The 72,089-nt window shown below is 42.5% G+C and overlaps 7 protein-coding genes and 1 pseudogene across 8 annotated transcripts; all 8 read left to right on the top strand.

Annotated features, from left to right (window-relative positions):
• Window positions 1-291: 291 nt before the first annotated feature.
• Window positions 292-867, top strand: LOC311520294 (interferon beta-like; the record flags this gene model as incomplete). The annotated part of the gene is made up of 1 exon (XM_084627655.1): window positions 292-867. The coding sequence occupies one exon, from the start codon at window positions 292-294 to the stop codon at window positions 865-867; it is 576 nt and encodes a 191-aa protein (XP_084483781.1).
• Window positions 868-8,740: 7,873 nt separating this feature from the next.
• Window positions 8,741-10,003, top strand: LOC311520597 (interferon beta-like; the record flags this gene model as incomplete). The annotated part of the gene is made up of 2 exons (XM_084628149.1): window positions 8,741-9,314; window positions 9,960-10,003. The coding sequence occupies 2 exons, from the start codon at window positions 8,741-8,743 to the stop codon at window positions 10,001-10,003; spliced, it is 618 nt and encodes a 205-aa protein (XP_084484275.1).
• Window positions 10,004-15,829: 5,826 nt separating this feature from the next.
• On the top strand, window positions 15,830-16,405 carry LOC311521231 (interferon beta-like; the record flags this gene model as incomplete). Its single annotated transcript, XM_084629450.1, has 1 exon — window positions 15,830-16,405. One exon carries the CDS (start codon window positions 15,830-15,832, stop codon window positions 16,403-16,405), a length of 576 nt encoding a protein of 191 aa, XP_084485576.1.
• A 7,873-nt stretch (window positions 16,406-24,278) lies between these two features.
• On the top strand, window positions 24,279-25,541 carry LOC311520596 (interferon beta-like; the record flags this gene model as incomplete). Its single annotated transcript, XM_084628148.1, has 2 exons — window positions 24,279-24,852; window positions 25,498-25,541. The coding sequence occupies 2 exons, from the start codon at window positions 24,279-24,281 to the stop codon at window positions 25,539-25,541; spliced, it is 618 nt and encodes a 205-aa protein (XP_084484274.1).
• Window positions 25,542-31,367: 5,826 nt separating this feature from the next.
• Window positions 31,368-31,943, top strand: LOC311520285 (interferon beta-like; the record flags this gene model as incomplete). The annotated part of the gene is made up of 1 exon (XM_084627648.1): window positions 31,368-31,943. The coding sequence occupies one exon, from the start codon at window positions 31,368-31,370 to the stop codon at window positions 31,941-31,943; it is 576 nt and encodes a 191-aa protein (XP_084483774.1).
• A 7,479-nt stretch (window positions 31,944-39,422) lies between these two features.
• On the top strand, window positions 39,423-40,034 carry LOC311520595 (interferon beta pseudogene; annotated as a pseudogene). The gene has a single exon. The product of its transcript is annotated as an interferon beta pseudogene (transcript).
• A 5,811-nt stretch (window positions 40,035-45,845) lies between these two features.
• Window positions 45,846-46,421, top strand: LOC311520321 (interferon beta-like; the record flags this gene model as incomplete). The annotated part of the gene is made up of 1 exon (XM_084627681.1): window positions 45,846-46,421. One exon carries the CDS (start codon window positions 45,846-45,848, stop codon window positions 46,419-46,421), a length of 576 nt encoding a protein of 191 aa, XP_084483807.1.
• Window positions 46,422-58,372: 11,951 nt separating this feature from the next.
• On the top strand, window positions 58,373-58,948 carry LOC311520594 (interferon beta-like; the record flags this gene model as incomplete). The annotated part of the gene is made up of 1 exon (XM_084628147.1): window positions 58,373-58,948. The coding sequence occupies one exon, from the start codon at window positions 58,373-58,375 to the stop codon at window positions 58,946-58,948; it is 576 nt and encodes a 191-aa protein (XP_084484273.1).
• Between the last annotated feature and the right edge of the window lie 13,141 nt (window positions 58,949-72,089).

Raw genomic sequence — 72,089 nt, 5'->3', positions numbered from 1 at the left:
GTATGTGGATCCAGCATAAGTGAAAGGGGTTTGGTCACTTTCACAACAATACAAAATGGAGGAAGCGTGGTAAAAGAATCTAGGAAGCAGTGAATTATACAGAAAGAAAAAGACTGAAGCCTCCAGGAGGGAAAAACCTTTTAAAAAAAACAGAAAATGATGAAACAAAAATTCTGCCGCCAATTATTTAAAGTCAGAGACATGAAGGAAAGACACAGCAGTCTACATAGGACCCTCAAGAAACTCCAGGCTCAAGGTTCCACACAAAGAAAAGAAGTGGAAGACATCGGCATGACCACCAGGTGTTTGCTGCACATTTGCCTCATACTGCTCTTCTCCACTGAAATCTCATCTCAGCTCTGTACCATGCTTCACTTCCAGCAGAACAAAGTGAACAAAGAGAGCTTGGAGCTTCTGGAGAAAGTGAGCGGAAATCTCCCCTCACAATGCATAAATGAAAGGGCAGCTTTCAAACCCACCCAGGATGTCCTCCAACTCCCAGTGTCCCAGAAGGAGAATGCCAAGGTGGCAATTCAAGAGATCCTCCAAGAGATCTTCAACATCTTTAGCAAAAACCTTACCCAAAGTGCTTGGGATGGGGCTTCCATAGTCAGGTTCCAAAATGGCCTTTACCAGCAAATTCAGCGGCTGGAGGCATGTTTGAGAGCACAGACAGAGAAAGGCTTAACCAACCCAGAAAGTCAGGACCTCCAGATCACCAGTCGGAGAGTGAAAAAATACTTTCAGGGGATAGATGCTTTCCTGAAAGAAAAGCAATACAGCCTGTGTGCCTGGGAGATCATTCGCGTGGAAATACCCAGATGTTTTGTACTGATTGACAAACTCACTCGAAGGCTGAGTAACTAAGGTACAGTACAAAACTTTTCCCTGGAGTAAATGAATTCACATTAAGGTAATTTATACAGCTGAACAGAGATAATGGATATTTTATAACTCTGCTTATATAGAGCCTGATCCTTCTTCTGTAGGATCAGTGGCCAAATCGCAACTGATTTCCATGGCAGCAGCTTTAGGCTCTTCCTGTCCTGTCCTGGAAACGGATTTTCAGTGACATGGATTTACTTTTTGGTGTTTCTACTATTGTTTATTTGTTTATTGTTTATTTTTGCACATCTTCATAATCTCTCACATATCAGTACTGTTGTGCAGTAGGGAATTGGCAGACCATGCAACAAAGTACACATATGTGGAATCCTTCGGCACCTCACCAGCACTTTGTGGTATGCGAGGGAAGAAAGTATCATTATCTGATGACGAAAGCACTCTGACTTCGACATACATAGTGTGTTTCTACAATTATCAGCATGGCTATTAATTAATTTGTCCTCATGAGAACTATTTCTAGTATTCCAAGGTTTGAGAAGCTTCCTAGAGACTTTCTAAAAAAATATGAACATACTAAAAGACTTGCGAGCTTATGTGTGGAAAAGATATTGTCATTTAATTTCTTGAGATCAATTCAGTGAAAATTATACTTTTTCCCTTTGTGTTTCAACTGTTTCCAATTTCATTTCAGCTCCGGATGCTGCAACTACTGAGGAGAAGACAGACGGATGCAGTGGAAATCCTCCTCTCTGCAGATTCTTCCCACAGTGACATCTAACACTCCATAATGCTTGATGTCTTATGCCGTACATTCACTCTCATGAAATTCCAACTGCACAAATTTCATTTCATGTGATAATATTCTGTTCATTTACTCAGGTTTAAAATGCAAAATGAAGGATATCGATGCAAAAAAGTTACAAGACAATTAAGAATTTTAAAAGAAAGGGTTGGACCTTAAACATTGTTGACATTGTGTGTTTGCACTATATTTCTATGATGTCTTCTCTGATCCAATCTCACCTCTGAACTGTAACATGCAGTATAACCACAGTATAACAGCATAACACATATGAACTGGAACAGCTTCCAAACAAGCTCCCTGAGGTGGGAGTTCCAGTCAGAGATTCCAACATAGACTCATCAGCCAGCTGGGCATCTGGAGACAGGTTTGGTTGCAATGATGGAAAGCGGGACTCTCTTACCAGGACGGAAGGACGGACCTTCAGCTCACCAGGATGAAGGTGAAGAGATACCAGTTCTTTCCTCTAGCAGACAAGCAGTTCAGCATCAGCGCTGGCAAGAGAATCCAAGTGGAATTATGCAGTTTTCAACTACAGGACAAAGTCACAAAGAAGTTTAGAAATTAAAAATACCAACCTGTTTAGAAGGACTAACTGAAATCAATGAACATTTTAGACATGATTTACAATGAGATGCAGTGGAATTCTAAAAGCTGTTGCTACTATTTATTCTATTTGTGCATTGTGGAAATAGTTTCAGATCATTTTATGATATTTGTAACAGGATATTTATATCAGTCTATTATTTATTGCGCTTAATGATATTTTATCGTAGAATAATTGAAATAAATTATTTTCTTATACAAAATGGCAACAGAGTGGTAATGATTTGGTTAAAAAAAAATCCAACCAAACACTCTATTATTGTTCAGCCTTAAAACCCCAAGTCCAGAAAGTATTTATGCACGTGACTTCTAGTATGTGACCCATCCTACTGGTGTTCATGCTTCCAGCTGGGAACATACTTAGATACACGGATGAATCAGTGTGCAAGTTCACTGTACTTCCATAGGAAAAAAGGAGCTATGGAGTGATAATTAATCTTTCCACGATAACAAACCATGCACCACACCTGATCTCTGCCTCTTTTTCCTCTGCTACTTTTTCCTTGGTTGTTTTCCCCGAGCAGATAACTTCTTGTTGTGGATGTTTGGTGGAGTAGATGTCCTGGAAGAGGCCAAACTATTGCTGGGGGGCGGGTCCCGGGGGGAGAAGAGGGCACCAATCAAGACAGTATACACCTTCAAACACACACCAGTTAAGCTACCATTTAATTAGCTTGCTCATAACTCCATCAATCACGTTTGTGTGCCTTCACATACCACCTACCCACAATACATTTACAAGCACCAGCCCGCCCATTAAGTGTGGGCTTCCATGAATGCTCATCATTTGTGTGTCCCCCACACACATTCGGTTCCATCATTTTTGTGTGAGCACAGCACAGACAAAATTCATTCTTGAGTGCACACCACAAACAAAATTACATGTGAGTAATGAGAGCGGGAATAGGGCAATCGAATGAGGATTATCAAAGCTTCTCTGTCACCTCTAAAATGCAGCCCTTCTCCACTCTGAACTCTAGGGTACAGATGTGGGGACCTGCATGAAAGACCCCCCTAAGCTTATTCTTACCAGCTTAGGTTAAAAACTTCCTCAAGGTACAAACAGGGAAAGAGCCCACTTGGAGAGGTCTTCCCCCCAAAATATCCCCCCAAGCCCTATACCTGCTTTCCTGGGGAAGGCTTGATAAAAATCCTCACCAATTTGCATAGGTGAACACAGACCCAAACCCTTGGATCTTAAGAACAATGAAAAAGCAATCAGGATCTTAAAAGAAGAATTTTAATGAAAGAAACAGTAAAAGAATCACCTCTGTAAAATCAGGATGGTAAATACCTTACGGGGTCATCAGATTCAAAACACAGAGAATCCCTCTAGGCAAAACCTTAAGTTACAAAAATATACATTCCATTCAGCACAGCTTATTTACCAGCCATTTAAACAAAAGGAAATCTAATGCATTTCTAGCTAGATTGCTTCCTAACTTTTTACAGGAGTTCTGAAGAGCATTCCTGATCTGTTCCCGGCAAAAGCATCACACAGACAGACAGACAGACCCTTTGTTCCCCCCCCCACTCCAGCTTTGAAAGTAACTTATCTCCTCCTTGGTCATTTTGGTCAGGTGCCAGCAAGGTTATCCTAGCTTCTTAACCCTTTACAGGTGAAAGGGTTTTGCCTCTGGCCAGGAGGGATTTTATAGTTCTGTATACAGAAAGGTGTTACCCTTTCCTTTATACTTATGACAGGGGGAATACATCAGTCAGTTACTATCCAGGAACAATACTGAATTCTTCTGAAAAAGTCTAACTGCCCCAAACCTATACTGTGCCAGAGAGAAACTATTCCCACTCATGCCAGCAGACCTTGAATTAAAAAAGGGGCCATGCTGAGTGGAGAATTCAGTTGAGCTCTTTGACAATATCACCTGTATCATAAGGAGCAGCCAATGCCTGTGGGGAATGCCAGCTCGCATTTCTTAAAAGAGAGGAAAACTGTGTAAATATCCTCCACTGAAGTTCTCCCACATCCTTCCAATGGTGGGCAGGGAGGAGGAGGAGCAGGTTGGACCCCAGCCTTCCTCATGGAAGTGGCTGTCATTCCATCTCCACACTCAGCAGAGTCTATGGTTTCTGCACTGATCAAAAAGGTCTCTCCAGACACAGATCTGCAGCATCTGTCTCAGCTCTGGTCCCATTAGATTCCCTGCCCCAGTCCTTTCAGTGCCAAAGAGTATTTTCAGAACCATGATCCACCTACACAAAACTTGCTGGAGAGGTGGAGCCTCACTAGATCTGATGCCACCAGCAGGTTTATCACTATAATTTCACTCCCACCTCCAGGGAAGAGCTGAGAAAGGAAAAGGAAAAAAAATAGAAATCAGCTGTTGCCACCAGCTAAGTAAAAACCATGTGCACAAACGTCGTAAGAAATCAAAATTACAACCCTGTTCTTAAAAAAGGTAAATATTAAAAAGAGAGAGAGAGAGAGAGAGAGAGAAAGCTAATTGCGTCATTCTAGACATTTCCTGATCTACGTAGATATCTGGGGTTTCAAATGAGTAGTTTCTAGGTATGATACTGATGATATTTCATACCTGGCCCCTTATTTTACACATTAAATTTTTATTTATCGGGACAGTCCCCATATTTGGAGCTTTGTCATTTCTAAGTGCCTATAACCCCTCAACCCCTGCCCCGATTTTTCACACTTGTTGTCTGGTCACCCTAGCTGGGATATCAGCTGGGAAGTCTCTGAAGCTTGGCTTGGGCTTCCTCAGCGAGAGGAAATATACAACCCGTGCCTGGATGGTGTGGTGCTCTGTCACTCTCTTCTGGCACCTGAACCATTTAGAGATTGAGGAGTCTGCTACAACCCTGGCTTAAGAGGCATTATCACATGTTCACACAGTCAAGGCTCATGCACCAAGGTTCAAATGTCCAAGGTTCAATCCTGCCTGCTGACAACTTCAGCCTGTCGGCGTTACAAGGGGGGGCTCATCCAACATGTCAACTGGGAAGTCTTTGAAGCTCAGAATGTGCTTTAACATGTCCTCTCCCAGAAATATACCCAGAGGTGTTTACCTCTTCCAGGGGCCGTGTAATACGTTTAGATTACAATACGGAGACACTTTGCACAGGATTCTAACACACTATTGCTCTTTAATTAATCACTCGGAAATACAGAAAATGGAACAAAAATTGTAAACCCTATCTGCAATTCCCTGCCTCAGTTTCCTCAACACACCAGGCCATTCAATGAGCCTGTATCAGAATCACTTGGGGTCATCCAACATCCTTCTGTTGCAATGCATCACTTATATGCACAAAAACAGAGCATTCTCCTCCAGCTCACATAACCTGGCCTTGGCCAGTTCATCCCCTTCATTCCTCTTGCCCAAATGTCCTGTGGGTCTTCCCCCTGGGATTTCTTTTAGAACCTTTTGGTTTTGTCATCTGGCTCTTTGTTGACCTTCAGTAACTTTCCACTCCTAACCCCCATTCTCCTTAACACCAACTTCGCCAAACTGGTTTCCCAACTCGGAAACACAGTCTTAAAGTTAAGTGTCCCCATTGTCCTCAGCCTAGTGAGTACCTTCTGGAGGTCCTGTCCAACCGGATGGATACACATAGAAAGAGGTTTCCTATGATGAGGAAATTTCATGACAACAACTTCATAATATCACTTTAAAAGTAATAAGTCTTACAGAGACTCCTCCCCTTTTCCCCGGCCTCCGCCTGACACACACACACACACACACACAAACAAACCAAGCCATATGAATCAGGCTTGTGTACACTCAAGTCAGCAATTCTATCCCCCAGTTTTCTGACCAGCTGGTGCCACCCCTCCACACCCTCCACATCAGGCGTGTGTGCTCCTTGCCACCAACAACCAGTTTGGTGCACAGAATGGATTAAACTTTCAGTTATAACATCAACAATGCCTAAAAATTACCTAAACCCAACATTTAAAATTATAGTAATCAACCTGCCGGTGGCATCAGATCTAGTGAGGATCCTCCTCTCTACCAAGTTTGGTGTAGGTGGATAGCAGTTCTGAAGAGCTATCAGTCAACAGCAGCACTGCCAACCACATACTTCAGCCACAGCCTGAATATTTGAGACTGATTCAACATTTATGAAAAATGTTTGGCCCTTTGTAAACATTTTCTGAAATATTTGTACGTGTGAGTTTTTGTTGGAAAAGAATATCTCTGGAGTCAGAAAGTATAAGAAACACTCATATAAATACATATTTTAAAGAGACTTTTTTCCACAGAAGTTCATGCAGCCACCTGGAAAGCAGTTTTGAATTAGAAGGCAACCATCCCAGGAACAGACACAATAGCATTGACTCAGGTGAACCATCACACAGAACAAGCAGCAAATTATGAACAGCAAAGGGAAAAGATGTGGTGACAAGGTCCTGAGCAATCAGAGTGGAATGTGTATAAATCATTTGTCAAATCTTTTAAAATAAATACATTGGCAAATTCTGAATTTCTTTGCAGATTATTTGCAAATAGGAAAAGGGGCTACACTAACCTCTTATTTCATATTCAAATTAAGCTGGCTGACACAGAAAAAAATAATTCCAATAAAATTTCCTGCTATTTTCACTGAAATTTAAATGGACAGGATTTCATCAAATTCTAGCAAATATTTCAACCAGCTCAGTCTCCATCTAACCTTTCCCAGAAAACAGGCTCATTACTGATGAAAATATGCTGAAAGACTATGTGTCTTTCCTCCCATAGCTTTCTTAATTTAACAGGAAAAGCTTAAATTCAGATTATTTAATTCCTCTCCTTCACATAACTATTATCTCCTGAAGCTTCAACTTGCCAGGAAATGCACACGCAGAACTCCCAGTGGAGTAAATGCAAGATTGGGGTGCAGCACCTCTGGTATGATTGGGTCCCTTATATGGTATACTTATGTACAATAAACTGCATTTTTGAAAGTGACATTTCCGAATCGTTTAGGCAAAACTCTAGATTATGATTTTAAAAAGTGCTCGAGGTGATGGGAGAGGGAGATGTAAAAGAAGTGACACGGACAGAAATATGGTCATGTTTTCTTCTTTTCCTTCTTTAAAATTAATATGAAAACATTCCTTTTCAATTTTTGGGTTGAAAACCATTCCCCTTCACTGATGGAAACTCCAACGTGACAGCCTAGTGCTATGGTATGAAAAACAGAAAGTGAAACTTGCTACAGAAAGAAGGCTGCAAACTTCACTCATCAGACCACTTGAATTTCAATGTCCAAGCTCAGTGAAATGCACATTGAAAAAAGAATAAAGCTTGAATGGTGAAAAGGCAAACACATTTGAAAGTGACATTCATTTATGTCAGTCGCTCTAGCATATTTTTTACCAGTGACACAATCTTTTTGACAGGTTTCAGAGTAACAGCCGTGTTAGTCTGTATTCGCAAAAGGAAAAGGAGTACTTGTGGCACCTTAGAGACTAAATTGGTTCGTCTCTGAGGTGCCACAAGTACTCCTTTTCTTTTTACAATCTTTTTGGACAACTCCCTTCCATGTCACTACACTACATCACTGGGAACTACTCAGAACTGCCTGAGAAGACAGCATGTTCACACCCTTCAACTGTACCTGTTCCTTGGGCTTTTCACAACTGGTATCAGGTTCTTAAGTAAACCTCACAGTTTCTCAGTGCTCTCTGTCCATCCTCTGGTATTGGCCTACACACATGGCTTTTCATCTCTCATATTTCAGATGGCCAGGAAATTGCGAGAGATTAATAGAGACTTCTCTGGCCCCAATCTCCCACAGGAATTCTTTTCAGGCTTATCAAATATTAAGAGGTCCCTATAGTATTACTCCCTCTCAAAGGCTGGAAGGAAGGAATGAGACAGCCAGAGCATAGCAGGCTTTTCTGATTTTGAGTGCCACACCAGAAAGGGAAAGTTTGCCACCTGCTGGCAAAGTGAAGGAACAGCAGCTTTACACATCACTTCACTGCTGTTATTTGCAGAGTCTAGCAAAAAGAAGCTCTGCAGTAGTTCCCCCCATCTGCCAAAATTCACTGTTATCACTTAAAAGCATGGATAGTCTTGCTGATGTGACAGACATTCAGACCTGCCGAGCAGTGCTAACTACAGGAACTTGGGAGCAAACAGACAGGTCCCTACTCTAACCTGTAACTGGACGACACTGTTCATCATCATATTCTTCTTACTCTTTACATTTTCGTTATCTAAGAGGGCAGGGAGGACCGAAGGAAAGAAATGTTGGGGTTCAGTAAGATTAAAGTAGTTACCAACTGGGATTTGGTTCTTCGAATGACTTGTTCACTTCCACTAACTAAAAAGAAGGAAACCAAAAGTAAAAACCTCAAGCAGAAAAAACCCTGAAAAGTAGAAAGTGATGAAAGAAAAATCTTTTCCGACAGAATGCTTAAATTCAGAGACAGGGGTCGAAAACACAAAAGTTTACAGAACACCTTGAACAGACACCAGTTGCTCAAGTTCTACACAAACACAGGAAATCTAAGACATCATCATGATCAGCAGGAGTTTGCTGCAATTTTGCCTCATGCTGCACTTCTCCAGTGAAATTTCATGTCTGGACTGTAACAGGCTGCATGTTCTACAAACCAGAATGAACAGCGAGAGTTTAGAGCATCTGGAGAAAATGGGTAGCAACTTTCCCTTCCAATGTCTAAATGAAGGGATAGCTTTCAAGCCCAGAGATATCCTCAAGCTCCAACTGTCCCACCAAGAGAATGCCAAGGTAGCCATCCAGCAGATCCTCCAAGAGCTCTTCCATATCTTTAACAACAATCTCACCCAAGCTGCCTGGAATGGGACTTCCATAAAGGAATTCCAAAATGGACTTCACCAGCAGATTGAGAAACTGGAGATGTGTTTGAGTGCTGAGATGGAAAAGGAGGTAACCTACCCAGGAAATGAGACCCTCCTGCTCACCAGCCTCAAACTGAAGAGATTCTTCCAGACAATAGAGGATTTCCTGAAAGAAAAGCAATACAGCCGGTGTGCCTGGGAGATCATCCGTGTGGAAATACCCAGATGTTTCCTCATGCTCAACAAACTCACCAAGAGACTTGAAAATGAAGGTACCATCTTTTCTTTTTTCCTAGAAAAACTCAAATAATATTATTTGAATAAAACAGCTGGTGAAAGATGGGTGATAGGGTTATAACTCCTAATACGTCGGGCCCAATCTTTCTCCCATAGTAATTTTATGCATACAGCTATTTCAAACGCATGCTCAAATCTTTTCAGAGTAGCATATAATTTAGTGCTTCTCTACCACACACAATATTCTATATGAAAAATATACAAATATATCATAACTGCTAACTAAAGACAAAATATTGTTAAGTGATAACTAACTATGCCAAATAGAACTTTGACCAGTAAGTGTCTAAGTTGGGGAAAAGAACAGTGAGAAGCCCCCTTTCAACAACTACCTCGTAAGACAACATTCCAGTTAGGACACCAGAAAACGGGGGGTCTGTGTTCACACACTTCTATCCCATCAACTCATTTTGGACATAGGGACGGCCGAGGGTTCTTATTCTGCTTTTCTTTCTTTTGTTTACCCCTAACTTCAACAGCTTTAGTAACAACAAATTGTGACAAGATGACAAGTGCACTAAGGCTCAGGATTTAGGATTTGACATCTGGTTAGAAAAAGATGGCCTCTATTTGGCATTTGAATCTCTCCATGTTTGAACCATTCCCCTTTTTCATTCCAGCACGTGATGCTTCCAGTAATGATGCTATGAAAACAGCTGAATGAAACTGCACCTCCACTGGAGTCCTTCGTCTCTAAACTGATTCTCGAATCAGCAGCTTTCGAGACTCCTATCAGTCCATCTTGAATTAAGCAAACTGCCAAACTTCAACTGCACTATTTATAGCCTTCTTGCCATTACCAAGACTGATTTATTCACATGAGAAAATGTAAAACAGAAGATTTTGCTGAAAATATTGCAGAAGACAGCGTAGTATTTGAACCGAAGGAGAAAAACCTTACTATTTCTTAATCATTGGTATTAAACGTTTGCTCCGAATTTGCCTTGGGCTGCTTTTAAAAATGAAATCTTACCTCTTTACTGTAACAGTCTTCGCTTTGGCATAAGAAATATGAACCAGGACAATTTCCAAAAAAAAAGAAGGATAATTTTCCTGCAAAGGCAGAATGAAGAAAGACACCTAACATGGCCCCAAAATTTTCTCACGCCCAGAGAAACCCAGAAAGAGACTGCCAAAGTGGACATCCAGGAGATCCTCCAACAGATTTCCTACATCCAGGGGTGAAAGTAACTTAAAGGACTTACCGGTATGACAGAGTCCTGAGCAGAGGGTAGGCCAAAACCAGAAGAGGTGTGGCCTCAACCGGAAGAGGCCCAGCCTTTAAGTCCCAGGTCTTTAAATCTCGGGCTACCAGCTGCAGAGGCGGCTGGGTGTCCCGGAGCTCGGGGGTGATTTGAAGGGCCTAGGACTCCGTCCACCGCTACCGCAGTGGAGCCCCGGCCCCTTTAAATCTCCGACAGAGCCCCAGGGGCTCTCTGCTGCCTCCGCTACCCCGGGGCTTAGGGCTTTGGTGGAGATTTAAAGGGCCTGGGTCTCCCTGCATCGGCTGGAGCCCCGGGCTCTTGAAATCGCTGTCTGAGCCCCCTGCCAGAGCCCCCGGTGTAGCGGCGGCGGCCAGGGGCTTCGGTGGGGATTTAAAGAGCCCTTTAAATCATGGCCTGAGCTGCCTCCGCTACCCAGGGGCTCTGGCTGCTGCCAGGAGCCCTAGACCCTTTAAATGGCCAGCCTCAGGAAGCCGGTCAGGTATGGCATGGTGTACAGGCTCTTGCCGTTATATTGGACCAGACCGGACCGCCTTACATTCACCTCTGCCTACATCTCATGCAAAATACCCTCACAAGCTGCCTGGAACGACAGTCGCATAGAAAGATCCTGACATGGACTCATAAGCAAGGGAAACTTCTGGAGGTGTATTTTGTGGCAAGGATAACAAAGAAAGAAGAATATCCCGGTTTCTAGGTTACTTATAATTAGGCACTCTGAAATTTTAAACGAGTGCAAATATATGTTCTTTTCCTGCACTGTGAAAAGATTTTCAGATCATTTTACTGGATTTGTAAAAGTGTCTTTATGTTGATCCATTTATATTTATTTACAATATTAATGTATTGCTTTTATTTATTTTTTCAGAGGTTTTATAATATTTATAAATAAATATTTATTTCTACAAAATAGCAACCGACAGCAGTAGTGATTTGTACTAATTAGATTTTTAAAAAAACAGAGACTCAATAAAAATCTTCTCTTGTTTTACCTTAAGACTCCAGTTCAGCAAAGGACTTGTAAACATTTGCCTAACTTTAAGTACACGAGCTTTCCTTTGACATAAGCAGTTAAACTTGACAACATGCTCAAGTACATTGTGAACATAAACCCTGATTCAGCAGTGACTCCATAAGAAAAATAGCTTGGGTAATTAGTTTGACCACTCCAACAGACCACACACCACAACCTCAACTCCGCAGCTTTTGTGTTTCTGCCCATTACCAGATTATTTTCACGCACAACATTTGTAGTTGCAGATATTTGGAGCAGTAGTTCATTGTGATGAAATGAAAGGGATGATGGAGACACAGGCATTCTAAGGGGAAGACTTCAGGCTGTCGTGGTACAAAGTTGCTTGTCCCCTTCCTCCCCAATGAGATGTGTGTGAACTGTCAGGTTTCCATGTGCGCAGACTCCGTATCTCCCCCACCACCACCATCAGGAAGGGTTATGTGGGTTTAATTTTCCCCCTCCACCAGTCAGGTTTGGGTACACTTGGCTCACAAACACCATCAAACTTGTACATACCCAACCCCTCCTGTGAATCAGGCTTGTAAGCATCTGCTGCTGCTTCCCTTTGCTCTCCCCCGGGTGCTCCCAAAACAAGCATATGTGCTTAGGGACTGCATGTTGCACCAACAACCACCAGCTGGAGAAGCACAGTCCATCAAAATTTCAGTTGAGCTGTGAATGACGAAAAATTACCTGAAAGCAAAAAAACAAAAACAAAAACAAAAACCATCCATTGGAACAAATCATGTAAGGATCTCTTTGTCAAGTTTAGGTATGTAGATAGTATTTTTGAAGAGCTATTAGTTAGTCCCATCATTGTCTAGCATTAATTTAAGCCATACTCTAAATCTGGAGATTTCTTATTTAAAAGTTTTTAAAGAAGTCAAACAACCACTACATTACATGTTCAAATAGTGAAAAAAAAAAGTGTGTGTGAATTTTTACACTGATTGGAAGCCTGCCTTTGGGAAAAAAACCAGGAAGGTATGTCCCATTTCAAATCCCTTTTGTAACACAGTCCAAACTATGCTGTCTCTAATACGAGACTAAATTCTTCACAGTCAACAGATGGCAGCATTGCAGAAGCTTTTGCCCTCTGTTCTCTTTAGCTGAGGGGTTCTCAAACATTTCATTATGTGGGCCTCATCTTACAAAAATCGATCCTTTCCCCTCCCATTCAGGATCAGCTAACATTTGTGTGGCAGGTACACCAAATGCTTACAAAGAAAGGTAGTACTAGAAACGCATTTATATAAGTTTAGCGGTCTTTAAAGGAACGTAGGATCTGCCAGTTCTCTGAAGACCATCACCCAGTACTCCACGTACTGCCACTGATTCAGGAAACTCAGTTTGGGACCTGTTGGTTTAGAGGCATGTACAAGGAGTTAACTCTTAAAACAAGTGCCTCTCCTTTCTTATGGTGCAGTTTTTTTCCAAGAGCTGTAGCCATCAGCTGTCCAAGTTCTTTCCTGCCCAAATCTTTCTCCCTTCATTCATTCCTTCACGTACTTGGAGCCAAAGGTTATATTGACACAACACAATCATCTGAGAATAATGAGAGCAAAATTAGACTGCATGAAAAAGTCACCACCCCCATAATGTATTCCCTGCCCCTCTGATGGAACATGGCCGTCATATAGCACCTGGGAGCCATACAAACTCTTCAGATTCTAACTGCTTTGTTGCTCATGGAGTGCAGTGGGGAACCTCCTGACATTCATCCCATCATATTGTTTATAAGCTGTGCTATGTGGAAAACAATCCATTCATCTACTGAAGAAGCCATTTGATGCCATGTATCATCTAAGATTTCAGGCCTTCCTGTGGGAAAGCCAACCACAGGGGGATAAAAAGGGAGGAACATGCTAATAATACATCCCCACTTCAGCTCACTTTTATCCTTCCGCTGGCAGGCAGGAGGGGATACTCGCAGGTTTCTCCCCAGCCTTCATCATAGAAGCAGATGAGCCTGTGGCTTCTACACAGAACACAAGGTCTTTTCACACAGAGCTACTGAGTTTCTGCATCAGTTGTTGGGACCACTCAGAGCCCCGTTCCGGTCCCTGTCAGCGAGGTTCCGTTACAGCCATGAAACCAGGGCTTCCTTCAGACTGCAGTTGCCTCAGACACTCTCTGTAGGTGACATGGAGAGATGCACCCACCAGACCTGTAGTAGCACTGCCCCAACTCAATGCGCGTCTGCTCGTTCCAGGCCCCACACGTGGATCATAACTGTATGGAGAACACCGCAAGAGGGAACTGGGAGCAAAAGCTTCTGATTCCACGGCACCTCATCTCACCCCACACACCCTTCCATGTGGCACAGGGAAGAGGCATAAGCAGAGGGCTCTACCCCTGCATAGATCCTCTGCAGCAGGCTCTGAGGCCGTTGTAACCAACTTTTCTCAAATAATAGACTGGTTCTTTGCCTACTTGCTGCAGGGAAGATGGAAGTAGAGGTGCTGGGGTTGAGCAGCATCAAGTAATATTAGCAAGTGAATGCATGGTCTCCATCATATACAGGGTTTTCAGTTTTCTTCAATGGCTTTCAGCAGCCATACAACAACAAGTATTCCAGTGCCCCTAAATTGCTGTCACCATACAGATTTACTGAAAAAGATGATTTGGCTCCCCCGCCCCGCATTACCCTGTGATTACTTTGTTACCTTCTCCTCCCCTAGTATTCATACTACGGTACTTATTTCCCTCTCTCCTCAAAATCTTCTCTGGACTTCACCCTCGTGTGGGATAAACATCCCCGGCACCCATGGAAAGTAATGCGAGAAAGGGGAGCGTAGTGCATGGCAATCTGAGGGCTCTGGTAAGTCTGCTTTCTCTGCACTATTCAGAAACTTTCATGTCGCTGATATAAGACTCTGATAGTTCTTATCAAAGTGCAGGAAGCCTTGGGAGACTCTAACCAAATTAATATGGACAGAAATGTTTTCATGGTTTATTCAGGTGATTCTTCCTTTCTAATTTCAGTGAAAATAGTTTTCTATTTGGATGAAAACACATTTTCCTGCCACGATGGCAAAATCCAGCACAACAGTCTGTGCTAGGGGAAGAGAACCATGAAAATGATATGTGACCACAGGAAACCAAGAGGCTAAAAGAAAGCTGAAGAATTTCCCTGCCCACGCCAAAGGGAAAACAAAAAAGTTAAGAGAAGGAACTAGCCAAAATGGTGAACACTGATTTTGATTTTTAAAAAATTCTTTGAATGACTACAACCCAGGGACATGCCTGTTAAAAATACAAATCAGGACTTCTCTTCATAACCTCCTCTGGCCGCACTGTAAATCACAATCATCCATGTGGGTATCTCTCCAGTATGTGTAACTAATTGCTCATCCTGTTTTACTAATTACCCTCCATTTTTCACCACTGTCAGCTACTCAGAGTGACCAATAGGACAACATATTCACACCGTCTAACTGCATCGATTCCTCAGCTACAGTATATACACTCAGATCTGGAAGTAAACAAAAACTGAAAAAAGGTTCCATTCTCTCAGAGCTCACTCTCTATCTCCTGTGTTTTCCTAGAAGGAAGATACCGATATTTGCTGGTGTCTACATATTAAGTGTGCTTTTCAAGTTGCATGACTGAAGTTGAAAGTTACCAATATTTTTGGGAGGCCTAACATAGGTGCTGCCATACCCCCTGGCTTGAAGTGGTTACCTTCATATTCACGGTTTACAGTTTGGTTCAATGGCTCTCAACAGCCCCACTACACAAACTGTTCCAGCTCCCCTGAGGCCAACCCTTTCCTCCCACTTCCTCCAGGCCTCAAAACTTTAAATATACCTAAACTAGTTTTGTTTGTCAAATGCAGGAAGTGATGAATGAGAAAAGTGTAGGGTTTGATGAATTGGCGGTCTTCTCATTACCACTTCTGAAGTGTGGATGATCGTATTATATTAGATCTTTAAATTAATGCATCATGAAAAGCCTGTATGTATGTGGATCCAGCATAAGTGAAAGGGGTTTGGTCACTTTCACAACAATACAAAATGGAGGAAGCGTGGTAAAAGAATCTAGGAAGCAGTGAATTATACAGAAAGAAAAAGACTGAAGCCTCCAGGAGGGAAAAACCTTTTAAAAAAAACAGAAAATGATGAAACAAAAATTCTGCCGCCAATTATTTAAAGTCAGAGACATGAAGGAAAGACACAGCAGTCTACATAGGACCCTCAAGAAACTCCAGGCTCAAGGTTCCACACAAAGAAAAGAAGTGGAAGACATCGGCATGACCACCAGGTGTTTGCTGCACATTTGCCTCATACTGCTCTTCTCCACTGAAATCTCATCTCAGCTCTGTACCATGCTTCACTTCCAGCAGAACAAAGTGAACAAAGAGAGCTTGGAGCTTCTGGAGAAAGTGAGCGGAAATCTCCCCTCACAATGCATAAATGAAAGGGCAGCTTTCAAACCCACCCAGGATGTCCTCCAACTCCCAGTGTCCCAGAAGGAGAATGCCAAGGTGGCAATTCAAGAGATCCTCCAAGAGATCTTCAACATCTTTAGCAAAAACCTTACCCAAAGTGCTTGGGATGGGGCTTCCATAGTCAGGTTCCAAAATGGCCTTTACCAGCAAATTCAGCGGCTGGAGGCATGTTTGAGAGCACAGACAGAGAAAGGCTTAACCAACCCAGAAAGTCAGGACCTCCAGATCACCAGTCGGAGAGTGAAAAAATACTTTCAGGGGATAGATGCTTTCCTGAAAGAAAAGCAATACAGCCTGTGTGCCTGGGAGATCATTCGCGTGGAAATACCCAGATGTTTTGTACTGATTGACAAACTCACTCGAAGGCTGAGTAACTAAGGTACAGTACAAAACTTTTCCCTGGAGTAAATGAATTCACATTAAGGTAATTTATACAGCTGAACAGAGATAATGGATATTTTATAACTCTGCTTATATAGAGCCTGATCCTTCTTCTGTAGGATCAGTGGCCAAATCGCAACTGATTTCCATGGCAGCAGCTTTAGGCTCTTCCTGTCCTGTCCTGGAAACGGATTTTCAGTGACATGGATTTACTTTTTGGTGTTTCTACTATTGTTTATTTGTTTATTGTTTATTTTTGCACATCTTCATAATCTCTCACATATCAGTACTGTTGTGCAGTAGGGAATTGGCAGACCATGCAACAAAGTACACATATGTGGAATCCTTCGGCACCTCACCAGCACTTTGTGGTATGCGAGGGAAGAAAGTATCATTATCTGATGACGAAAGCACTCTGACTTCGACATACATAGTGTGTTTCTACAATTATCAGCATGGCTATTAATTAATTTGTCCTCATGAGAACTATTTCTAGTATTCCAAGGTTTGAGAAGCTTCCTAGAGACTTTCTAAAAAAATATGAACATACTAAAAGACTTGCGAGCTTATGTGTGGAAAAGATATTGTCATTTAATTTCTTGAGATCAATTCAGTGAAAATTATACTTTTTCCCTTTGTGTTTCAACTGTTTCCAATTTCATTTCAGCTCCGGATGCTGCAACTACTGAGGAGAAGACAGACGGATGCAGTGGAAATCCTCCTCTCTGCAGATTCTTCCCACAGTGACATCTAACACTCCATAATGCTTGATGTCTTATGCCGTACATTCACTCTCATGAAATTCCAACTGCACAAATTTCATTTCATGTGATAATATTCTGTTCATTTACTCAGGTTTAAAATGCAAAATGAAGGATATCGATGCAAAAAAGTTACAAGACAATTAAGAATTTTAAAAGAAAGGGTTGGACCTTAAACATTGTTGACATTGTGTGTTTGCACTATATTTCTATGATGTCTTCTCTGATCCAATCTCACCTCTGAACTGTAACATGCAGTATAACCACAGTATAACAGCATAACACATATGAACTGGAACAGCTTCCAAACAAGCTCCCTGAGGTGGGAGTTCCAGTCAGAGATTCCAACATAGACTCATCAGCCAGCTGGGCATCTGGAGACAGGTTTGGTTGCAATGATGGAAAGCGGGACTCTCTTACCAGGACGGAAGGACGGACCTTCAGCTCACCAGGATGAAGGTGAAGAGATACCAGTTCTTTCCTCTAGCAGACAAGCAGTTCAGCATCAGCGCTGGCAAGAGAATCCAAGTGGAATTATGCAGTTTTCAACTACAGGACAAAGTCACAAAGAAGTTTAGAAATTAAAAATACCAACCTGTTTAGAAGGACTAACTGAAATCAATGAACATTTTAGACATGATTTACAATGAGATGCAGTGGAATTCTAAAAGCTGTTGCTACTATTTATTCTATTTGTGCATTGTGGAAATAGTTTCAGATCATTTTATGATATTTGTAACAGGATATTTATATCAGTCTATTATTTATTGCGCTTAATGATATTTTATCGTAGAATAATTGAAATAAATTATTTTCTTATACAAAATGGCAACAGAGTGGTAATGATTTGGTTAAAAAAAAATCCAACCAAACACTCTATTATTGTTCAGCCTTAAAACCCCAAGTCCAGAAAGTATTTATGCACGTGACTTCTAGTATGTGACCCATCCTACTGGTGTTCATGCTTCCAGCTGGGAACATACTTAGATACACGGATGAATCAGTGTGCAAGTTCACTGTACTTCCATAGGAAAAAAGGAGCTATGGAGTGATAATTAATCTTTCCACGATAACAAACCATGCACCACACCTGATCTCTGCCTCTTTTTCCTCTGCTACTTTTTCCTTGGTTGTTTTCCCCGAGCAGATAACTTCTTGTTGTGGATGTTTGGTGGAGTAGATGTCCTGGAAGAGGCCAAACTATTGCTGGGGGGCGGGTCCCGGGGGGAGAAGAGGGCACCAATCAAGACAGTATACACCTTCAAACACACACCAGTTAAGCTACCATTTAATTAGCTTGCTCATAACTCCATCAATCACGTTTGTGTGCCTTCACATACCACCTACCCACAATACATTTACAAGCACCAGCCCGCCCATTAAGTGTGGGCTTCCATGAATGCTCATCATTTGTGTGTCCCCCACACACATTCGGTTCCATCATTTTTGTGTGAGCACAGCACAGACAAAATTCATTCTTGAGTGCACACCACAAACAAAATTACATGTGAGTAATGAGAGCGGGAATAGGGCAATCGAATGAGGATTATCAAAGCTTCTCTGTCACCTCTAAAATGCAGCCCTTCTCCACTCTGAACTCTAGGGTACAGATGTGGGGACCTGCATGAAAGACCCCCCTAAGCTTATTCTTACCAGCTTAGGTTAAAAACTTCCTCAAGGTACAAACAGGGAAAGAGCCCACTTGGAGAGGTCTTCCCCCCAAAATATCCCCCCAAGCCCTATACCTGCTTTCCTGGGGAAGGCTTGATAAAAATCCTCACCAATTTGCATAGGTGAACACAGACCCAAACCCTTGGATCTTAAGAACAATGAAAAAGCAATCAGGATCTTAAAAGAAGAATTTTAATGAAAGAAACAGTAAAAGAATCACCTCTGTAAAATCAGGATGGTAAATACCTTACGGGGTCATCAGATTCAAAACACAGAGAATCCCTCTAGGCAAAACCTTAAGTTACAAAAATATACATTCCATTCAGCACAGCTTATTTACCAGCCATTTAAACAAAAGGAAATCTAATGCATTTCTAGCTAGATTGCTTCCTAACTTTTTACAGGAGTTCTGAAGAGCATTCCTGATCTGTTCCCGGCAAAAGCATCACACAGACAGACAGACAGACCCTTTGTTCCCCCCCCCACTCCAGCTTTGAAAGTAACTTATCTCCTCCTTGGTCATTTTGGTCAGGTGCCAGCAAGGTTATCCTAGCTTCTTAACCCTTTACAGGTGAAAGGGTTTTGCCTCTGGCCAGGAGGGATTTTATAGTTCTGTATACAGAAAGGTGTTACCCTTTCCTTTATACTTATGACAGGGGGAATACATCAGTCAGTTACTATCCAGGAACAATACTGAATTCTTCTGAAAAAGTCTAACTGCCCCAAACCTATACTGTGCCAGAGAGAAACTATTCCCACTCATGCCAGCAGACCTTGAATTAAAAAAGGGGCCATGCTGAGTGGAGAATTCAGTTGAGCTCTTTGACAATATCACCTGTATCATAAGGAGCAGCCAATGCCTGTGGGGAATGCCAGCTCGCATTTCTTAAAAGAGAGGAAAACTGTGTAAATATCCTCCACTGAAGTTCTCCCACATCCTTCCAATGGTGGGCAGGGAGGAGGAGGAGCAGGTTGGACCCCAGCCTTCCTCATGGAAGTGGCTGTCATTCCATCTCCACACTCAGCAGAGTCTATGGTTTCTGCACTGATCAAAAAGGTCTCTCCAGACACAGATCTGCAGCATCTGTCTCAGCTCTGGTCCCATTAGATTCCCTGCCCCAGTCCTTTCAGTGCCAAAGAGTATTTTCAGAACCATGATCCACCTACACAAAACTTGCTGGAGAGGTGGAGCCTCACTAGATCTGATGCCACCAGCAGGTTTATCACTATAATTTCACTCCCACCTCCAGGGAAGAGCTGAGAAAGGAAAAGGAAAAAAAATAGAAATCAGCTGTTGCCACCAGCTAAGTAAAAACCATGTGCACAAACGTCGTAAGAAATCAAAATTACAACCCTGTTCTTAAAAAAGGTAAATATTAAAAAGAGAGAGAGAGAGAGAGAGAGAGAAAGCTAATTGCGTCATTCTAGACATTTCCTGATCTACGTAGATATCTGGGGTTTCAAATGAGTAGTTTCTAGGTATGATACTGATGATATTTCATACCTGGCCCCTTATTTTACACATTAAATTTTTATTTATCGGGACAGTCCCCATATTTGGAGCTTTGTCATTTCTAAGTGCCTATAACCCCTCAACCCCTGCCCCGATTTTTCACACTTGTTGTCTGGTCACCCTAGCTGGGATATCAGCTGGGAAGTCTCTGAAGCTTGGCTTGGGCTTCCTCAGCGAGAGGAAATATACAACCCGTGCCTGGATGGTGTGGTGCTCTGTCACTCTCTTCTGGCACCTGAACCATTTAGAGATTGAGGAGTCTGCTACAACCCTGGCTTAAGAGGCATTATCACATGTTCACACAGTCAAGGCTCATGCACCAAGGTTCAAATGTCCAAGGTTCAATCCTGCCTGCTGACAACTTCAGCCTGTCGGCGTTACAAGGGGGGGCTCATCCAACATGTCAACTGGGAAGTCTTTGAAGCTCAGAATGTGCTTTAACATGTCCTCTCCCAGAAATATACCCAGAGGTGTTTACCTCTTCCAGGGGCCGTGTAATACGTTTAGATTACAATACGGAGACACTTTGCACAGGATTCTAACACACTATTGCTCTTTAATTAATCACTCGGAAATACAGAAAATGGAACAAAAATTGTAAACCCTATCTGCAATTCCCTGCCTCAGTTTCCTCAACACACCAGGCCATTCAATGAGCCTGTATCAGAATCACTTGGGGTCATCCAACATCCTTCTGTTGCAATGCATCACTTATATGCACAAAAACAGAGCATTCTCCTCCAGCTCACATAACCTGGCCTTGGCCAGTTCATCCCCTTCATTCCTCTTGCCCAAATGTCCTGTGGGTCTTCCCCCTGGGATTTCTTTTAGAACCTTTTGGTTTTGTCATCTGGCTCTTTGTTGACCTTCAGTAACTTTCCACTCCTAACCCCCATTCTCCTTAACACCAACTTCGCCAAACTGGTTTCCCAACTCGGAAACACAGTCTTAAAGTTAAGTGTCCCCATTGTCCTCAGCCTAGTGAGTACCTTCTGGAGGTCCTGTCCAACCGGATGGATACACATAGAAAGAGGTTTCCTATGATGAGGAAATTTCATGACAACAACTTCATAATATCACTTTAAAAGTAATAAGTCTTACAGAGACTCCTCCCCTTTTCCCCGGCCTCCGCCTGACACACACACACACACACACACAAACAAACCAAGCCATATGAATCAGGCTTGTGTACACTCAAGTCAGCAATTCTATCCCCCAGTTTTCTGACCAGCTGGTGCCACCCCTCCACACCCTCCACATCAGGCGTGTGTGCTCCTTGCCACCAACAACCAGTTTGGTGCACAGAATGGATTAAACTTTCAGTTATAACATCAACAATGCCTAAAAATTACCTAAACCCAACATTTAAAATTATAGTAATCAACCTGCCGGTGGCATCAGATCTAGTGAGGATCCTCCTCTCTACCAAGTTTGGTGTAGGTGGATAGCAGTTCTGAAGAGCTATCAGTCAACAGCAGCACTGCCAACCACATACTTCAGCCACAGCCTGAATATTTGAGACTGATTCAACATTTATGAAAAATGTTTGGCCCTTTGTAAACATTTTCTGAAATATTTGTACGTGTGAGTTTTTGTTGGAAAAGAATATCTCTGGAGTCAGAAAGTATAAGAAACACTCATATAAATACATATTTTAAAGAGACTTTTTTCCACAGAAGTTCATGCAGCCACCTGGAAAGCAGTTTTGAATTAGAAGGCAACCATCCCAGGAACAGACACAATAGCATTGACTCAGGTGAACCATCACACAGAACAAGCAGCAAATTATGAACAGCAAAGGGAAAAGATGTGGTGACAAGGTCCTGAGCAATCAGAGTGGAATGTGTATAAATCATTTGTCAAATCTTTTAAAATAAATACATTGGCAAATTCTGAATTTCTTTGCAGATTATTTGCAAATAGGAAAAGGGGCTACACTAACCTCTTATTTCATATTCAAATTAAGCTGGCTGACACAGAAAAAAATAATTCCAATAAAATTTCCTGCTATTTTCACTGAAATTTAAATGGACAGGATTTCATCAAATTCTAGCAAATATTTCAACCAGCTCAGTCTCCATCTAACCTTTCCCAGAAAACAGGCTCATTACTGATGAAAATATGCTGAAAGACTATGTGTCTTTCCTCCCATAGCTTTCTTAATTTAACAGGAAAAGCTTAAATTCAGATTATTTAATTCCTCTCCTTCACATAACTATTATCTCCTGAAGCTTCAACTTGCCAGGAAATGCACACGCAGAACTCCCAGTGGAGTAAATGCAAGATTGGGGTGCAGCACCTCTGGTATGATTGGGTCCCTTATATGGTATACTTATGTACAATAAACTGCATTTTTGAAAGTGACATTTCCGAATCGTTTAGGCAAAACTCTAGATTATGATTTTAAAAAGTGCTCGAGGTGATGGGAGAGGGAGATGTAAAAGAAGTGACACGGACAGAAATATGGTCATGTTTTCTTCTTTTCCTTCTTTAAAATTAATATGAAAACATTCCTTTTCAATTTTTGGGTTGAAAACCATTCCCCTTCACTGATGGAAACTCCAACGTGACAGCCTAGTGCTATGGTATGAAAAACAGAAAGTGAAACTTGCTACAGAAAGAAGGCTGCAAACTTCACTCATCAGACCACTTGAATTTCAATGTCCAAGCTCAGTGAAATGCACATTGAAAAAAGAATAAAGCTTGAATGGTGAAAAGGCAAACACATTTGAAAGTGACATTCATTTATGTCAGTCGCTCTAGCATATTTTTTACCAGTGACACAATCTTTTTGACAGGTTTCAGAGTAACAGCCGTGTTAGTCTGTATTCGCAAAAGGAAAAGGAGTACTTGTGGCACCTTAGAGACTAAATTGGTTCGTCTCTGAGGTGCCACAAGTACTCCTTTTCTTTTTACAATCTTTTTGGACAACTCCCTTCCATGTCACTACACTACATCACTGGGAACTACTCAGAACTGCCTGAGAAGACAGCATGTTCACACCCTTCAACTGTACCTGTTCCTTGGGCTTTTCACAACTGGTATCAGGTTCTTAAGTAAACCTCACAGTTTCTCAGTGCTCTCTGTCCATCCTCTGGTATTGGCCTACACACATGGCTTTTCATCTCTCATATTTCAGATGGCCAGGAAATTGCGAGAGATTAATAGAGACTTCTCTGGCCCCAATCTCCCACAGGAATTCTTTTCAGGCTTATCAAATATTAAGAGGTCCCTATAGTATTACTCCCTCTCAAAGGCTGGAAGGAAGGAATGAGACAGCCAGAGCATAGCAGGCTTTTCTGATTTTGAGTGCCACACCAGAAAGGGAAAGTTTGCCACCTGCTGGCAAAGTGAAGGAACAGCAGCTTTACACATCACTTCACTGCTGTTATTTGCAGAGTCTAGCAAAAAGAAGCTCTGCAGTAGTTCCCCCCATCTGCCAAAATTCACTGTTATCACTTAAAAGCATGGATAGTCTTGCTGATGTGACAGACATTCAGACCTGCCGAGCAGTGCTAACTACAGGAACTTGGGAGCAAACAGACAGGTCCCTACTCTAACCTGTAACTGGACGACACTGTTCATCATCATATTCTTCTTACTCTTTACATTTTCGTTATCTAAGAGGGCAGGGAGGACCGAAGGAAAGAAATGTTGGGGTTCAGTAAGATTAAAGTAGTTACCAACTGGGATTTGGTTCTTCGAATGACTTGTTCACTTCCACTAACTAAAAAGAAGGAAACCAAAAGTAAAAACCTCAAGCAGAAAAAACCCTGAAAAGTAGAAAGTGATGAAAGAAAAATCTTTTCCGACAGAATGCTTAAATTCAGAGACAGGGGTCGAAAACACAAAAGTTTACAGAACACCTTGAACAGACACCAGTTGCTCAAGTTCTACACAAACACAGGAAATCTAAGACATCATCATGATCAGCAGGAGTTTGCTGCAATTTTGCCTCATGCTGCACTTCTCCAGTGAAATTTCATGTCTGGACTGTAACAGGCTGCATGTTCTACAAACCAGAATGAACAGCGAGAGTTTAGAGCATCTGGAGAAAATGGGTAGCAACTTTCCCTTCCAATGTCTAAATGAAGGGATAGCTTTCAAGCCCAGAGATATCCTCAAGCTCCAACTGTCCCACCAAGAGAATGCCAAGGTAGCCATCCAGCAGATCCTCCAAGAGCTCTTCCATATCTTTAACAACAATCTCACCCAAGCTGCCTGGAATGGGACTTCCATAAAGGAATTCCAAAATGGACTTCACCAGCAGATTGAGAAACTGGAGATGTGTTTGAGTGCTGAGATGGAAAAGGAGGTAACCTACCCAGGAAATGAGACCCTCCTGCTCACCAGCCTCAAACTGAAGAGATTCTTCCAGACAATAGAGGATTTCCTGAAAGAAAAGCAATACAGCCGGTGTGCCTGGGAGATCATCCGTGTGGAAATACCCAGATGTTTCCTCATGCTCAACAAACTCACCAAGAGACTTGAAAATGAAGGTACCATCTTTTCTTTTTTCCTAGAAAAACTCAAATAATATTATTTGAATAAAACAGCTGGTGAAAGATGGGTGATAGGGTTATAACTCCTAATACGTCGGGCCCAATCTTTCTCCCATAGTAATTTTATGCATACAGCTATTTCAAACGCATGCTCAAATCTTTTCAGAGTAGCATATAATTTAGTGCTTCTCTACCACACACAATATTCTATATGAAAAATATACAAATATATCATAACTGCTAACTAAAGACAAAATATTGTTAAGTGATAACTAACTATGCCAAATAGAACTTTGACCAGTAAGTGTCTAAGTTGGGGAAAAGAACAGTGAGAAGCCCCCTTTCAACAACTACCTCGTAAGACAACATTCCAGTTAGGACACCAGAAAACGGGGGGTCTGTGTTCACACACTTCTATCCCATCAACTCATTTTGGACATAGGGACGGCCGAGGGTTCTTATTCTGCTTTTCTTTCTTTTGTTTACCCCTAACTTCAACAGCTTTAGTAACAACAAATTGTGACAAGATGACAAGTGCACTAAGGCTCAGGATTTAGGATTTGACATCTGGTTAGAAAAAGATGGCCTCTATTTGGCATTTGAATCTCTCCATGTTTGAACCATTCCCCTTTTTCATTCCAGCACGTGATGCTTCCAGTAATGATGCTATGAAAACAGCTGAATGAAACTGCACCTCCACTGGAGTCCTTCGTCTCTAAACTGATTCTCGAATCAGCAGCTTTCGAGACTCCTATCAGTCCATCTTGAATTAAGCAAACTGCCAAACTTCAACTGCACTATTTATAGCCTTCTTGCCATTACCAAGACTGATTTATTCACATGAGAAAATGTAAAACAGAAGATTTTGCTGAAAATATTGCAGAAGACAGCGTAGTATTTGAACCGAAGGAGAAAAACCTTACTATTTCTTAATCATTGGTATTAAACGTTTGCTCCGAATTTGCCTTGGGCTGCTTTTAAAAATGAAATCTTACCTCTTTACTGTAACAGTCTTCGCTTTGGCATAAGAAATATGAACCAGGACAATTTCCAAAAAAAAAGAAGGATAATTTTCCTGCAAAGGCAGAATGAAGAAAGACACCTAACATGGCCCCAAAATTTTCTCACGCCCAGAGAAACCCAGAAAGAGACTGCCAAAGTGGACATCCAGGAGATCCTCCAACAGATTTCCTACATCCAGGGGTGAAAGTAACTTAAAGGACTTACCGGTATGACAGAGTCCTGAGCAGAGGGTAGGCCAAAACCAGAAGAGGTGTGGCCTCAACCGGAAGAGGCCCAGCCTTTAAGTCCCAGGTCTTTAAATCTCGGGCTACCAGCTGCAGAGGCGGCTGGGTGTCCCGGAGCTCGGGGGTGATTTGAAGGGCCTAGGACTCCGTCCACCGCTACCGCAGTGGAGCCCCGGCCCCTTTAAATCTCCGACAGAGCCCCAGGGGCTCTCTGCTGCCTCCGCTACCCCGGGGCTTAGGGCTTTGGTGGAGATTTAAAGGGCCTGGGTCTCCCTGCATCGGCTGGAGCCCCGGGCTCTTGAAATCGCTGTCTGAGCCCCCTGCCAGAGCCCCCGGTGTAGCGGCGGCGGCCAGGGGCTTCGGTGGGGATTTAAAGAGCCCTTTAAATCATGGCCTGAGCTGCCTCCGCTACCCAGGGGCTCTGGCTGCTGCCAGGAGCCCTAGACCCTTTAAATGGCCAGCCTCAGGAAGCCGGTCAGGTATGGCATGGTGTACAGGCTCTTGCCGTTATATTGGACCAGACCGGACCGCCTTACATTCACCTCTGCCTACATCTCATGCAAAATACCCTCACAAGCTGCCTGGAACGACAGTCGCATAGAAAGATCCTGACATGGACTCATAAGCAAGGGAAACTTCTGGAGGTGTATTTTGTGGCAAGGATAACAAAGAAAGAAGAATATCCCGGTTTCTAGGTTACTTATAATTAGGCACTCTGAAATTTTAAACGAGTGCAAATATATGTTCTTTTCCTGCACTGTGAAAAGATTTTCAGATCATTTTACTGGATTTGTAAAAGTGTCTTTATGTTGATCCATTTATATTTATTTACAATATTAATGTATTGCTTTTATTTATTTTTTCAGAGGTTTTATAATATTTATAAATAAATATTTATTTCTACAAAATAGCAACCGACAGCAGTAGTGATTTGTACTAATTAGATTTTTAAAAAAACAGAGACTCAATAAAAATCTTCTCTTGTTTTACCTTAAGACTCCAGTTCAGCAAAGGACTTGTAAACATTTGCCTAACTTTAAGTACACGAGCTTTCCTTTGACATAAGCAGTTAAACTTGACAACATGCTCAAGTACATTGTGAACATAAACCCTGATTCAGCAGTGACTCCATAAGAAAAATAGCTTGGGTAATTAGTTTGACCACTCCAACAGACCACACACCACAACCTCAACTCCGCAGCTTTTGTGTTTCTGCCCATTACCAGATTATTTTCACGCACAACATTTGTAGTTGCAGATATTTGGAGCAGTAGTTCATTGTGATGAAATGAAAGGGATGATGGAGACACAGGCATTCTAAGGGGAAGACTTCAGGCTGTCGTGGTACAAAGTTGCTTGTCCCCTTCCTCCCCAATGAGATGTGTGTGAACTGTCAGGTTTCCATGTGCGCAGACTCCGTATCTCCCCCACCACCACCATCAGGAAGGGTTATGTGGGTTTAATTTTCCCCCTCCACCAGTCAGGTTTGGGTACACTTGGCTCACAAACACCATCAAACTTGTACATACCCAACCCCTCCTGTGAATCAGGCTTGTAAGCATCTGCTGCTGCTTCCCTTTGCTCTCCCCCGGGTGCTCCCAAAACAAGCATATGTGCTTAGGGACTGCATGTTGCACCAACAACCACCAGCTGGAGAAGCACAGTCCATCAAAATTTCAGTTGAGCTGTGAATGACGAAAAATTACCTGAAAGCAAAAAAACAAAAACAAAAACAAAAACCATCCATTGGAACAAATCATGTAAGGATCTCTTTGTCAAGTTTAGGTATGTAGATAGTATTTTTGAAGAGCTATTAGTTAGTCCCATCATTGTCTAGCATTAATTTAAGCCATACTCTAAATCTGGAGATTTCTTATTTAAAAGTTTTTAAAGAAGTCAAACAACCACTACATTACATGTTCAAATAGTGAAAAAAAAAAGTGTGTGTGAATTTTTACACTGATTGGAAGCCTGCCTTTGGGAAAAAAACCAGGAAGGTATGTCCCATTTCAAATCCCTTTTGTAACACAGTCCAAACTATGCTGTCTCTAATACGAGACTAAATTCTTCACAGTCAACAGATGGCAGCATTGCAGAAGCTTTTGCCCTCTGTTCTCTTTAGCTGAGGGGTTCTCAAACATTTCATTATGTGGGCCTCATCTTACAAAAATCGATCCTTTCCCCTCCCATTCAGGATCAGCTAACATTTGTGTGGCAGGTACACCAAATGCTTACAAAGAAAGGTAGTACTAGAAACGCATTTATATAAGTTTAGCGGTCTTTAAAGGAACGTAGGATCTGCCAGTTCTCTGAAGACCATCACCCAGTACTCCACGTACTGCCACTGATTCAGGAAACTCAGTTTGGGACCTGTTGGTTTAGAGGCATGTACAAGGAGTTAACTCTTAAAACAAGTGCCTCTCCTTTCTTATGGTGCAGTTTTTTTCCAAGAGCTGTAGCCATCAGCTGTCCAAGTTCTTTCCTGCCCAAATCTTTCTCCCTTCATTCATTCCTTCACGTACTTGGAGCCAAAGGTTATATTGACACAACACAATCATCTGAGAATAATGAGAGCAAAATTAGACTGCATGAAAAAGTCACCACCCCCATAATGTATTCCCTGCCCCTCTGATGGAACATGGCCGTCATATAGCACCTGGGAGCCATACAAACTCTTCAGATTCTAACTGCTTTGTTGCTCATGGAGTGCAGTGGGGAACCTCCTGACATTCATCCCATCATATTGTTTATAAGCTGTGCTATGTGGAAAACAATCCATTCATCTACTGAAGAAGCCATTTGATGCCATGTATCATCTAAGATTTCAGGCCTTCCTGTGGGAAAGCCAACCACAGGGGGATAAAAAGGGAGGAACATGCTAATAATACATCCCCACTTCAGCTCACTTTTATCCTTCCGCTGGCAGGCAGGAGGGGATACTCGCAGGTTTCTCCCCAGCCTTCATCATAGAAGCAGATGAGCCTGTGGCTTCTACACAGAACACAAGGTCTTTTCACACAGAGCTACTGAGTTTCTGCATCAGTTGTTGGGACCACTCAGAGCCCCGTTCCGGTCCCTGTCAGCGAGGTTCCGTTACAGCCATGAAACCAGGGCTTCCTTCAGACTGCAGTTGCCTCAGACACTCTCTGTAGGTGACATGGAGAGATGCACCCACCAGACCTGTAGTAGCACTGCCCCAACTCAATGCGCGTCTGCTCGTTCCAGGCCCCACACGTGGATCATAACTGTATGGAGAACACCGCAAGAGGGAACTGGGAGCAAAAGCTTCTGATTCCACGGCACCTCATCTCACCCCACACACCCTTCCATGTGGCACAGGGAAGAGGCATAAGCAGAGGGCTCTACCCCTGCATAGATCCTCTGCAGCAGGCTCTGAGGCCGTTGTAACCAACTTTTCTCAAATAATAGACTGGTTCTTTGCCTACTTGCTGCAGGGAAGATGGAAGTAGAGGTGCTGGGGTTGAGCAGCATCAAGTAATATTAGCAAGTGAATGCATGGTCTCCATCATATACAGGGTTTTCAGTTTTCTTCAATGGCTTTCAGCAGCCATACAACAACAAGTATTCCAGTGCCCCTAAATTGCTGTCACCATACAGATTTACTGAAAAAGATGATTTGGCTCCCCCGCCCCGCATTACCCTGTGATTACTTTGTTACCTTCTCCTCCCCTAGTATTCATACTACGGTACTTATTTCCCTCTCTCCTCAAAATCTTCTCTGGACTTCACCCTCGTGTGGGATAAACATCCCCGGCACCCATGGAAAGTAATGCGAGAAAGGGGAGCGTAGTGCATGGCAATCTGAGGGCTCTGGTAAGTCTGCTTTCTCTGCACTATTCAGAAACTTTCATGTCGCTGATATAAGACTCTGATAGTTCTTATCAAAGTGCAGGAAGCCTTGGGAGACTCTAACCAAATTAATATGGACAGAAATGTTTTCATGGTTTATTCAGGTGATTCTTCCTTTCTAATTTCAGTGAAAATAGTTTTCTATTTGGATGAAAACACATTTTCCTGCCACGATGGCAAAATCCAGCACAACAGTCTGTGCTAGGGGAAGAGAACCATGAAAATGATATGTGACCACAGGAAACCAAGAGGCTAAAAGAAAGCTGAAGAATTTCCCTGCCCACGCCAAAGGGAAAACAAAAAAGTTAAGAGAAGGAACTAGCCAAAATGGTGAACACTGATTTTGATTTTTAAAAAATTCTTTGAATGACTACAACCCAGGGACATGCCTGTTAAAAATACAAATCAGGACTTCTCTTCATAACCTCCTCTGGCCGCACTGTAAATCACAATCATCCATGTGGGTATCTCTCCAGTATGTGTAACTAATTGCTCATCCTGTTTTACTAATTACCCTCCATTTTTCACCACTGTCAGCTACTCAGAGTGACCAATAGGACAACATATTCACACCGTCTAACTGCATCGATTCCTCAGCTACAGTATATACACTCAGATCTGGAAGTAAACAAAAACTGAAAAAAGGTTCCATTCTCTCAGAGCTCACTCTCTATCTCCTGTGTTTTCCTAGAAGGAAGATACCGATATTTGCTGGTGTCTACATATTAAGTGTGCTTTTCAAGTTGCATGACTGAAGTTGAAAGTTACCAATATTTTTGGGAGGCCTAACATAGGTGCTGCCATACCCCCTGGCTTGAAGTGGTTACCTTCATATTCACGGTTTACAGTTTGGTTCAATGGCTCTCAACAGCCCCACTACACAAACTGTTCCAGCTCCCCTGAGGCCAACCCTTTCCTCCCACTTCCTCCAGGCCTCAAAACTTTAAATATACCTAAACTAGTTTTGTTTGTCAAATGCAGGAAGTGATGAATGAGAAAAGTGTAGGGTTTGATGAATTGGCGGTCTTCTCATTACCACTTCTGAAGTGTGGATGATCGTATTATATTAGATCTTTAAATTAATGCATCATGAAAAGCCTGTATGTATGTGGATCCAGCATAAGTGAAAGGGGTTTGGTCACTTTCACAACAATACAAAATGGAGGAAGCGTGGTAAAAGAATCTAGGAAGCAGTGAATTATACAGAAAGAAAAAGACTGAAGCCTCCAGGAGGGAAAAACCTTTTAAAAAAAACAGAAAATGATGAAACAAAAATTCTGCCGCCAATTATTTAAAGTCAGAGACATGAAGGAAAGACACAGCAGTCTACATAGGACCCTCAAGAAACTCCAGGCTCAAGGTTCCACACAAAGAAAAGAAGTGGAAGACATCGGCATGACCACCAGGTGTTTGCTGCACATTTGCCTCATACTGCTCTTCTCCACTGAAATCTCATCTCAGCTCTGTACCATGCTTCACTTCCAGCAGAACAAAGTGAACAAAGAGAGCTTGGAGCTTCTGGAGAAAGTGAGCGGAAATCTCCCCTCACAATGCATAAATGAAAGGGCAGCTTTCAAACCCACCCAGGATGTCCTCCAACTCCCAGTGTCCCAGAAGGAGAATGCCAAGGTGGCAATTCAAGAGATCCTCCAAGAGATCTTCAACATCTTTAGCAAAAACCTTACCCAAAGTGCTTGGGATGGGGCTTCCATAGTCAGGTTCCAAAATGGCCTTTACCAGCAAATTCAGCGGCTGGAGGCATGTTTGAGAGCACAGACAGAGAAAGGCTTAACCAACCCAGAAAGTCAGGACCTCCAGATCACCAGTCGGAGAGTGAAAAAATACTTTCAGGGGATAGATGCTTTCCTGAAAGAAAAGCAATACAGCCTGTGTGCCTGGGAGATCATTCGCGTGGAAATACCCAGATGTTTTGTACTGATTGACAAACTCACTCGAAGGCTGAGTAACTAAGGTACAGTACAAAACTTTTCCCTGGAGTAAATGAATTCACATTAAGGTAATTTATACAGCTGAACAGAGATAATGGATATTTTATAACTCTGCTTATATAGAGCCTGATCCTTCTTCTGTAGGATCAGTGGCCAAATCGCAACTGATTTCCATGGCAGCAGCTTTAGGCTCTTCCTGTCCTGTCCTGGAAACGGATTTTCAGTGACATGGATTTACTTTTTGGTGTTTCTACTATTGTTTATTTGTTTATTGTTTATTTTTGCACATCTTCATAATCTCTCACATATCAGTACTGTTGTGCAGTAGGGAATTGGCAGACCATGCAACAAAGTACACATATGTGGAATCCTTCGGCACCTCACCAGCACTTTGTGGTATGCGAGGGAAGAAAGTATCATTATCTGATGACGAAAGCACTCTGACTTCGACATACATAGTGTGTTTCTACAATTATCAGCATGGCTATTAATTAATTTGTCCTCATGAGAACTATTTCTAGTATTCCAAGGTTTGAGAAGCTTCCTAGAGACTTTCTAAAAAAATATGAACATACTAAAAGACTTGCGAGCTTATGTGTGGAAAAGATATTGTCATTTAATTTCTTGAGATCAATTCAGTGAAAATTATACTTTTTCCCTTTGTGTTTCAACTGTTTCCAATTTCATTTCAGCTCCGGATGCTGCAACTACTGAGGAGAAGACAGACGGATGCAGTGGAAATCCTCCTCTCTGCAGATTCTTCCCACAGTGACATCTAACACTCCATAATGCTTGATGTCTTATGCCGTACATTCACTCTCATGAAATTCCAACTGCACAAATTTCATTTCATGTGATAATATTCTGTTCATTTACTCAGGTTTAAAATGCAAAATGAAGGATATCGATGCAAAAAAGTTACAAGACAATTAAGAATTTTAAAAGAAAGGGTTGGACCTTAAACATTGTTGACATTGTGTGTTTGCACTATATTTCTATGATGTCTTCTCTGATCCAATCTCACCTCTGAACTGTAACATGCAGTATAACCACAGTATAACAGCATAACACATATGAACTGGAACAGCTTCCAAACAAGCTCCCTGAGGCGGGAGTTCCAGTCAGAGATTCCAACATAGACTCATCAGCCAGCTGGGCATCTGGAGACAGGTTTGGTTGCAATGATGGAAAGCGGGACTCTCTTACCAGGACGGAAGGACGGACCTTCAGCTCACCAGGATGAAGGTGAAGAGATACCAGTTCTTTCCTCTAGCAGACAAGCAGTTCAGCATCAGCGCTGGCAAGAGAATCCAAGTGGAATTATGCAGTTTTCAACTACAGGACAAAGTCACAAAGAAGTTTAGAAATTAAAAATACCAACCTGTTTAGAAGGACTAACTGAAATCAATGAACATTTTAGACATGATTTACAATGAGATGCAGTGGAATTCTAAAAGCTGTTGCTACTATTTATTCTATTTGTGCATTGTGGAAATAGTTTCAGATCATTTTATGATATTTGTAACAGGATATTTATATCAGTCTATTATTTATTGCGCTTAATGATATTTTATCGTAGAATAATTGAAATAAATTATTTTCTTATACAAAATGGCAACAGAGTGGTAATGATTTGGTTAAAAAAAAATCCAACCAAACACTCTATTATTGTTCAGCCTTAAAACCCCAAGTCCAGAAAGTATTTATGCACGTGACTTCTAGTATGTGACCCATCCTACTGGTGTTCATGCTTCCAGCTGGGAACATACTTAGATACACGGATGAATCAGTGTGCAAGTTCACTGTACTTCCATAGGAAAAAAGGAGCTATGGAGTGATAATTAATCTTTCCACGATAACAAACCATGCACCACACCTGATCTCTGCCTCTTTTTCCTCTGCTACTTTTTCCTTGGTTGTTTTCCCCGAGCAGATAACTTCTTGTTGTGGATGTTTGGTGGAGTAGATGTCCTGGAAGAGGCCAAACTATTGCTGGGGGGCGGGTCCCGGGGGGAGAAGAGGGCACCAATCAAGACAGTATACACCTTCAAACACACACCAGTTAAGCTACCATTTAATTAGCTTGCTCATAACTCCATCAATCACGTTTGTGTGCCTTCACATACCACCTACCCACAATACATTTACAAGCACCAGCCCGCCCATTAAGTGTGGGCTTCCATGAATGCTCATCATTTGTGTGTCCCCCACACACATTCGGTTCCATCATTTTTGTGTGAGCACAGCACAGACAAAATTCATTCTTGAGTGCACACCACAAACAAAATTACATGTGAGTAATGAGAGCGGGAATAGGGCAATCGAATGAGGATTATCAAAGCTTCTCTGTCACCTCTAAAATGCAGCCCTTCTCCACTCTGAACTCTAGGGTACAGATGTGGGGACCTGCATGAAAGACCCCCCTAAGCTTATTCTTACCAGCTTAGGTTAAAAACTTCCTCAAGGTACAAACAGGGAAAGAGCCCACTTGGAGAGGTCTTCCCCCCAAAATATCCCCCCAAGCCCTATACCTGCTTTCCTGGGGAAGGCTTGATAAAAATCCTCACCAATTTGCATAGGTGAACACAGACCCAAACCCTTGGATCTTAAGAACAATGAAAAAGCAATCAGGATCTTAAAAGAAGAATTTTAATGAAAGAAACAGTAAAAGAATCACCTCTGTAAAATCAGGATGGTAAATACCTTACGGGGTCATCAGATTCAAAACACAGAGAATCCCTCTAGGCAAAACCTTAAGTTACAAAAATATACATTCCATTCAGCACAGCTTATTTACCAGCCATTTAAACAAAAGGAAATCTAATGCATTTCTAGCTAGATTGCTTCCTAACTTTTTACAGGAGTTCTGAAGAGCATTCCTGATCTGTTCCCGGCAAAAGCATCACACAGACAGACAGACAGACCCTTTGTTCCCCCCCCCACTCCAGCTTTGAAAGTAACTTATCTCCTCCTTGGTCATTTTGGTCAGGTGCCAGCAAGGTTATCCTAGCTTCTTAACCCTTTACAGGTGAAAGGGTTTTGCCTCTGGCCAGGAGGGATTTTATAGTTCTGTATACAGAAAGGTGTTACCCTTTCCTTTATACTTATGACAGGGGGAATACATCAGTCAGTTACTATCCAGGAACAATACTGAATTCTTCTGAAAAAGTCTAACTGCCCCAAACCTATACTGTGCCAGAGAGAAACTATTCCCACTCATGCCAGCAGACCTTGAATTAAAAAAGGGGCCATGCTGAGTGGAGAATTCAGTTGAGCTCTTTGACAATATCACCTGTATCATAAGGAGCAGCCAATGCCTGTGGGGAATGCCAGCTCGCATTTCTTAAAAGAGAGGAAAACTGTGTAAATATCCTCCACTGAAGTTCTCCCACATCCTTCCAATGGTGGGCAGGGAGGAGGAGGAGCAGGTTGGACCCCAGCCTTCCTCATGGAAGTGGCTGTCATTCCATCTCCACACTCAGCAGAGTCTATGGTTTCTGCACTGATCAAAAAGGTCTCTCCAGACACAGATCTGCAGCATCTGTCTCAGCTCTGGTCCCATTAGATTCCCTGCCCCAGTCCTTTCAGTGCCAAAGAGTATTTTCAGAACCATGATCCACCTACACAAAACTTGCTGGAGAGGTGGAGCCTCACTAGATCTGATGCCACCAGCAGGTTTATCACTATAATTTCACTCCCACCTCCAGGGAAGAGCTGAGAAAGGAAAAGGAAAAAAAATAGAAATCAGCTGTTGCCACCAGCTAAGTAAAAACCATGTGCACAAACGTCGTAAGAAATCAAAATTACAACCCTGTTCTTAAAAAAGGTAAATATTAAAAAGAGAGAGAGAGAGAGAGAGAGAAAGCTAATTGCGTCATTCTAGACATTTCCTGATCTACGTAGATATCTGGGGTTTCAAATGAGTAGTTTCTAGGTATGATACTGATGATATTTCATACCTGGCCCCTTATTTTACACATTAAATTTTTATTTATCGGGACAGTCCCCATATTTGGAGCTTTGTCATTTCTAAGTGCCTATAACCCCTCAACCCCTGCCCCGATTTTTCACACTTGTTGTCTGGTCACCCTAGCTGGGATATCAGCTGGGAAGTCTCTGAAGCTTGGCTTGGGCTTCCTCAGCGAGAGGAAATATACAACCCGTGCCTGGATGGTGTGGTGCTCTGTCACTCTCTTCTGGCACCTGAACCATTTAGAGATTGAGGAGTCTGCTACAACCCTGGCTTAAGAGGCATTATCACATGTTCACACAGTCAAGGCTCATGCACCAAGGTTCAAATGTCCAAGGTTCAATCCTGCCTGCTGACAACTTCAGCCTGTCGGCGTTACAAGGGGGGGCTCATCCAACATGTCAACTGGGAAGTCTTTGAAGCTCAGAATGTGCTTTAACATGTCCTCTCCCAGAAATATACCCAGAGGTGTTTACCTCTTCCAGGGGCCGTGTAATACGTTTAAATTACAATACGGAGACACTTTGCACAGGATTCTAACACACTATTGCTCTTTAATTAATCACTCGGAAATACAGAAAATGGAACAAAAATTGTAAACCCTATCTGCAATTCCCTGCCTCAGTTTCCTCAACACACCAGGCCATTCAATGAGCCTGTATCAGAATCACTTGGGGTCATCCAACATCCTTCTGTTGCAATGCATCACTTATATGCACAAAAACAGAGCATTCTCCTCCAGCTCACATAACCTGGCCTTGGCCAGTTCATCCCCTTCATTCCTCTTGCCCAAATGTCCTGTGGGTCTTCCCCCTGGGATTTCTTTTAGAACCTTTTGGTTTTGTCATCTGGCTCTTTGTTGACCTTCAGTAACTTTCCACTCCTAACCCCCATTCTCCTTAACACCAACTTCGCCAAACTGGTTTCCCAACTCGGAAACACAGTCTTAAAGTTAAGTGTCCCCATTGTCCTCAGCCTAGTGAGTACCTTCTGGAGGTCCTGTCCAACCGGATGGATACACATAGAAAGAGGTTTCCTATGATGAGGAAATTTCATGACAACAACTTCATAATATCACTTTAAAAGTAATAAGTCTTACAGAGACTCCTCCCCTTTTCCCCGGCCTCCGCCTGACACACACACACACACACAAACAAACCAAGCCATATGAATCAGGCTTGTGTACACTCAAGTCAGCAATTCTATCCCCCAGTTTTCTGACCAGCTGGTGCCACCCCTCCACACCCTCCACATCAGGCGTGTGTGCTCCTTGCCACCAACAACCAGTTTGGTGCACAGAATGGATTAAACTTTCAGTTATAACATCAACAATGCCTAAAAATTACCTAAACCCAACATTTAAAATTATAGTAATCAACCTGCCGGTGGCATCAGATCTAGTGAGGATCCTCCTCTCTACCAAGTTTGGTGTAGGTGGATAGCAGTTCTGAAGAGCTATCAGTCAACAGCAGCACTGCCAACCACATACTTCAGCCACAGCCTGAATATTTGAGACTGATTCAACATTTATGAAAAATGTTTGGCCCTTTGTAAACATTTTCTGAAATATTTGTACGTGTGAGTTTTTGTTGGAAAAGAATATCTCTGGAGTCAGAAAGTATAAGAAACACTCATATAAATACATATTTTAAAGAGACTTTTCTCCAGAAAAGTTCATGCAGCCACCTGGAAAGCAGTTTTGAATTAGAAGGCAACCATCCCAGGAACAGACACAATAGCACTGACTCAGGTGAACCATCACACAGGACAAGTAGCAAATTATGAATAGCAAATACTCATAGGGAAATGAGTGTGGTGACGAGGTCCTGAGCAATCAGAGTGGAATGTGTATAAATCATTTGTCAAATCACTTTAACTAAATCCATTAGCAAATTCTGAATTTATTTACAGATTTGCCTATTGGAAAAGGGGCTAAACTAATCTCTTATTTCACATTCAGATTAAGATGGCTGACACAGAAGAAAAATATTCCAAGAAAATTTCCTGCTCTTTTCACTGAAATTTAAATATACAGGATTTCATCAAATTCTAGCAAATATTTCACCCAGCTCAGTCTGCATCTAACCTTTCCCAGAAAACAGGCTCATTGCTGATGAAAATATGCTGAGACACTTTGTGTCTTTATTCCCATAGCTTTCTTACTTGAACAACAACAGCTAAGATTCAGATTTTTTTAATTTCTTGCTCTTTCATATAACTATTATCTCCTGAAGCTTCAGCTTGCCAGGAAATGCACACGCAGAACTCCCAGTGGAGTAAATGCAAGATTGGGGTGCAGCACCTCTGGTATGATTGGGTCCCTTATATGGTATACTTATGTACAATAAACTGCCTTCTTTACAGTGACGCTTCCAAATCGTTTAGGCAAAACTCTAGATTATGATTTTAAAAAGTGCTCAAGGTGATGGGAGAGGGAGATGTAAAAGAAGTGACACGAACAGAAATATGGTCATGTTTTCTTCTTTTCCTTCTTTAAAATTAATATGAAAATATTCCTTTTCAATTTTTGGGTTGAAAACCATTCCCCTTCACTGATGGAAACTCCAACACGACAGCCGAGTGCTACGGTATGAAAAACAGAAAGTGAAACTTGCTACAGGATGCAAACTTCACTCATCAGCCCACTTGAATTTCAATGCCCAAGCTCAGTGAAATGCACACTGAAAAAAAGAATAAAGCTTGAATGGTGAAAAGGGAAACACGTTTGAAAGTAACATTCATTTATGTCAGTCACTCTAGCATATTACCAACCATACAGTCTTTGCAAAAAGAAAAGGAGGTCTTGTGGCACCTTAGAGACTAACAAATTGAGCTGTAGCTCACGAAAGCTTGCGCTCAAATAAATTTGTTAGTCTCTAAGGTGCCACAAGTCCTCCTTTTCTTTTTGCGAATACAGACTAACACGGCTGCTACTCTGGAACAGTATTTTCAGTTATCGGTTTCTTAAGTAAACCTCCCAGTTTCTCAGTGCCCTCTGTCCATCCTGTGGTATTCCCTACACACAGGGATTTTCCTCTCTCATCAGACGGATAGTCTTGCTGATGTAACTTACTGATCTAACAGATGTTTAGATCTGCCTAGCACTACTAACTACAGATACTTGGGAGTAGACAGGCAGGTCCCTACTCTAACCTGTAACTGGAAGAAACAGTTAATCATCACTCTTCTCACCCTTTAAATTTTCTTTATCTAAGAGGGTGGGGCGGGGGGCCCTCAGGAAAGAAATATAGGGATTCTTTCTTCTAAAAAAAGGGAATGACTGTGATTTTGTTCTTCCAATGACTTGTTCGCTTCCACTAAATAGAAAGGAGGAAAATGAAAGTAAAAACTTCAAGCAGGCAAAAGCTTGAAAAGTAGAAAGTGATGAAAGAAAAATCTCTTGCTACAGAATCCTTAAATTCCTACTTAAATTCAGAGACATGGGTCGAAAACACAAAGGTTTACAGAAGACCTTGAACAGGCACCAGTTGCTCAAGTTCTACACAAACACAGGGAATCTAAGACATCATCATGATCAGCAGGAGTTTGCTGCAATTTTGCCTCGTGCTGCTCTTCTCCAGTGAAATCTCATGTCTGGACTGTAACAGGCTGCATGTTCTACAAATCAGAATGAACAGCGAGAGTTTTGAGCGTCTGGAGAAAATGGGTGGCAACTTTCCCTTCCAATGTCTAAATGAAGGGATAGCTTTCAAGCCCAGAGATATCCTCAAGCTCCAACTGTCCCACCAAGAGAATGCCAAGGTAGCCATCCAGCAGATCCTCCAAGAGCTCTTCCATATCTTTAACAACAATCTCACCCAAGCTGCCTGGAATGGGACTTCCATAAAGGAATTCCAAAATGGACTTCACCAGCAGATTGAGAAGCTGGAGACGTGTTTGAGTGCTGAGATGGAAAAGGAGGTAACCTACCCAGGAAATGAGAACCTCCTTCTCACCAGCCTCAAACTGAAGAGATACTTCCAGAAAATAGAGGATTTCCTGAAAGAAAAGCAATACAGCCGGTGTGCCTGGGAGATCATCCGTGTGGAAATATCCAGATGTTTCCTCATGCTCGACAAACTCACCAAGAGACTTGAAAATGAAGGTACCATCTTTTCTTTTTTCCTAGAAAAACTCAAATAAGATTATTTGAATAAAACAGCTGGTGAAAGATGGGTGATAGGGTTATAACTCCTAATACGTCGGGCCCAATCTTTCTCCCATAGTAATTTTATGCATACAGCTATTTCAAACGCATGCTCAAATCTTTTCAGAGTAGCATATAATTTAGTGCTTCTCTACCACACACAATATTCTATATGAAAAATATACCAATATATCATAACTGCTAACTAAAGACAAAATATTGTTACGTGATAACTAACTATGCCAAATAGAAAAGAACAGTGAGAAGACCCCTTTCAACAACTGTCTCGTTAGACAACGTTCCAGTTAGGACACCAGAAAATGGGGGGTCTGTGTTCACACTCTTCTATCCCATCAGCTCATTTTGCACATAGGGATGGCCGAGGGTTCTTATTCTGCTTTTCTTTCTTTTGTTTACCGCTAAATTCAACAGCTTTAGTAACAACAAATTGTGACAGGATGACAAGTGCACTAAGGCTCAGGATTTAGGATTTGACATCTGGTTAGAAAAAGATGGCCTCTATTTGGCATTTGAATCTCTCCATGTTTGAACCAGTCCCCTTTTTCATTCCAGCACGTGATGCTTCCAGTAATGATGCTCTGAAAACAGCTGAATGAAACTGCACCTCCACTGGAGTCCTGCGTCTCTAAACTGATTCTCGAATCAGCAGCTTTCGAGACTCCTATCAGTCCATCTTGAATTAAGCAAACTGCCAAACTTCAACTGCACTATTTATGTCCTCCTTGCCATTACCAGACTGATTTATTCACATGAGAAAATGTTAAACAGAAGATTTTGCTGAAAATAGCCCAGAGAAACCCAGAAAGAGACTGCCAAAGTGGCCATCCAGGTGATCCTCCACCAGATTTCCTACATCCAGGGATGAAAGTAACTTAAAGGACTTACTAGTATGCCACAGTCCTGAGCAGGGGGTAGGGCCTCAACCAGAAGAGGCGTTGCCTCAACCGGAAGAGGCCCAGCCTTTAAATCCCAGGTCTTTAAATCCCGGGCTACCAGCTGCAGAGGCGGCTGGGTGTGCCGGAGCTCGGGGTGATTTAAAGGGCCTGGGGCTCCATCCGCCGCTACCGCAGTGGAGCCCCGGGCCCTTTAAATCGACGACAGAGCCCCAGGGGCTCTCAGCTGCCTCCGCTACCCAGGGGCTTGGGGCTCTAGTGGAGATTTAAAGGGCCTGGGGTCCCTGCATCGGCTGGAGCCCCAGGCTCTTTAAAGTAGGCACTCTGAAATTTTAAACTAGTCCAAATCTATATTCTTTTCCTGCACTGTGAAAAGATTTTCAGATCATTTTACTGGATTTGTAAAAGTGTCTTTATGTTGATCCATTTATATTTATTCACAATATTAATGTATTGCTTTTATTTATTTTTTCAGAGGTTTTCTAATATTTATAAATAAATATTTATTTCTACAAAATAGCAACCTACAGCAGTCGTGATTTGTACTAATTAGATTTTTTTTAAAAAACAGAGATCCAATAAAAATCTTCTCTTGTTTTCCCTTAAGATTCAGTTCAGCAAAGGACTTGTGAACATTTGCCATACTTTAAGTACACGAGCTTTCCTTTGACATAAGTAGTTAAACTTGACAACATGCTCTAATACATTGTGAACATAAACCCTGATTCAGCAGTGACTCCATAAGAAAAATAGCTAGGGTGACTAGTTTTACCACTCCAACAGACCACACACCACAACCTCAACTCTGCAGCTGTTGTGTTTCTGCCCGTTAACAGATCATTTTCACCCACAACATTTGTAGTTGCAAGTGTTTGGAGCAGTAGCTCATTGTGATGAAATGAAAGGGATGATGGAGACACAGGCATTCTAAGGGGAAGACTTCAGGCTGTCTTGGTACAAAGTTGCTTGTCCCCTTCCTCCCCAATGAGATGTGTGTGTCACGTTTCCATGTACGCAGACTCCGTATCTCCCCCACTACCACCATCAGGGAGGCTTACGTGGGTCTAATTTTCCCCCTCCACCAGTCAGGTTTGGGTACACTTGGCTCACAAACACTATCAAGCTTGTACATACCCAACCCCTCCTGTGAATCAGGCTTGTAAGCATCTGCTGCTGCTTCCCTTTGCTCTCCCCCGGATGTTCCCAAAACAAGCGTATGTACTTAGGGACTGCATGTTGCACCAACAGCCACCAGCTAAAGGATCACAGTGCATCAAAATTTCAGTTGAGCTGTGAATGACTAAAAATTACCCTGAACCCAAAAGTTAAAAATTACCTGAAAGCAAAAAACAAAAACAAAAACCATCCATTGGACCGGATCTCGTTGCCAAGTTTGGGTATGTAGATAGTATTTTTGAAGAGCTATTAGTCAGTCCCATCATTGTCTAGCATTAATTTAAGTCACACTCTAAATCTGGAGATTTCTTATTTAAAAGTTTTTAAAGAAGTCAAACAACCATTACATTAAATGTTCAAATGGTGAAAAAACAAAGTGTGTGTGTGAATATTTACACTGATTGGAAACCTGCCTTTGGGAAAAAAACCAGGAAGGTATGTCCCATTTTAAATCCCTTTTGTAACACAGTCAAAACCATGGTGTCTCTAGTAGGAGACTAAATTCTTCACAGTCAACAGATGGCAGCATTGCAGAAGCTTTTGCCCTCTGTTCTCTTTAGCTGAGGGGTTCTCAAACATTTCATTATGTGGGCCTCATCTTACAAAAATTGATCCTTTCCCCTCCCATTCAGGATCAGGTAACATTTGTGTGGCAGGTACACCAAATGCTTACAAAGAAAGGTAGTACTAGAAACGCATTTATATAAGGTTAGCGGTCTTTAAAGGAACGTGGGATCTGCCAGTTCTCTGAAGACCATCACCCAGTACTCCACGTACTGCCACTGATTCAGGAAACTCAGTTTGGGACCTGTTGGTTTAGAGGCATGTACAAGGAGTTAACTCTTAAAACAAATGCCTCTCCTTTCTTATGGTGCAGTTTTTTCCAAGAGCTGTAGCCATCAGCTATCCAAGTTCTTTCCTGCCCAAATCTTTCTCCCTTCATTCATTCCTTCACGTAGTTGGAGCCAAAGGTTATATTGACAAAACACAATCATCTGAGAATAATGAGAGCAAAAGTAGACTGCATGAAAAAGTCAAGGATTACAAAATCACCACCCCATAACGTATCCCCCGCCCCTCTGATGGAACATGGCCGTCATATAGCACCTGGGAGCCATACAAACTCTTCAGACTCTAACTGCTTTGTTGCCCAGGGAGTGCAGTGGGGAACCTCCTGACATTCATCCCATCATATTGTTTATAAGCTGTGCTATGTGGAAAAAATCCATTCATCTATTGAAGAAGCCATTTGATGCCATGTATCATCTAAGATTTCAGGCCTTCCTGTGGGAAAGCCAACCACAGGGGGATAAAAAGGGAGGAACATGCTAATAATACATCCCCACTTCAGCTCACTTTTATCCTTCCACTGGCAGGCAGGAGCGGATACTAGCAGGTTTCTCCCCAGCCTTCATCATAGAAGCAGATGAGCCTGTGGCTTCTACACAGAACACTAGGTCTTTTCACACAGAGCTACTCAGTTTTTGCATCAGTTGTTGGGACCACTCAGAGCCCCGTTCCGGTCCCTGTCAGCGAGGTTCCATTACAGCCATGAAACCAGGGCTTCCTTCAGACTGCAGTTGCCTCAGATACTCTCTGTAGGTGACATGGAGAGATGCACCCACCAGACCTGTAGTAGTACTGCCCCAGCTCAATGCGCGTCTGCTCGTTCCAGGCCCCACACGTGGATCATAACTGTATGGAGAACACCCCAAGAGGGAACTGGGAGCAAAAGCTTCTGACTCCACGGCACCTCATCTCACCCCACACACCCTTCCATGTGGCACAGGGAAGAGGCATAAGCAGAGGGCTCTACCCCTGCATGGATCCTCTGCAGCAGGCTCTGAGGCCCTTGTAACCAAGTTTTCTCAAATAATAGACTGGTTCTTTGCCTACTTGCTGCAGGGAAGATGGAAGTAGGGGTGCTGGGGTTGAGCAGCATCAAGAAATATTAGCAAGTGAATGCATGGTCTCCATTATATACAGTGTTTACAGTTTTGTTCACTGGCTTTCAGCAGCCATACAACAACAACTATTCAAGTACCCCTAAATTATTGTCACCATATAGATTTATTGAAAAAGATGATTTGGCTCCCCTGCCCCGCATTACCCTGTGATTACTTTGTTACCTTATCCTCTCCTAGTATTCATACTACAGTACTTATTTCCCTCTCTCCTCAACATCTTCTCTGGACTCACCCTCGTGTGGGATAAGCATCCCCAACACCCATGGAAAGTAATGCGAGAATAGGGAGCGTAGTGCATGGCAATCTGGGGGCTCTGCTAAGTCTGCTTTCTCTGCACTATTCAGAAACTTTCATGTAGCTGATGCAAGACTCTGATAGTTCTTATCAAAGTGCAGGAAGCCTTGGGAGACTCTAACCAAATTAATATGCACAGAAATGTTTTCATGGTTTATTCAGGTGATTCTTCCTTTCTAATTTCAGTGAAAATAGTTTTCTTTTTGGATGAAAACACATTTTCCTGCCGCGATGGCAAAATCCAGCACAACAGTCTGTGCTAGGGGAAGAGAACCAGAAAATGAAATGTGACCACAGGAAACAAAGAGGCTAAATCAAAGCTGAAGAATTTCCCTGCCCACGCCAAGGGGAAAACAAAAAAGTTAAGAGAAGGAACTAGCCAAAATGGTGAACACTGATTTTGATTTTTAAAAAATTCTTTGAATGACTACAACCCAGGGACATGCCTGTTAAAAATACAAATCAGGACTTCTCTTACAAATCACCTCCTTCTGGCCCCACTGTAAATCACAATCATCCATGTGGGTACCTCTCTAGTATGTGTAACTAATTGCTCATCCTGTTTTACGAATTACCTTCCATTTTTCACCACTGTCAACTACTCAGAGTGACCAATAGGACAACATGTTCACACCATCTAACTGCATCGATTGCTCAGCTTCAGTATATACATTGAGATCTGGAAGTAAACAAAAACTAAAAAAGGTTCCATTCTCTCAGAGCTCACTCTCTATCTCCAGTGTTTTCCTAGAAGGAAGATACCGATATTTGCTGGTGTCTACATATTAAGTGTGCTTTTCAGGTTGCATGACTGACGTTGAAATTTACCATTATTTTTGGGAGGCCGAACATAGGTGCTGCCATACCCCCTGGCTTGAAGTGGTTTCATACATATTCACAGTTTACAGTTTGGTTCAATGGCTCTCAACAGCCCCACTATACAAACTGTTCCAGCTCCCCTGAGGCCAACCCTTTCCTCCCACTTCCTCCAGGCCTCAAAACTTTAAATATACCTAAACTAGTTTTGTCTGTCAAATGCAGGAAGTGATGAATGAGAAAAGTGTAGGGTTTGATGAATTGGCGGTCTTCTCATTACCACTTCTGAAGTGTGGATGATCTTATTATATTAGATCTTTAAATTAATGCATCATGAAAAGCCTGTATGTATGTGGATCCAGCATAAGTGAAAGGGGTTTGGTCACTTTCACAACAATACAAAAAGGAGGAAGCGTGGTAAAAGAATCTAGAAAGCAGTGAATTATACAGAAAGAAAAAGACTGAAGCCTCCAGGAGGGAAAAACCTTTTAAAAAAAAACAGAAAATGATGAAACAAAAATTCTGCAGCCAATTATTTAAAGTCAGAGACATGAAGGAAAGACACAGCAGTCTACATAGGACCCTCAACAAACTCCAGGCTCAAGGTTCCACACAAAGAAAAGAAGTGGAAGACATCAGCATGACCACCAGGTGTTTGCTGCACATTTGCCTCATACTGCTCTTCTCCACTGAAATCTCATCTCAGCTCTGTACCATGCTTCACTTCCAGCAGAACAAAGTGAACAAAGAGAGCTTGGAGCTTCTGGAGAAAGTGAGCGGAAATCTCCCCTCACAATGCATAAATGAAAGGGCAGCTTTCAAACCCACCCAGGATGCCCTCCAACTCCCAGTGTCCCAGAAGGAGAATGCCAAGGTGGCAATTCAAGAGATCCTCCAAGAGATCTTCAACATCTTTAGCAAAAACCTCACCCAAAGTGCTTGGGATGGGGCTTCCATAGTCAGGTTCCAAAATGGCCTTTACCAGCAAATTCAGCGGCTGGAGGCTTGTTTGAGAGCACAGACAGAGAAGGGCTTAACCAACCCAGAAAGTCAGGACCTCCAGATCACCAGTCGGAGAGTGAAAAAATACTTTCAGGGGATAGATGCTTTCCTGAAAGAAAAGCAATACAGCCTGTGTGCCTGGGAGATCATTCGCGTGGAAATACCCAGATGTTTTGAACTGATTGACAAACTCACTCGAAGGCTGAGTAACTAAGGTACAGTACAAAACTTTTCCCTGGAGTAAATGAATTCACATTAAGGTAATTTATACAGCTGAACAAAGATAACGGATATTTTATAACTCTGCTTATATAGGGCCTGATTCTTCTTTTATAGGATCAGTGGCCAAATCGCAACTGATTTCCATGGCAGCAGCTTTAGGCTCTTCCTGTCCTGTCCTGGAAACGGATTTTCAGTGACATGGATTTACTTTTTGGTGTTTCTTCTATTGTTTATTTTTGCACATCTTCATAATCTCTCACATATCAGTACTGTTGTGCAGTAGGGAATTGGCAGACCATGCAACAAAGTACACATATGTGGAATCCTTCGGCACCTCACCAGCGCTTTGTGGTATGGGAGGGAAGGAAGTATCATTATCCGATGACGAAAGCACTCTGACTTCGACATACATAGTGTGTTTCTACAATTATCAGCATGGCTATTAATTAATTTGTCCTCATGAGAACTCTTTCTAGTATTCCAAGGTTTGAGAAGCTTCCTAGAGACTTTTTAAAAAAATATGAACATACTAAAAGACTTGCGAGCTTACGTGTGGAAAAGATATTGTCATTTAATTTTTTGAGATCAATTCAGTGAAAATTATATTTTTTCCCTTTGTGTTTCAACTATTTCCAATTTCATTTCAGCTCCGGATGCTGCAACTACTGAGGTGAAGACAGACGGATGCAGTGGAATTCTTCCTCTCTGCAGATTCTTCCCACAGTGACATCTAACACTCCATAATGCTTGATGTCTTATGCCGTACATTCACTCTCATGAAATTCCAACTGCACAAATTTCATTTCATGTGATAATATTCTGTTCATTTACTCAGGTTTAAAATGCAAAATGAAGGATATCGATGCAAAAAAGTTACAAGACAATTAAGAATTTTAAAAGAAAGGGTTGGACCTTAAACATTGTTGACATTGTGTGTTTGCTCTAGATTTCTAAGATCTCTTCTCTGATCCAATCTCACCTCTGAACTGTAACATGCAGTATAACCACAGTATAACAGCATAACACATATGAACTGGAACAGCTTCCAAACAAGCTCCCTGAGGCGGGAGTTCCAGTCAGAGATTCCAACATAGACTCATCAGCCAGCTGGGCATCTGGAGACAGGTTTGGTTGCAATGATGGAAAGCGGGACTCTTTTACCAGGACGGAAGGACGGACCTTCAGCTCACCAGGATGAAGGTGAAGAGATACCAGTTCTTTCCTCTAGCAGACAAGCAGTTCAGCATCAGCGCTGGCAAGAGAATCCAAGTGGAATTATGCAGTTTTCAACTACAGGACAAAGTCACAAAGAAGTTTAGAAATTAAAAATACCAACCTTTTTAGAAGGACTAACTGAAATCAATGAACATTTTAGACATGATTTACAATGAGATGCAGTGGAATTTTAAACGCTGTTGCTACTATTTATTCTATTTGTGCATTGTGGAAATAGTTTCAGATCATTTTATGATATTTGTAACAGGATATTTATATCAGTCTATTATTTATTGCGCTTAATGATATTTTATCGTAGAATAATTGAAATAAATTATTTTCTTATACAAAATGGCAACAGAGTGGTAATGATTTGGTTAAAAAAAAATCCAACCAAACACTCTATTATTGTTCAGCCTTAAAACCCCAAGTCCAGAAAGTATTTATGCACGTGACTTCTAGTATGTGACCCATCCTACTGGTGTTCATGCTTCCAGCTGGGAACATACTTAGATACACGGATGAATCAGTGTGCAAGTTCACTGTACTTCCATAGGAAAAAAGGAGCTATGGAGTGATAATTAATCTTTCCACGATAACAAACCATGCACCACACCTGATCTCTGCCTCTTTTTCCTCTGCTACTTTTTCCTTGGTTGTTTTCCCCGAGCAGATAACTTCTTGTTGTGGATGTTTGGTGGAGTAGATGTCCTGGAAGAGGCCAAACTACTGCTGGGGGGGGCGGTGCCGGGGGGAGAAGAGGGCACCAATCAAGACAGTATACACCTTCAAACACACACCAGTTAAGTTACCATTTAATTAGCTTGCTCATAACTCCATCAATCAGGTTTGTGTGCCTTCACATACCACCTCCCCACAATACATTTACAAGCACCAGCCCGCCCATTAAGTGTGGGCTTCCATGAATGCTCATCATTTGTGTGTCCCCCACACACATTCGGTTCCATCATTTTTGTGTGAGCACAGCACAGACAAAATTCATTCTTGAGTGCACACCACAAACAAAATTACATGTGAGTAATGAGAGCGGGAATAGGGCATTAGAATGAGGATTATCAAAGCTTCTCTGTCACCTCTAAAATGCAGCCCCCAGTTTGGGGGTGTCAAGGTTCCTTCCCCACTCTGAACTCTAGGGTACAGATGTGGAGACCTGCATGAAAGATCCCCCTAAGCTTATTCTTACCAGCTTAGGTTAAAAACTTCCTCAAGGTACAAACAGGGAAAGAGCCCACTTGGAGAGGTCTTCCCCCCAAAATATCCCCCCAGAAGAATTTTAATGAAAGAAACAGTAAAAGAATCACCTCTGTAAAATGGTAAATACCTTACAGGGTCATCAGATTCAAAACACAGAGAATCCCTCTAGGCAAAACCTTAAGTTACAAAAATATACATTCCATTCAGCACAGCTTATTTACCAGCCATTTAAACAAAAGGAAATCTAATGCATTTCTAGCTAGATTGCTTCCTAACTTTTTACAGGAGTTCTTAAGAGCATTCCTGATCTGTTCCCGGCAAAAGCATCACACAGACAGACAGATCCTTTGTTCCACCCCACTCCAGCTTTGAAAGTAACTTATCTCCTCCTTGGTCATTTTGGTCAGGTGCCAGCAAGGTTATCCTAGCTTCTTAACCCTTTACAGGTGAAAGGGTTTTGCCTCTGGCCAGGAGGGATTTTATAGTTCTGTATACAGAAAGGTGGTTATCCTTCCCTTTATACTTACGACAGGGGGAATACATCAGTCAGTTACTATCCAGGAACAATACTGAATTCTTCTGAAAAAGTCTAACTACCCCAAACCTATTGTGTGCCAGAGAGAAACTATTCCCACTCATGCCAGCAGACCTTGAATTAAAAAAGGGGCTATGCTGAGTGGAGAATTCAGTTGAGCTCTTTGACAATATCACCTGTATCATAAGGAGCAGCCAATGCCTGTGAGGAATCCCAGCTCGCATTTCTTAAAAGAGAGGAAAACTGTGTAAATATCCCCCACTGAAGTTCTCACACATCCTTCCAATGGTGGGCAGGAAGGAGGAGGAGCAGGTTGGACCCCAGCCTTCCTCATGGAAGTGGCTGTCATTCCATCTCCACACTCAGCAGAGTCTATGGTTTCTGCACTGATCAAAAAGGTCTCTCCAGACACAGATCTGCAGCATCTGTCTCAGCTCTGGTCCCATTAGATTCCCTGCCCCAGTCCTTTCAGTGCCAAAGAGTATTTTGAGAACCACGATCCACCTACACAAAACTTGCTGGAGAGGTGGAGCCTCACTAGATCTGATGCCACCAGCAGGTTTATCACTATAACTTCACTCCCCCTCCAGGGAAGAGCTGAGAAAGGAAAAGGGAAAAAAATAGAAATCAGCTGTTGCCACCAGCTAAGTAAAAACCACGTGCACAAACCTCGTAAGACACCAAAAATACAACCCTATTCTTAAAAAAGTTAAATATTAAAAAAAGAAAGAGAGAGAGAGAGAGAGAGAGACACAGAGAGAGAGAGAGAGAGCTAACTGCATCTTTCTAGACATTTCCTGATCTACGTAGATATCCAAGGTTTCAAATGAGTAGTTTCTAGGTATGATACTGATGATAGTTCATACCTGGCCCCAGGCTTCTTAGAGCATAGTTGCTGCCTTCTCGAACTCTCCAGTTGGGAGGACAGACAGACAGACAGATAAAGGGATAGTTTTTCCTCCATTTTAAGAAGTTCCAGTATGGTGAGCACTCACTTCCTTTCACTTATGCTTTGCAGAGAGATTTTTTACCCCTTTACATGTAAGGCAAGTGGAGAACAGCAACTACAATGGATTTTACATCTAACTGGCTGTCCATAAAAGGGAGCTACCTCCCCACCTTCATTTAGCACAAAAGCTTCACAAAACTTGCAGCCACCGGCCCCGCTCTGGCCTTGTGGCCACCGGTTAAGCCGTAGGCTCCTCTGCCTCCTGTAATCTCACCTCTTGGAGACTCCAGCACGCCCATCTCTTGCTAATCCCCCTTTGTTTTCCTGCTCTCCAGTCAGTTACTGCAGGATTCTCTGTCCATGTCGTGCACTTTGATTCCAGTTGTCGTGGAGTCACAGGGCGATGCTCTGGAACTACTCCCTATGAAGCCAGTCATGACTCTGGGAGAGCATGCCTCCTCTCTTTGAGCATACTGTTTCCAGGGCAAGAAGCTTACACAGCTTCGACCTTTCTGGGTCTGACCTTGGAGCATTCATCTCTCTCTCTCCATATATATATGAATTTTATTGTCAGGCTCTGGCTCTGACCCTCTTACACCAATCACTGTAACTGACTTCTACTTTGGCTTATCTGTTTTCTTCTAATAATATTGAGCCAGCCAATGCTGCTAGGCTGCATTCCATGAGCTGAGGATCTGGCCCATTGGTCTCATGTTGGGCCAGATTCTGCCACCCTTAGGTTGACTAGTCCAATATCCCACAAGCAAGCCCCATTGAAATCAGTGTTAATAGAGCGAGTTATTGCTCAGTGTGAGTAGGGGTAGCAGAATCTTGCCTATTTTGTCTAACTATTCTTTCTACTAGTAGCAATGTAAATTAAAGGCTGTTTACTAAATACTACACTTTTTAAAGTAGATTTTCTCCCTGCCTAGTGCAGCTGCCATCTTGTCCTTAAGATGCAGCATGTTACAGTCACTGTGTTTTCTCTGTCATGGAAAATTTCTATTTGTTCAGTCCTTGGGCCCAATTCTGAGAAGTGCTGAGCACCCACTAGTTCACTGGGAGTTCAGGGTGCTCAGTAGGAAGTGGTTAGTGCCTGTTAGGGTAAAGCCCTTTCTGTGATGTTTTTCCTTCTTTTCCTTGGTCTAACAGGGAGATGAAGCTGTCCATAAAAGGAAAAGTACAGGCAAACTTGACACAGACCAAGAGAGAGGAAAAGGAGGAGAAACGATGTGGGAAATATGCCATGAATTTTGCTGTGGTGCCATAATTCTTAGATGAAAAGTAGGAGTAAGGGAAATCTAGAAGATAATTATTTAGACCTGGTTGGAAGATCTGTTATTTTCTAAAAGCTATTTACGGACTGGACAGCCCAACAGCATTTGGCACTTTATAAAACCTGTAGCTTTGTGAAACAGTTTTTATGGTGGTGGCAGTGTTACCCGGGGTTCTTTCAACCACAAGCTCTTGGTAACTTTTACTGTGTATGAGCTGCTGTCAGGAAATAAATCAGGGGAGACACGGCCGTCCGAACGATAGATGGCTGGCACAAACAGAACAAGACAAGAGTGCTTTCACTTAAAGCTAAACTTTACTTAGTCTCAACAGGTTAGTAAAACACCCCCAACCCTTGATAATTATCCAAGCTGAGTGTGGCTCTTGAGTGACACAGCGGCAGCCCGTCTGCCGCTGGAGAACGCAAGATACATCCAGAGGGAGAGTCCCGTCCTGAAGAGTCCCACTACCTCAAACTTTTCCCCCTTATTTTACACATTATAAAACAATGACATGTTCCTTAAAGAAAACTTGTTAAGCAAGCGGTTTCAGTGGTCAAGCAAGAGGTTTTCTTCTGATTATTGATTACCCAGGTGTGGGTTTTTTCCAGAGTTTGCAGCCTTGAGGTCCTATTCAACATTCCTGAGGGCACATCCTGCTCTTCTAAAATGCATGTATCAGCAACTTCAACACAATTCTTATCAGGAAGGACACGGGGTTGAGCTGCTCTTTCTATGGCACCCAAATGCCCCACCCCTCCTGCCTTGGTCAAGCTGAGGCTGCTGCATGGCCACTTTACGGCCTGCTGACATGACACACATGCAATAAGCAATCGTGGTTTAAGGCGCTTTCCTGGTTTGCCAAAATCTCCCCGTACAGCAGGACAATAAACATAACAGTGTCTAGTAGAATGGAGAAAACATCCTCCCCCAAACAAAAATGGTGGAACAGTACACTGGGTGCCTTGTATAAATATACAGGGATAAACATGAAGAAAAAAGACACTAAAAATTGGGAAAAGAAACCACCACAGGAAAAATATCTCTCGCTTTCCGTGTTTTTTGACAGGTGGGATATGAATTTGCTCCATGGTTAAGAATCAAAAACAGATCCCAAAATCAGTAGGTGTGCTTCTTCCAGGTTCAGGTATAAAGTAGCCAAAATCTCATGAGTGGATCTAAAAATGGGATTTTTTTTTTCATGAAGAGTCGGCGCCGGCCCTGGCCTTGCTGACCGGATGCCAACAGACTTGGTTTTCTGTAGATGCCAACAGACTTGGCAACAACAGTCTATTTGGATGATCTACATCTGCTTTTTCTATCCTATACTTTTCCCAGTTTCGTCATTACTGACAGGGAGTTTACAGAAAGCCTCTGAAGATAGTATGTAAAAGTGAAGAGTTAAAATGGCCTGCTTGAAGAGAGGTTACATCAAGTTGCTTCGATGCTTTGGCTAGGCCAATATTTTTCTTGCCCATTCTGTCAAAGTAAAGTGTCTACACTTGATATGCTAAACTCTAGTGGTTTCATGAGAGCAATTTTCCCCCTCAGCAGGTCATCCAAGTTTGGGAAATATAGAAAACCCATGATGCTACTTGTTTGTATTATAGGGCAATATACCACCACTTTCAATTCTGTGTGGCATGTTATCAAATGCAATAAAACATGGGATCATATCTGGGTTAGCCCCACTCCGTATCGGTTTTGCAATTTGGACATTCAACTGGTTTACCTTGGTGCTTCAGAACAGCTAGCGTGCACTCTGCTTGATCTTTGCTTTAGAGTTTGGCAAGGAAAAGTGGTCAGACAAAAGGATCAAAATAAGATGGCAGGGATATGGAATTGACAATTCTGCCATTAGTCAAGCAAGCATCATTTTGTTCATGACCATGCACATACATTGTACTTCTGTGCAGAAGATGACGACCATGTATTATCTTGGAATGCACTAGCTGGTGCATAGCTGTGCCCCCTTGTTAGTGAACCACATTTCCTTGGGCAATGTAGTAGCGTGGGGTACCTGGACTGCACCTTTTAACATTATCTTGAGTGCTCGATATATACCCTGTACTTGGGGAAAGGATCACTACACCTTATTCTGGCCCTGTATCTGCCTAGTCCTGAGAACTCCCAAGTTATTACTTTTTTTTTAGGTGGAGCACTTGGTTTCCATTGTTATAAGTCATTAAATTACCCTCATTACCAAAGGTCCAGGATTGTTCATTCTAATCCAATGTGTTCAAATAAATTCAGAAAATGTGGTAGAAGGCTGTAAATAAAGATTAAGAACAAATCAATACACAGGCTTTCTCCCCCTTAAGCTTGAGGACATGCTACGCATTGTACGTTTTAAGGTCATCTACTGCTGCTTATCTACCACATGTCACCACTGCTTATGACATTAGAAACAACTCGCTAAGGAAGTTATGAGGTCACAGAAAGGGGAAGATTATGATATGCAAATATCCTTAGCAAGGAAATGAGGCAAGAAATACAGAACACATGGGGCCAAATGGTGCCACCTCTCAACAAAGCTCAAAAATCTGGCTTTGGGTGGACTATTTTGCCCCTGAGCCTGCTGGGTTGGCATGGAATAGCTGCACTGGTGCTCTAGTGGTAGAGACAAATGGGTTCCTATACACCTCATACTTTGGTTGTCACCTACTGCAGCACAGACCTGTCTAGTGGCGACACCCACAGCCCTCCATTCTGTTGCTAAGAAAGGCACGACAGAGTCCAAGGGGCATAGCGACCTCCCAGCACACCCTGCTCTCAGCACAGTACAGCTATTCTGCTTGTATTCTGCTTTGTGCATAAACAGAGGGGAGGGTAGCACGTGTGACTTAATATAGTGGCTGATTAGTTTCTAAAACGTTTGGGAGGTTTTCTGCTCTAGGAGGTGCCGGCTTTCATTCTGTTACACAGCAAAACTGAGCAAAATGGAAGGACATGTCGTCTGACCTTATGAGATCTTGCCCAAGAAAAGCAAGTATGTCTTAGACCACTTCACCTGTTTACACTGTAGAGACAGTCTCCCTTTGTACAGCTTCTAGCAAATCTAGAGTGTCATATACCCTGAGACGCAGGACTGAAGGCAATCGGCCTGGGACATACGTCTGTAACCACAACACAGTTTCAGTGTGTATATTTTCCTCACATCATGTGCCTGACCCGTTTAAAGCATTTTGCTCAATTTTACATAAGGTGGTTACATCTTGACAAAAGGAAATATGATCTTACAGTCACAATGTAGCATGTACAATATAAACTGATGCTTCATGGCCAATGCAATGTTAGAACAAATACACACATGTGGCAGTCAGTTATGGCTCTAAGAGTGGGAGGGGGAGCTGCACTGCCTGAGTGGTGGAGGCTAAAGGCATTCCTAGTCTTGGGAGCATACTCTCACAGTGCCCCTCAAGTGGCAATTGCTGCATCTACAGACCAACAATAATACATGTTCTCTTTGGTGCAGGCCGACACACACTTGCCTGGAGGGTTACGGCCACCCCATCCCGCCCACCACTACTGCATGCGCATATAAGGGGTGTGTCTATGGTCATGTTCTTCACCCACAGGCCACACATGACCCCTTTGAGCAGCTGATGGATACCAACAGTGCCTTGCTTGCACTCAGGCCATGTCTACACCCTGGGCACTACAGCAGCATAGTTATAGTGTTGTAACTATGCTGCTGTAAGTGTGTAGTGTAGACAGACTACAGCAACAGAAGGGGTTTTCCTTTACTGTAGGAACTCCATCTCGGAGCAATGGTACTTTGGTGGACAGAAGGAGTTGTGTATACTATTGGGTGAATACATATCACAATCACAATGAGACTCCATGAATATGTTACATGTCTTCTGGGAGGGTTGCTCCTCAGCCAGGCTCTCCCCTATCATCAGCCCTTCAGTGGCTTGGTGTGGTGGCTGTAGACGTAGCTGGAAGAGAGAGGAAGAGCATGGCAAACATCTCTCCTTTTTATCATGTTATTTCTTCCCTCTTGGCTTTGTCTCCCGCCCACCACTTCAAAGTCAGGTGAGCATTACCCCATCGCAGTCCCAAACTGTCCACAGGAACGGGGGTGGGGGGCTGGGGGCGGTGACTCACTGGAGAGTCCAACAGATTCTTTTGTTGCTGCCTAGGCCAGCATCCTTTGTTCCTGTGAGGCTGGGCTGGGTTTCTCCCGTACATGCCCTGATGAGGCGTGAACTGCCTCTCTGCTCTTGGAAAGTTTTTGCTTTGGTTTATTTTAAGCCATGAAGACACATTTCAGCCTCACAATTCTAGACATGGAATTATAACCTATAACGTTACTATAACACTGCAGTAACAACAATTACTATCACATCAGTATGACCACAATGCTCAGTGCATCTTGGGTCTTCCAAAGACACCCAACACAACAAACTTTGCAACAGACACCACACAATCATATAAAAGGATGAAAATGGAGGTGTAGGCTGTTCCCACGAGGTATAGAACGTCTCACCATGAAACTGTTCCATTTCTTCTGGGAGGATTAGATCTTCAGTAGCTGGACACATCTTTATGAAATTTGTGGCCAGAGGTGATGGTGGTGGCTCTGCCCTTGCGGCCCTGCAAGTCAGTGTGTACACCTTTCCTCTGGGTGTCTTCTTAGGGAAAGGACCCAGAATATCCACAGCTACATGCTGAAACAGAACCTCAATTTTGGGAAGTGGCTGAAGAGGGGCCTTGACCTGGTCACATTGCACCTGGGAGCCATACAAACTCTTCTTCAAAGTCTAACTTCTTCACTACCCCTATCGTGCAGAGGAGAACTGCCTGACAATCATTCTATCGCATTGTTTTGAAGCTGTGCTCTGTGGAAGAAGCTTTTAATCTACTTAAGAGCCATTTGGTGTTATCCATCATCTATGACTTTAGGTCTTCCTGTGGGAAAGCCAACCACAGGTGGATGAAAGGGAGAAAAACACCACCAATACATCCCCACTTACCCCCCCCCCCTTTTCATTCCACTAGCAGGCAGGAGGAAATGATTTCTGTGATGAAAGCTGGGGAAACTGATGACACGATGGCTTCTGCACAGAACACAAAATCTTTCCAAACAGTGCACCTGAGTGTCTGCATCACTTCTAGGGCTTTGTCAGACCTCCCTTCCAGTCCCTATCAGCGTGGTTCCATTACAGTCACCCTGTCAGGGCTGCCCCAGGCTGAAACAATGGCTGCTGGGGGTGTGAAACTTCAATAAGAGCGACCAAAAGCATGGTCTCATTCATATCCTGGATTTGCAGTTTTGTTCATTTGCTTTCAGCACCCTGCAACATCTTCCCCTGGGATTTCACCCGGGTGTGGAATACAGATGCCCAACACCCCTGGAAAGTCATGGGAGAATGGGGAGCAGAGCCCATTACAACCTGCGGGCTGCGGTAAGTCTGCTTTCTCTGCTTTGCAGGGTGTCTTTCAAAAACTTAAAGCTAAAAATCTCAAATGTCTTATAAAAGTGCAGGAAGACTTGGGAGACTCTAACCAAATTAATATGCACAAAAATGTTTTCATGCTTTCTTTATGTGATTTTTCTTTTTTAATTTCAGTGAAAATAGTATTCTTCTTGAATTAAAACAGATTTCCCTGCCATGATGGAAACTCCAGAACAACAGTGCTAGGGCTTGAGATCCAGAAAATGAAACGTGTCCACAGGAAGTGAAGAGAATTAAACAAACAAGAAGAATTTCCCTGCCCAAGCCCAAGGGAAGGCCAATATTAAACGAGAAGGAACCAGCAAAAATGGTGAACACTGAATTTCATTTTTTTTAAAAATATTTGAATTCTTTCATTCCAGGACACACTTGGTAAAAAACACATAATGTGACTTCTCTGCATAACCTCCTTCTGACCACATTGTAAATCATAGTCATCCACGTGGGTACCTCTCTAGCATGCGTTACTATACTAATTGCTCATCCTGTTTTATGAACTCTTCTCAATTTTTTACTCCTGTCAGCTACTTGGAGTGATCGACAGGACATGATTTTCACACCTTTCAGCTTCATCTATTCCTGAGCTCCACTCTGTATATTAAGACCTGAAAATAACAATGAGTTAAGGTGACATTTTCTCAGAGCACTCTCTCTCTTATGGTTTCACAGAAGGAAGATGCCAATAGTTTGTGCTGTCTAGATTTTAAATGTGCCTTCAAAACAGAGGACATCATTAAAGTTCAGATTTGCCAAATATTTTTGGGAGACCGAACCCTTTCCTCCCACATTTACTTCTTCAATGCCTGGGGAACTTTAAATATTCCTAAACAATTTCTGTCTCTCAAATGAAGGAGGTAATGAATGGCAAGTGCACTGTCTGACGAATTGGAGGTCTTTTCTGTACCGCTGTGGAATTGTGGCTGACCTTCTTCAATTACAGAAATTAAAATATGACAAAATGCCTGTATGTCAGGCGTGGTCACTTTCATGCACACACAAAAAGAAAGAAAGAAAGAAAGAAAGAAAGAAAGAAAGAAAGAAAGAAAGAAAGAAAGAAAGAAAGAAAGAAAAAGGAAATGTGGTAAAAGAACTAGAAAACAGAAAGAAGAACAGAAAGAAAAATTCTGAAACCTTCAGGAAAATCTCGTAAACAGAAAATGATCAAAGAAACATTCTCCAACCAAATACTTAAATTCAGAGACAAAAAGGAAAGTCACAGCAGTCTACGTAGGACCCTCAACGAACTCCAGGCTCAAGGTTCCACACAAAGCAAAGGAGCGTATACACATCATCATGACCACCAGGTTTTTGCTGCACATTTGCCTCATACTGCTCTTCTCCACTGAAATCTCATCTCGGCTCTGTACCATGCTTCACTTCCAGCAGAACAAAGTGAACAAAGAGAGCTTAGAGCTTCTGCAGAAAAGGAGCGGAATTTTCCCCTCACAATGCATAAATGAAAGGGCAGCTTTCAAGCCCACCCAGGATATTGTCCAACTTTCAGTGGCCCAGAAGGAGAATGCCAAGGTGGTAATTCAAGAGATCCTCCAAGAGATCTTCAACATCTTTAGCAAAAACCTCACCCAAAGTGCCTGGGATGCCACTTCCATAGTCAGGTTCCAAAATGGCCTTTACCAGCAAATTCAGCGGCTGGAGGCATGTTTGAGAGCACAGATGGAGAAGGAATTAACCAACCCGGAAAGTAAGGACCTCCAGATCATCAGTCGGAGTGTGAAACAATACTTTCAGGGGATAGATGCTTTCCTGAAAGAAAAGCAATATAGCCTGTGTGCCTGGGAGATCATTCGCATGGAAATACCCAGATGTTTTGTACTGATTGACAAACTCATTCGACGGCTGAGTAACTAAGGTACAGTACAAATCTTTTCCTTGGAGTAAATAAATTAAATATTAGTGTCAATTATACAGTTGAACAGAGATAGCGGATATCTTATAACTCTGCTTACATAGGGCCTGATCCTTCTTCTACAGGGTCAGTGGCCAAATCGCAACTGATTTCCTTGGCAGCAGCTTCAGGCTCTTCCTGTTCGGTCCTGGAAATGGATTTGCAATTACAGGGATTTATTTTTTCAACTGTCATTTTGGTTTGCGATTCTTCATAATCTCCCACATATCAGGTGATGTTATGTATTGCATAATTGGCAGACCATGCAACAAAGTACATATATTTGGAATCCTTAGCCACCTCACCAGTACTTTGGTCATCAAATAATGATACCCCCAAAGTACTCTGACTTCTATACATGTAGTATGTTTCTATTATGAGCATGGTTGCTATTTATTAATCTGTCCTCATCCTATACCACAGCTTGAGAAGTTTCCTAGAGACATTTATAAGAAATATGAACATAGCGTAAGACTCGTAAGATTATGAGGTGCAGAAAAGATTGACATTCATAAATTTTCTATTTTATTTGTTTCTTTGTGTTTCAACCAAATCTCATTTCACTCCAGCTGAGGTTGCAGCGACTACAGAGGTTAAAACAGTTGGACGAAATTGTACTGTGCGGTGGATTCCCTCCTCTCTACTGATCCTTCCCACAGTGATGTCTAAGACTTCTAAGACTCCATACTACTTGACCTTGTATTGTGCAATACACTCACTCAAAATTTAAATTGTAAATGAAGGATATCGATGCAAAAAAGTTACAAGAAAATTAAGAAAGGGTTAGACCTTAAACATTGTTGACATTATGTGTTTGCTCTATTGTTCAATTCTTCTCTGATCAAATCTCATCTCTGAACCGTAACATGCAGCTTAACCACAGTACAACAGCATAACAAATGTGAACTGGAAAAACTTTCCAACAAAAAAGATGTGCATAATTTTCCACTAATGTCGAAACGAAGGGAGACGTTTCAGGTGGCTCCAAGAGGTTTTCAGGCCTCGAGTGTCCCTGAAGGGGAATGCCAAGGTGGCAATCCAGAAAATCTTCCAATATATTTCCTGCCTCTTGGCAAGAATCTCTCCGAAACAACCTGAGGTGGGAATTCCATTCAGAGATTCCTGCACAGACTCATCAGCAAGTTGGACATCTGGAGACATTTGGCTGCAGCGATGGAAAACGGGACTCTCTGACCAGGAAGAAAGGACCAACAGTTTCCCAGGATGAACATGAAGAGATACCAATTCTTTCATAAAAGACAAGCAGTTCAGCCTCTCTGCTAGCAGGAGAATCCATGCGGAATTATGGGGTTTTCAAATGTCGGACAAACTCACAAAAAAGTTTAGAAATTTAAATATCAACATTTTTAGAAGTACTAACCGAAATCAAGTAATAATTTTTAAATGATTTAAAATCTGATGCAGTGGAATTTTAAATGATGTTGTTACTATATCTTCTGAAAATATTTTCAGATCCATTTACGATATTTGTAACAGGGCATTTATGTCAATCTATTATTTATTTATTGTTCTTATTTATGTATTTATCATAGATATTTGTTACTTACCAATAAATAATTATTTTATATAAAATGGCAACCTATACCAGTAATGATTTGAATAAAATACCGATTGAACCAAAAAGAAAGAAAAGGAGAATAAAAAAACCCCTGTAATTGTTCAGCCTGAAAACCCCAATTCCAGAGAGTACTTATGCATGAGACTAACTTAAAGTAGGTGAGCCATCCTGCTCATGTTAGTGCTTCCAGTTCGGAACATGCTTCAATACATTGATGAATCAGTGTCCCAATTCGCACTAATTCCATTTTAAAAATAATCATTACAGAACGATAATTAGCCTTTCCATTCAAACAGACCACACACCACACCTGAATTCTCCCACCTTTTACCATTCTACTTTTTACCAGGTTACTTGTCCCCCAAAAAACTTGTCAATTTGGGTGTTTGGAGTAGTAGGCAGTTGTGTTGGAAGAGGCTAGATTGGTGCCCTTTCCTCCACTAAGCAAGAGTGCACGCACCCCTTAACACACCAATTACATGGGAATAATGAGAGCAGGAATGGGGCATTCTGTATTAGAATTATCAAAGTTTCTCTTTGTCACCTCGAAAACACATTTCCCCACTGGGTGGAATGCGTCAGTCAGTTACTGCCCACGAAAACTATGGAATTCTTCTGAAAAAGTCTAACAGACCCAAACCCATTCAGCTCTGGGGGAAAACTATTCCCCTTCATTCCATCACACCTTTAATAAAAGAAGGGGAATGCTGAATGCAATGTTCAGCTGAGCTCTGACAATATCACCCGTATCATAAGGAGCAGCCATGCCTGTGGGAAAGCCCAGCTCACACTTCTTAAAAGACAGGAAAAAAATGTTAATTTCTCTCTCTGAGATTCTCCCACATGCTTCCACTCAGGGGCAGGAAGAAGGAGGGGTGGGTTCGTCCGTAGACTTCCTCATGGAAGTGGCTGTTGTTCCATCTCCACACTCAGCAGATTCTATGGTTTCTGCACTGATCAAAAAGGTCTCTCCAGACACAGAGATCTGCAGCATCTCTCTCGCTCTGGTCCCATTAGATTCTCTGCCCCCGTCTTTTCAGTGCCAAGTAGTATTTCCCAGGGCTGCTCCAGGCTGCATGCAGTTGCCCCAGACAACCTTTTAAAGTGTCATTTTTGGGCAGCTGGGATTAGGGTGACCAGATGTCCCGATTTTATCGGGACAGTCCCCATATTTGGAACTTTGTCGTATCTAGGTGCCTATTACCCCTCACCCCCTGCCGCCATTTTTCACACTTGCTGTCTGGTCACCCTAGCTGGGATATCAGCTGGGAAGTCTCTGAAGCTTGGCTTGGGCTTCCTCAGCAAGGGGAAATATACAACCCGTGCCTGGATGGTGTGGTGCTCTGTCACTCTCTACTGGCACCTGAACCATTTAGAGATTGAGGAGTCTGCTACAACCCTGGCTTAAGAGGCATTATCACATGTTCACACAGTCAAGGCTCATGCACTAAGGTTCAAATGTCCAAGGTTCAATCCTGCCTGCTGACAACTTCAGCCTGTCGGCGTTACAAGGGGGGGCTCATCCAACATGTCAACTGGGAAGTCTTTGAAGCTCAGAATGTGCTTTAACATGTCCTCTCCCAGAAATATACCCAGAGGTGTTTACCTCTTCCAGGGGCCATGTAGTATGTGTAGATTATAATATGGAGACACTTTGCACAGGATTCTAACACGCTATTGCTCTTTAATTAATCACTTGGAAATACAGAAAATGGAACAAAAATTGTAAACCCTATCTGCAATTCCCTGCCTCAGTTTCCTCAACACACAAGGTCATTCAATGAGCCTGTATCAGAATCACTTGGGGTCATCCAACATCCTTCTGTTGCAATGCATCACTTATATGCACAAAAACAGAGCATTCTCCTCCAGCTCACATAACCTGGCCTTGGCCAGTTCATCCCCTTCCTTCCTCTTGCCCAAATGTCCTGTGGGTCTTCCCCCTGGGATTTCTTTTAGAACCTTTTGGTTTTTCATCTGCTCTTTGTTGACCTTCGGTAACTTTCCACTCCTAACCCCCATTCTCCTTAACACCAACTTCGCCAAACTGGTTTCCCAACTCGGAAACACAGTCTTAAAGTTAAGTGTCCCCGTTGTCCTCAGCCTAGTGAGTACCTTCTGGAGGTCCTGTCCAACCGGATGGATACACATAGAAAGAGGTTTCCTATGATGAGGAAATTTCATGACAACAACTTCATAATATCACTTTAAAAGTAATAAGTTTTACAGAGACTCCTCCCCTTTCCCCCGGCCTCCGCCTGACACACACACACACACACACAAACAAACCAAGCCATATGAATCAGGCTTGTGTACACTCAAGTCAGCAATTCTATCCCCCAGTTTTCAGACCAGCCGGTGCCACCCCTCCACTCCCTCCAAATCAGGCGTGTGTGCTCCTTGCCACCAACAACCAGTTTGGTGCACAGAATGGATTAAACTTTCAGTTATAACATCAACAATGCCTAAAGATTACCTAAACCCAACATTTAAAATTATAGTAATCAACCTGCTGGTGGCATCAGATCTAGTGAGGATCCTCCTCTCTACCAAGTTTGGTGTAGGTGGATAGCAGTTCTGAAGAGCTAGCAGTCAACAGCTGCACTGCCAACCACATACTTCAGCCACAGCCTGAATATTTGAGACTGATTCAACATTTATGAAAAATGTTTGGCCCTTTGTAAACATTTTCTGAAATATTTGTACGTGCGAGTTTTTGTTGGAAAAGAATATCTCTGGAGTCAGAAAGTATAAGAAACACTCATATCAATACATATTTTAAAGAGACTTTTCTCCAGAAAAGTTCATGCAGCCATCTGGAAAGCAGTTTTGAATTAGAAGGCAACCATCCCAGGAACAGACACAATAGCACTGACTCAGGTGAACCATCACACAGGACAAGCAGCAAATTATGAATAGCAAATACTCATAGGGAAATGAGTGTGGTGACGAGGTCCTGAGCAATCAGAGTGGAATGTGTATAAATCATTTGTCAAATCACTTTAAATAAATCCATTAGCAAATTCTGAATTTATTTGCAGATTTGCCTATTGGAAAAGGGGCTAAACTAATCTCTTATTTCACATTCAGATTAAGATGGCTGACACAGAAGAAAAATATGCCAATAAAATTTCCTGCTCTTTTCACTGAAATTTAAATATACAGGATTTCATCAAATTCTAGCAAATACTTCACCCAGCTCAGTCTGCATCTGACCTTTCCCAGAAAACAGGCTCATTGCTGATGAAAATATGCTGAGAGACTTTGTGTCTTTATTCCCATAGCTTTCTTACTTGAACAAGAACAGCTAAGATTCAGATTTTTTTAATTTCTCGCTCTTTCATATAACTATTATCTCCTGAAGCTTCAGCTTGCCAGGAAATGCACACGCAGAACTCCCAGTGGAGTAAATGCAAGATTGGGGTGCAGCACCTCTGGCATGATTGGGTCCCTTATATGGTATACTTATGTACAATAAACTGCCTTCTTTACAGTGACGCTTCCAAATCGTTTGGGCAAAACTCTAGATTATGATTTTAAAAAGTGCTTGAGGTGATGGGAGAGGGAGATGTAAAAGAAGTGACACGGACAGAAATATGGTCATGTTTTCTTCTTTTCCTTCTTTAAAATTAATATGAAAATATTCCTTTTCAATTTTTGGGTTGAAAACCATTCCCCTTCACTGATGGAAACTCCAACATGACAGCCTAGTGCTATGGTATGAAAAACAGAAAGTGAAACTTGCTACAGGATGCAAACTTCACTCATCAGCCCACTTGAATTTCAATGCCCAAGCTCAGTGAAATGCACATTGAAAAAAAGAATAAAGCTTGAATGGTGAAAAGGGAAACACGTTTGAAAGTAACATTCATTTATGTCAGTCACTCTAGTATATTACCAACCATACAGTCTTTGCAAAAAGAAAAGGAGGTCTTGTGGCACCTTAGAGACTAACAAATTGAGCTGTAGCTCACGAAAGCTTGCGCTCAAATAAATTTGTTAGTCTCTAAGGTGCCACAAGTCCTCCTTTTCTTTTTGCGAATACAGACTAACACGGCTGCTACTCTGGAACAGTATTTTCAGTTATCAGTTCCTTAAGTAAACCTCCCAGTTTCTCAGTGCCCTCTGTCCATCCTCTGGTATTCCCTACACACAGGGATTTTCCTCTCTCATCAGACGGATAGTCTTGCTGATGTAACTTACTGATCTAACAGATGTTTAGATCTGCCGAGCACTACTAACTACAGATACTTGGGAGTAGACAGGCAGGTCCCTACTCTAACCTGTAACTGGAAGAAACAGTTAATCATCACTCTTATCACCCTTTAAATTTTCTTTATCTAAGAGGGTGGGGCGGGGGGCCCTCAGGAAAGAAATATAGGGATTCTTTCTTCTAAAAAAAGGGAATGACTGTGATTTTGTTCTTCCAATGACTTGTTTGCTTCCACTAAATAGAAAGGAGGAAAATGAAAGTAAAAACCTCAAGCAGGCAAAAGCTTGAAAAGTAGAAAGTGATGAAAGAAAAATCTCTTCCTACAGAATCCTTAAATTCCTACTTAAATTCAGAGACATGGGTCGAAAACACAAAAGTTTACAGAAGACCTTCAACAGATGTGCTATGTGGAAAAAATCCATTCATCTATTGAAGAAGCCATTTGATGCCATGTATCATCTAAGATTTCAGGCCTTCCTGTGGGAAAGCCAACCACAGGGGGATAGAAAGGGAGGAACATGCTAACAATACATCCCCACTTCAGCTCACTTTTATCCTTCCACTGGCAGGCAGGAGGGGATACTCGCAGGTTTCTCCCCAGCCTTCATCATAGAAGCAGATGAGCCTGTGGCTTCTACACAGAACACAAGGTCTTTTCACACAGAGCTACTGAGTTTCTGCATCAGTTGTTGGGACCACTCAGAGCCCCGTTCCGGTCCCTGTCAGCGAGGTTCCATTACAGCCAGGAAACCAGGGCTTCCTTCAGACTGCAGTTGCCTCAGACACTCTCTGTAGGTGACATGGAGAGATGCACCCACCAGACCTGTAGTAGCACTGCCCCAACTCAATGCGCGTCTGCTCGTTCCAGGCCCCACATGTGGATCATAACTGTATGGAGAACACCCCAAGAGGGAACTGGGAGCAAAAGCTTCTGACTCCATGGCACCTCATCTCACCCCACACACACTTCCATGTGGCACAGGGAAGAGGCATAAGCAGAGGGCTCTGCCCCTGCATAGATCCTCTGCAGCAGGCTCTGAGGCCCTTGTAACTAAGTTTTCTCAAATAATAGACTGGTTCTTTGCCTACTTGCTGCAGGGAAGATGGAAGTAGGGGTGCTGGGGTTGAGCAGCGTCACGTAACATTAGCAAGTGAATGCATGGTCTCCATCATATACAGGGTTTACAGTTTTGTTCAATGGCTCTCAGCAGCCATACAACAACAAGTATTCCAGTGCCCCTAAATTGCTGTCACCATATAGATTTACTGAAAAAGATGATTTGGCTCCCCCGCCCCACATTACCCTGTGATTACTTTGTTACCTTATCCTCTCCTAGTATTCATACTACAGTACTTATTTCCCTCTCTCCTCAACATCTTCTCTGGACTTCACCCTCGTGTGGGATAAACATCCCCAACACCCATGCAAAGTAATGCGAGAATGGGGAGCGTAGTGCATGGCAATATGGAGGCTCTGGTAAGTCTGCTTTCTCTGCACTATTCAGAAACTTTCATGTAGCTGATGCAAGACTCTGATAGTTCTTATCAAAGTGCAGGAAGCCTTGGGAGACTCTAACCAAATTAATATGCACAGAAATGTTTTCATGGTTTATTCAGGTGATTCCATAGTCAGGGGCTTCCATAGTTAGGTTCCAAAATGGCCTTTACCAGCAAATTCAGCAGCTGGAGGCATGTTTGAGAGCACAGACAGAGAAGGGCTTAACCAACCCTGAAAGTCAGGACCTCCGGATCACCAGTCGGAAAGTGAAAAAATACTTTCAGGGGATAGATGCTTTCCTGAAAGAAAAGCAATACAGCCTGTGTGCCTGGGAGATCATTTGTGTGGAAATACCCAGATGTTTTGTGCTGGTTGACAAACTCACTCGAAGGCTGAGTAACTAAGGTACAGTACAAAACTTTTCCCTGGAGTAAATGAATTCACTTTAAGGTAATTTATACAGCTGAACAGAGATAACGGATATTTTATAACTCTGCTTATATAGGGCCTGATTCTTCTTCTATAGGATCAGTGACCAAATCGCAACTGATTTCCATGGCAGCAGCTTTAGGCTCTTCCTGTCCTGTGCTGGAAATGGATTTTCAGTGACATGGATTTATTTTTTGGTGTTTCTACTATTATTTATTTTTGCACATCTTCATAATCTTTCACATATCAGTACTGTTGTGCAGTAGGGAATTGGCAGACCATGCAACAAAGTACACATATGTGGAATCCTTCGGCACCTCACCAGCACTTTGTGGTGTGGGAGGGAAGGAAATATCATTATCTGATGACCAAAGCACTCTGACTTCGACATAAGTAGTGCGTTTCTACAATTATAAGCGTGGCTATTAATTAATTTGTCTTCATGAGAACTATTTCTAGTATTCCAAGGTTTGAGAAGCTTCCTAGAGACTTTTTAAAAAAAATATGAACATACTAAAAGACTTGCGAGCTTATGTGTGGAAAAGATATTGTCATTTAATTTCTTAAGATCAATTCAATGAAAATTATATTTTTTCCCTTTGTGTTTCAACTATTTCCAATTTCATTTCAGCTCCGGATGCTGCAACTATTGGGGTGAAGACAGACAGATGCAGTGGAATCCCTCCTCTATGCAGGTTCTTCCCACAGTGACGTCTAAAACTCCATAATGCTTGATGTATTATGCCGTACATTCACTCTCATGAAATTCCAACTGCACAAATTTCATTTTATGTGATAATATTCTGTTCATTTACTCAGGTTTAAAATGCAAAATGAAGGATATCGATGCAAAAAAGTTACAAGACAATTAAGAATTTTAAAAGAAAGGGTTGGACCTTAAACATTGTTGACATTGTGTGTTTGATCTATATTTCTAAGATCTCTTCTCTGATCCAATCTCACCTCTGAACTGTAATATGCAGTATAACCACAGTATAACAGCACAACACTCACGAACTGGAACAGCTTCCAAACAAGCTCCCTGAGGCGGGAGTTCCAGTCAGAGATTCCAACATAGACTCATCAGCCAGCTGGGCATCTGGAGACAGGTTTGGTTGCAATGAAGGAAAGCGGGACTCTCTTACCAGGACGGAAGGACGGACCTTCAGCTCACCAGGATGAAGGTGAAGAGATACCAGTTCTTTCCTCAAGCAGACAAGCAGTTCAGCATCAGCGCTGGCAAGAGAATCCAAGTGGAATTATGCAGTTTTCAATTACAGAACAAAGTCACAAAGAAGTTTAGAAATTAAAAATACCAACCTTTTTAGAAGGACTAACTGAAATCAATGAACATTTTAGACATGATTTACGATGAGATGTAGTGGAATTTTAAAAGCTGTTGTGACTACTTATTCTATTTGTGCATTGTGGAAATAGTTTCAGGGCATTTTATGATATTTGTAACAGGATATTTATATCAGTCTATTATTCATTGCTCTTATTTATATTTTATTGTAGATTAATTGGAATAAATTATTATTTTCTACAAAATGACAACAGAGTGGTAATGATTTGGTTAAAAAAAAATCCAAACACTCTATTATTGTTCAGCCTTAAAACCCCAAGTCCAGAAAGTACTTATGCACGTGACTTCTAGTATGTGACCCATCCTACTGGTGTTCATGCTTCCAGCTGGGAACATACTTAGATACACGGATGAATCAGTGTGCAAGTTCACTGTACTTCCATAGGAAAAAGGAGGTATGGAGTGATAATTAGTCTTTCCACGATAACAAACCATGCACCACACCTGATCTCTGCCTCTTTTTCCTCTGCTACTTTTTCCTTGGTTGTTTTCCCCGAGCAGATAACTTCTTGTTGTGGATGTTTGGTGAAGTAGATGTGCTGGAAAAGGCCAAACTACTGCCGGGAGGGGTGGGGAAGCAGAGAAGAGGGCACCAGTCAAGACTGTATACACCCTCAAACACACACCAGTTAAGGTACCGTTTAATTAGCTTGCTCATAATTCCATCAATCAGGTTCGTGTGCCTTCACATACCACCTCCCCACAATACATTTACAAGCACCAGCCCGCCCATTAAGTGTGGGCTTCCATGAATGCTCATCATTTGTGTGTCCCACACACACATTCGGTTCCATCATTTTTGTGTGAGCGCAGCACAGACAAAATTCATTCTTGAGTGCACACCACAAGCAAAAGTACATGTGTGTAATGAGAGCGGGAATAGGGCATTGGAATGAGGATTATCAAAGCTTCTCTGTCACCTCTAAAATGCAGCCCCCAGTTTGGGGGTGTCAAGGTTCCTTCCCCACTCTGAACTCTAGGGTACAGATGTGGGGACCTGCATGAAAGACCCCCTAAGCTTATTCTTACCAGCTTAGGTTAAAAACTTCCTCAAGGTACAAACAGGGAAAGAGCCCACTTGGAGAGGCCTTACCCCCAAAATATCCCCCCAAGCCCTACACCCGCTTTCCTGGGGAAGGCTTGATAAAAATCCTCACCAATTTGCATAGGTGAACACAGACCCAAACCCTTGGATCTTAAGAACAATGAAAAAGCAATCAGGATCTTAAAAGAAGAATTTTAATGAAAGAAACAGTAAAAGAATCACCTCTGTAAAATCAGGATGGTAAATACCTTACAGGGTCATCAGATTCAAAACATAGAGAATCTCTCCAGGCAAAACCTTAAGTTACAAAAATATACATTCCATTCAGCACAGCTTATTTACCAGCCATTTAAACAAAAGGAAATCTGATGCATTTCTAGCTAGATTGCTTCCTAACTTTTTACAGGAGTTCTTAAGAGCGTTCCTGATCTGTTCCCGGCAAAAGCATCACACAGACAGACAGATCCTTTGTTCCACCCCACTCCAGCTTTGAAAGTAACTTATCTCCTCCTTGGTCATTTTGGTCAAGTGCCAGCAAGGTTATCCTAGCTTCTTAACCCTTTACAGGTGAAAGGGTTTTGCCTCTGGCCAGGAGGGATTTTATAGTTCTGTATAGAGAAAGGTGTTACCCTTCCCTTTATACTTACGACAGGGGGAATACATCAGTCAGTCACTATCCAGGAACAATACTGAATTCTTCGGAAAAAGTCTAACTGCCCCAAACCTATTCTGTGCCAGGGAGAAACCATTCCCATTCATGCCAGCAGACCTTGAATTAAAACAGGGACCATGCTGAATGGAGAATTCAGTTGAGCTCTTTGACAATATTACCTGTATCATAAGGAGCAGTCAATGCCTGTGGGGAATCCCAGCTCGCATTTCTTAAAAGAGAGGAAAACTGTAAATACCCCCACTGAAGTTCTCCCGCATCCTTCCAATGGTGGGCAGGAAGGAGGAGGAGCAGGTTGGACCCCAGCCTTCCTCATGGAAGTGGCTGTCATTCCATCTCCACACTCAGCAGATTCTATGGTTTCTGCACTGATCAAAAAGGTCTCTCCAGACACAGATCTGCAGCATCTGTCTCAGCTCTGGTCCCATTAGATTCCCTCCCCCAGTCCTTTCAGTGCCAAAGAGTGTTTTCAGAACCATGATCCACCTACACAAAACTTGGTGGAGAGGTGGAGCCTCACTAGATCTGATGCCACCAGCAGTTTTATCACTATAAGAGCTGAGAAAGGAAAAGGAAAAAAAAATAGAAATCAGCTGTTGCCACCAGATAAGTAAAAACCACATGCACAAACCTCGTAAGACACCAAAAATACAACCCTGTTCTTAAAAAAGGTGAATATTAAAAAAAAAAGAGAGAGAGAGAGAGAGAAAGCTAATCGCATCTTTCTAGATATTTCCTGATCTACGTAGATATCCAAGGTTTCAAATGAGTAGTTTCTAAGTATGATACTGATGATAGTTCATACCTGGCCACAGGCATCTGACAGCAAAGCTGCTGCCTTCTCGAACTCTCCAGTTGGGAGGACAGACAGAGAGATAAAGGGAGAGTTTTTCCTCCATTTTAAGAAGTTCCAGCATGATGAGCACTCACTTCCTTTCACTTATGCTTTCCAAAGAGACTTTTTACCCCTTAACAGGTAAAGCAAGTAGAGAACAGCTGCTACAATGGATTTTACATCTAACTGGCTGTCCATAAAAGGGAGCTTCCTCCCCACCTTCGTTTAGCACAACAGTTTCACAAAACTTGCAGCCACCGTCCCCCCTCTGGCCTTGCGGCCACCGGTTAAGCCGTAGGCTCCTCCGCCTCCTGTAATTTCACCTCTTGGAGATTCCAGCATGCCTGTCTCTCGCTCATCCTCCTTTGTTTTCCTGCTCTCCAGTCAGTTACTGCAGGATTCTCTGTCCACGCGGTGCACTTTGATTCCAGTTGTCGCGGAGTCACTGTGTGGCGCTCTGGAACTACTCCATACGAAGCCAGTCAGGACTCTGGGGGAGCATGCTTCCTCTCTTTGAGCATACTGTTTCCAGGGCAAGAAGCTTACACAGCTTCGACCTTCCTGGGTCTGACCTTAGAGCATTCAGCATCCCCTTTTCACACTGTGCGCTTCCTACAGTGAGTCCGCACAGGCGGGGTCCTGGGAAAGCAAAAGGGCCCTGTGCCCCAACTCCCTAGTCAGAGGTGACTCTTAGCCAGCGTTAACAGAAGGTTTAGTCGTCAACAGGAACACAGAGTAGAACGGAGCTTGCTATTACAGACATCGGTGACTTTAAGCCAAGTCCATCTTGGAAATCCTGAGCCAGACATTGTAGAGCTTTGCAAAGGGAGAGGGCTGCGCATTGGAATTGGAAAATTAACCAAAGCACAGCTGATTGCCCAGTTGGAAGAGAATGATCAGGCTAAGTAGCCAGTTCCTGAGCCAGCTGGGGCCGCAAGAGAGGCTGGGAGCAGCCAGGCAGCCTCTGGGGTCATCCCAGCCACCCACCCAGCCAGGGATGCGGGAGGGGCTGAAAGCAGCCAGGCAGCCCCAGGATCCACTTACCTGACCAGAAGGAGATCTTCCCGACCGAGTTCCCAGTTGATGGATCTGAGACGGTTGGAGTTGGAAATGGGACTGAAACTGCCTCCGTTTAAGGAAGGGGATGATACAGATGCCTTCCTCACTGCCTATGAGAAGCCCTGCAATGTGCACCAGGTTGGCTTGCAGACGGGCTTCGGCATCTGGCCCCCTTACTGGGTCCCAAAGCCATAGAGATGTTCAGCCAGATAGATGAGGTGGAAGCAGGGGACAATGAACTGTTCAAACAAGCCCTGCTGCGCACATCTGAGCTGACCCCGAGGCATCCAGGAAAAGGTTCCGGAGTGTGCAGAAGACCCAGGGGATGACCTATCTGAAACTGGTCACGCTGATGGGGAAATACACCCACCAATCCGTAAATGGGGCCAGGGTCCAGACCAAGGAGGATG

The sequence above is a fragment of the Lepidochelys olivacea genome (assembly GCF_965140295.1).
Source record: "Lepidochelys olivacea isolate rLepOli2 genome assembly, chromosome: 5".
In the NCBI taxonomy this organism is placed as follows: Eukaryota; Metazoa; Chordata; order Testudines; family Cheloniidae; genus Lepidochelys; species Lepidochelys olivacea.
This window is presented reverse-complemented; position numbering and strand designations above follow the sequence as displayed.